Source organism: Lepisma saccharinum, chromosome 25 (genome assembly GCF_977018435.1).
Source record: "Lepisma saccharinum chromosome 25, izLepSacc3.1, whole genome shotgun sequence".
In the NCBI taxonomy this organism is placed as follows: Eukaryota; Metazoa; Arthropoda; class Insecta; order Zygentoma; family Lepismatidae; genus Lepisma; species Lepisma saccharinum.
In genome coordinates, this window is record NC_139253.1 from 27293711 (window position 1) to 27365799 (window position 72089).

Below are 72089 nucleotides of genomic sequence, written 5' to 3' on the forward strand. Positions count from 1 at the left end.
TAAATAGCCAATTATGGAAACAATATTGTTAAAAAGCAGTCAATATAATTGTAATAATTAGAATTTTAAAAATTTTCTCACATTGTATTACCTTCCGGAAAGTAATACATCATTTCTAAGGTACATTATTTTCGAAATGCGAATTAACAATTATTTCATTTTCTGTCACCATTAGAATTCAATAGGGAAGATAATGTAGCCAACGAAACATGTTTTAACTGACAAATCAACATTCCTTGAACACAAAAAATTAAATTCCAAGATATCAATCGTTATTTCAACTAACGATCAATTTAGTAACACGTTCATATTATGCATTTATTTTTCTTTTACAAAATGCAGCGAGAGGTCCTAAATTAGTGCTTATATCGAAATAATCATTAGAAATGCAAAATTCAAAATATATTGCACATCTTCATACAAACACATTCACTCGTATGAATTCGTAATTACTTTTGCCTTCCATTTTTGTTCATTTACTAGTTTCTTCTGTCAATTTAAACCACTAACATTTTCAAACTTTACTTTTAACGTTATTTTTTATTGTATCAGTGTTTGCTGCTACGAATTCTGAATGAGAAAATGCAATATAAAAAGTTAGTTAAGATTTATACACATTAAGAGACAATGGCATTAAAACAGCTTTAGGATACGGCATGTCCCACAACTTCTTGTAGAATTAAGGACGACAGAGGATGCCCCTCAGTAAGTATATGAACTTTTCCACTCGAAAATAGCATCTTACAGGTACTATATGCAGGTTCGATACATGTGATAACTTTTTGCTGTCGACTTCATCCTGAAGGATACCTCTAGGTAGACAATATTAAACTCAATCACTTTTTCTAAAGGGAAGTTTTGTTTAATGGAAATGGACAGGTTTATTTCCAATAGAAATTCAGCTTTAAGAAGAACCAATCAGAGAGCGTGTCAGCTGGATTGATTTGATTTGATTTGATTTAGTTTATTTTACTTCGCGTTTTGTGCCTCTTGGCTAATTTGCGAAGATGGGGATGAGTGATGAAATGATGAAATTGATGAATGGACATTCACAAACAACCAAGCCCGACCGGGATTCGAACCCGGGACCCTTGGCGTCGCAGCGCGATGTGCTAACCACTCGGCCACAGGGTCGGGCCGTGTCAGCTGGAGTAGATGGGTTACGTTATTCGTCTGAGCGCGATTACGTCAGATATTGTGGCGGGAATGAAACAAAGGCATGACTAAAGTGGATCACTAAAGTTTAAAGAACAACAACAGAGTTGAGAAAAGAGCCAGAATGGTAACATTCATTTTATTCACCAAAGTTTCGGAAACATCCATAAAAAAGCTTTCTTCGACACTACAATGATTATGGTTGAATGCTTGATATGAACACATACCTGATGGTTTAAGTGTCTGGAACATCGGTATGGAGACCGTCTTTTTCGTAGCACGGCCAAACTCTGCGCCACATTTTGGCACACTTAGCGATGCAAGTGTGTATAAGACATTTTTCCGGGCGGTGACGTTTCTCTCAATACGTTCTGAAGGGCCTCCAAGAACAGGTATTTGTTCATATCAAGTAATCTGACTATTGCCATCGTAGTGTCGAAAATAAAGGGGGGCGGGGGTACGCCCACTTTGTGACCTCCCTGTACAGGATAATATTTCATACCTCAGATATATTTCTGTTCACAGATGCTGAAAATACCTGTAGAAATTTGTTCTGCATTTCCGTTTGAATATAAGTCCCCCAGCAAAATTTGCGAGCGAAAATTTGTCACAAAGATGAAAATATTCTCCTCTGAAAGTGCTAACAGTTAAACAGTAAACTAGGCAACTTGGAAGTTTTCTTTCATTAGTTTCGGATGGGGGAGAAATGAGTATCTGAGGGTCACAGGAAGAACCTAACGCAAGATAAATCTGTCTGCACAGTTGACTTATGAGGAATGGGAGCAGCGAATAGTGTGCACAGACAGAGGAAATTCCGTTTCGCCTTTGTTTTCCATGGCCCTCTCGCGGGAGAGCCAGAGATAGCATCAACTCGTCTGCTTCTCCCAGCATGCCGTTTGCAACTTAATTTCACCTCTGCAATGACTCATCTTCATTACTTCTTAATAGCTTCATGTAAATATATACGACAACGTTCCGTGCAAGGTTATGAACCACTATATTTAGCACTATTACAGTTTATTCAAACTTGAGTACCCAGTGGGGTGGATGTCATCCATTCCACATGTTTGAGTGAGCTAGCATGCACTGCACTGTGAATGTACATGAAGTTACTGAATGGAAATAACAACTTAAGGAAGTGGAAGGGTAATACAACGTACTGGCAAATCAGAGGATCTGAGTTTGAATGCAGACTGTTTTTATTATATTTTCATTACCATCCATATACAGGGTGAGCCACGGGAAATAGTACAATAACAAGTGGCAATTTTGCAGAAAGAAAAGTGCGGCGGGGTTACCTGTCGTGCCTAAGCGGAACACGAGGTTCTGCCATTTAATTCTTTAGTTCGCCACGAGTCATTAGCCAATGACGGTGAGGTATGGGACAATGCTCGAGAACTTTTTCGTCCCAGAATTTCAAAGACTATATCAGCGTCATAGCACATGGTTCAAGCAAGATGAGGCTACAACCCACACAGCCCGTATCACCATGGCTACGCTACGGCAGCTCTTTCCACATGAACTCATCTCCCGACTTCGAGATGTCCTGTTGTCGCTAGACTGGACAACCCCAGATTTTATTCTTTTGAGATATCTGAAAGACAAAGTCGGCTGCAGAAGATTGTGGAGTTGAATATTGAAATTAAATTGACTAAACATTTTGATTTCACATCACGACTAACATTTGATTAGCTGATTTATTTTACTTCGCACTTCTGACACATTTTTTGGCACTCGCGACGATGAGAATACTTGGTTATGAGATGAGATGACTGAATGATCATAAACATGGGCTGTATCCAGCTTGTACTCGTACTGACTAGAACTGAGGTTGCCATTTCAATGCCTTATGAAAAGACGACCCTCTCACACCACAACAGAACATTTATTGCCTTCTTAATGTTTATACAAAATATTTTAAATTTTTTTTATCTTACTTTACTTTTGTAGCTTATTCACGACGAGGGTGAAATATGTGCGGGTGACATCGATGACAAAGCAGGCAAAGAAAAAATCCATGCCCAATACAAAGCGAATTATGGAGCAATACCCCATAAAAATAAAAAGCTTAAATCCACTTTATATGGCTCTATTGAGAACCTTCACCATATTTGTATCTTAATTTTTTCGATTTATCATAATACACAGCTCCCTTCTCCCGCACGCATCATATATTTTTAGGAATAGCATTGTTCTGGAATAGGTCTATTGGAAACCTAATTTACTACGCATTTTACGGCAAATCAAAATCACTTTAGACTTCATATGGAACTGGTTAGGCGATAGCACGATCCTTAGCTTCCAGTAAAAATTGTCCCACAGCAATATTTATATTAGACTAGACTATTTCATATCATTGACATTATTTTATAGTTATATAAATAAGTATGTGTAAATATAAACGTGCGTATCAGAATTTTTGTGACGAGCGAGCACAAAAGTTACATGTTGGGTTCATAGGCGTAGCTACGGGGTGTGCCGGGTGTGCCTAGGCACACACTAATGGACTGCTTTATCGAAGAAAATTAAAGACAGATATTTCAATAAGAGAGAAAATAAGCGACAGTTTGTAAGAAGTTGAAAATGTAATTACTTGGTACAAACGTGTGCATTATCGCTGATGAAAGGAGTGTTTATAGATTTTCGATTTTTTGATGTAATTGGAGAAAGAAGATATTTACTGCATTCTACTCTGTACTACAGCGCTTTTCTTCTATACCTATCACAAGCTGCACGTCTGAGAGAGCTTTCTCCAAGCTTACTCAAGTTAAAACTAAATTAAGAGCGACTCAGAAGCAGGATAGATTGGAAGTCCAGATCTTACTATTTGTGGAACAGGAAAGCTTAGTCTATTGATGTAAATGAAGTTATTGATTAGTTTAAGAACATTGTACCTTTTGACAGACGTTGTTATAGATGACGTGTATTTTGATGTATTTGTTTGTAACATTTATGAACATTTTGTGTGTGTGTAATTTCTATGCAATTTGATTTTTTCTACAACATATATTCAGAAATTTTCAACACTGTCATTTAGTGAATTTTATCCCTTAACAAACATCAGTGCAGTTAAAAGAGCCAAGTGATTGTGTTGCAGAATATGCTATTATAAAGGCACAAGACCTCATTTTTTTCTTTGTGCACACCCAAATATAAAGTTCTAGCTACGCCTATGGTTGGGTTATCATGACTTTACAATGTGAATTTTTGAACGCAGAAGTCTAAAAACAACTGACATTCGTAAAAAGTGAACAGTAAAAAGTTATGTACTGGATGTGTATAGTAGTCAAGTTATGAATACAGTAATGTTAATATTGAAACCATGCTTTATATTTAAATGAAGTTGAAAATATTTAGGTTTTAACTTCCAGTAGTCTGTGACATTAGTTTTTTCTGTGGGCGTGGAGAATGTAATGATAGGCCAAATAACTATTTTGTTGACAAATCCTCACAATATTCCGAAGGAATGCTAAGAAACTCACAATTTACATTAAAACAATGACATTTTCGAACATGAACGTTCCGGTTCCTTTCAAAAACAATCCCAATATGAGAGATAACAGACTGAATCCAAGTCCATTACGTCACATCCTCCACGGCACACTAAGGAGCTTTACATCCGGCTCGCTGCGCACAGACAACTTGAGTAATCAGTTGTGATAAGCCTTGCCTCGTGTTTTTGAAATACGCGGCTCCAGCATGCAATTCTCTCACCAGGTGGCGAAGGCATAAATCCCCTTTACCGTTCGTGCAATCTCACGACATCTGTGAGCAAAACACGGAAGCTCAACCGTGGAGACTTGCTGTTTTCAAGATAAGACGCGGCGAACAGCTTCGAAACAAGATGCTTCTCGTTGTCTCGCTCGCAGATTCTTCTTGCGTGGTATAAGACAAAGCGGAAGGGACTTTACATGTTTACCTGAAGGGGAACACGAATATGTTCCTGAGAAGAGGTGATAGAGTGAGATAAGTGACAACTGTATTCGTTGTTTTCCCGATTCTTTTTCTTGCCTCTTTTATCTTTAAGTAAGAGTTTTTACTCTCCTTCTCTGTTCTCCTGGCTTCTACTGCTTTATGTGATCTCTCTTTTCTATTTTCTCTTTCGTTTCTTGATAATTCTGATTTTTTTTTATTTAACGTCGCTTCTCTTCCACTTTTGGCTAAGCGCCACGATGAGGAGGAGTGATAATATGATGAAACTGGCGAAGGGAAACTCACAAAGAACACCCACGCAACGATTCGAAACCGGGACCTCTGTGTCAGCATAGTGTACTATGCTAACCACTCTACCACGGAGGTCGGATCTTGATAATTATATTTTGTCATAGCGGTGTAATTTCCTTTTCATCGTTGCCTGTGTCTTTATTCTTTTCATCTTTGCTTTATATTAAATTCTTGCCTTGTAACCAAGAGGATGTAGACGTTGTAAAAGGGGTTGAAAAGGGTAGCAGATTCAACCTAACTGAACTTACCCTACGGCAGTACGATTATTTTTATAACACCATTAAGACTAGTTTCCATGATATGAAAAACTAAACATGCTGATCAAGGTAGAAATTTATTTTATTATAAAACATAAACAAAACGTAACGTTTCAACCTTCTAGCAAGGTCTTCTTCAGACTCTGCACCAAGTACAAATGTAACAGGTACAAAACAGGACGATATATATACACAGAAGTAACTCCCCTCCAGATTAGAAAGTTGTTCTGGAATATTCTAGCAGGTGGCTTTCTCTTGTCAACTGTACTTTCACCTGAAAGGCTAATTATTTTCTTTCATCTGGAATGTGGAGAGGAGAGAAGAAGGAAGAAGAATGAAGGAAAAGGAACGTGAGATTAAGAGTCCGACCACATTCCAGATGAAAGAAAATGTTTAGCCTATCAGGTGAAAGTACAGTTGACATGGGAAAGCCACCTGCCAGAATTTTCCAGCACAACATTCTAATAGTCTGGAGGGGAGTTATTTGTGTGTATATATATCGTCCTGTTTTGTACCTTATTACATTTGTACTTCGTGCAGAGTCTGAAGAAGATCTTGCTAGAAGGTTGAAACGTTACGTTTAGTATGTTTTATAATAAAATAAATATCTGCCTTGGTCAGCATATTTAGATTATTTTTACTTCGCTTTTCTGACATTTTGGCTAATCCCGAAGATGAAAATGAGCAATCATATGAAATTGATGAAGTGACACTGTCACGGGCTGCTAATTTAATAACTATCTAATTAACTCAATTGACTCAACTGAACTGAGCTTAGCAACGCAACAACGAAGAATCTCTCGCCTCACCTGCTGGGCGAATTAAACATTACATGAAATATAATACGGTCAGGATAAGTGCCTAACAGTCGGAGTTACCAAGAATAAACCTAGGAGGATTTGATTTTAAATACCTGAAATGACGTTACATAATACTACGGTGTTTCTGAATATACATATATATTAAAGCACAGATAAATACACAGTACATCTTGCCCTCTTTCACTCGATCTCACATTCATTCTCTCATTCTATGGCATATTGCGACAATATGACAAATACAAAGGTTAGATTAATTACTACTTTGACCATACTCTTGCTATGTCTTGGCTACATTGCCTTTTACAATTTATCGTTTAGGATTTTAAGCATAAAGTGAATAATTGTTCCTTGTGCGAACCCCTTCTATCTTTACTGAAGGTATAAATATATTTCATGAACTATCGTTTGCTGTTAACATAAACTCTCATCTTTAACATTTGATTACTCCGCCGGAAAACAGATGTCTAGGGTTGCCAAAGCACTGATTTAAGTTATGCAATGATTTGATTCACGCAGATTCGCGGTAGATAGTCGTCATCTCTCTCACACACGCACATGGTTGGATCTTACCTTCGCTGCATTCCCTCTGACCTGGGTTGGGTGAAAGTGGTCCTACAGTTCTGGAAGGCATCTGCACTCCAGTGTTGCACCTCGCGGTTATCCTGGTTGACGAAAGTGGATCAGTCGGCGGCTCCATCTGTCCTCATCGGATCCTGGCTTCACTCGTTCACTTTGCAGGGACGTCCAGGACGGTACACGCACACTGTCGACTCCATACGACAACTTGCGCAATAATGGGTCAGTTCTTCGCGGTCACTCGTAAATACAGATACGTGACTTGGGCGATGAGACGAACGTACGCGATGAGCCATTCGCGGTTTCACATGGATATCAAATGTTATTAACTTTCACTACTTAGGACGTTGTTTCGGACGATTGACACGGGTGGACGTGTCTGGCGTTATTCTCACATAACCACACGTATGTGCACGGATGCGTTGACGGCAAGGGGAGGACGACCCCCTGGTTCTACTTTGCTCTACTCCATGGCTCTGAAACACTCACTCGAGGAAAACAAATCCAGACCTCGCAGCTAGGTCGCGCGTAGCTCACACTCCGGTGGCGATTGTAGGCAAAACTGTTCCCAATCATCCCTTTTATTCCAGATTTGAACGTAGTGACGCTGTACCCTCTATGATCAGGTGCTTGTTTATTGTTTCTGGTGCTTTGACCGTTGTCCTCCTATCCTGGCCAATGCTCACTCAGGTCCTTAACCCCTGGCAGCAGCCCCTCGCGCAGAGATTAGGCTAACTCTTCCTCTTTTGTATTCAGGCACGAAAAGCAGGAACAACTCGGTAGGGTAGCGTCTCCCTTTCAATTCGGCGATGAATCTTTAATAAATCATAACTCCCGTATTTCTGTTCTGATTAGGCTCAAATCTTGGAATCAGTACTTTGATGATGTGTTCTTCCGCTGGTTGAAATCTCATCTAATTCGGTCCATTGGTTTAGAAGTTGCATTTTTCTTGATATTCCCATAAGAATGCATGTAAATCCGAATTCGGGCGAAAAACGGTGTTTGAGCAAGCTAGTGCTGGCTAAGACAGTTCGCTAGACACCTGTATTCGCGACGGATATTAATATTACCAATTGCAATTAATTCCTACTAACGGGCAATTAGATTAATTACTTGTCACTCAATATTTGACCGTTATAACACATAGAACATTCATTCCAAACCCTGGATTCGAATCCAGGACTTCTGACGCCGTAGCGGTACAGCGGTACGAGACGCTAAGAATTACATATTTTACTATTCTCAACAAGAAGTTTCAACTAGCACATGAACGACACACATTTTGCAATCAAGATATTATGAAAATAACACAAAAGTGCCATGAAAGGATAATTATATGAAGAACTGTGACATTAACACGACCTTCCAGTAAGAAAAATAATTGTAACAGTTGTATATTGAGGGAGAGAGAGGGAAAGGAAGTAATAACAGTTCTTCTTTAAATCAACTCGTTTAATGATCAACAGTGGGACGCGTATGGATGTTTGCATTCAGAAAACAGCTGACGGAGGCAGTTTTGGGGAAAAAAATGAATTTCGTCCTCCCCAAAACATTTATTAGCAATCCTTCGCTTCTATTTGCGAAATGATTTGAGTAAACATCACCCGGAGGGCATGCAGAACGCTCTCTTTTGCATTTCCATCATCCCTCGCCACGACAATCGCCAGCAGGTTAAAGAGGGTGGGATTGATTTTTGCCGCTGGCAGAACGGGGTTTTTGTTTCCTACCCGTCACGTTTAAGCTCGGGTTCCTCATCCATGGGGGCTTCAATTACATCCACAATGCCGGAGAAGTGGTTGGGTTATGGATGCGCAGTACCTCAGGTATCCTAATCTTCGTGAAGGTTCTCATGGATTTGCTGCTCAATGGTTCTTCCCCGCTTTTTCCCCCATGATCCACATGCAAGCCAGTAGCTCTGGATGGACCATTGCCGTAAATCCCTATGTTTTTTGAGGAGAAGCCTGACCAAATAGAGGACGTGAGTCACTGCGGACATAGAAACGCAGCGGAAGTTCCTCCACGGCAACAACAGTTTGCTTCTCAGGCCAATTTTTCACCGCAAGCTGTTTGTCTACCAGTAGCCTCGCACGTGTACAGATGAAATGGGGAGTCTGCAGACGTTTCGTAATAAATTTCTACCCAAACTTTCCTCCACCACCGTTTTTTCCCCAACTTTCCTTTTTTGGAATCTGCGCTATGGGTCCCTGAGATTCTGGGAACGCCACACTTGCTCACATGGGACAAGGTGCTTCTAAGAATAAATTACATATCTGTCAGACTAGAATAACGCTACGCACTTCTGCATTGATTTTTCCAGTTCAACTTTGGAAAAACAAAACGTTGGACAGCCAAACCTATAGACAGCTGCAGGAATCTTTAGCTTATACCGACATGCCACTTCAATTCATATATTGTAGGTTAGTACCAAACAGTATGTTTAGGAAAAGTATAACTGATCAACAGAAAACTCAAGAGAGGAGATTTCAAGTGAACCAATCCAAGTCTTTTATTTTCGTTATCCTTGAATATTTACCTATTAGATTGATTGATTAACTTGGTTTATTTTACTTTTCTGCCACTTTTAGCTAACCGCGAAGATGAGAATGAGTGATGATATAGTAATGACATTGACGATGGGGCACTCACGAACCCCATCCCGGGATTCGAACCCGAGATTCCTGGCGTCGTAGCGTGATGTGGTGGCTGCCCTATCAGATGTATTGGTTCTGAATTTTATCTTCCCTGACTGATTCTGCTCTTTGCTTCTATCTCGCCAAATCCAAGTTACCTCCTTAAACTAGACATTATGTCTGTAGTGAATATCACACTGTCCAAGATCGTCAATTTACCCAATTACTGTAAAACTGACCATGAACGTTTTCTTTTAACTATTAACTGACACAGTTAACTTTAATTAATATAATTGTAATGACTCAGTTTTTAAAAATACTCAACAGCACAATAAGTCACTAACTTTATGCTAGATGAAATATTTAGATTTGAAAGTTTCTATTCTTATATGCATCAATGTCGTTAAGATAAGCGTATACATACAAGTATGGATGTGTGCCTGAGTTTAATATTCCAAGCGGTTCTCGACGCAGTGTTTTCTTATCATCCTAGACACAGCAAATAGAGGTAAAATGGCATGAACGCGTCTTCGATTACGGAAATAATGGTCGCGTCACATTTTAGTACATTAACAGGGAGACTGTTAAATTATTATAACAGTAAAATATTCTAACGTTGTAGGTCACCACATAATGATCGTGAACTAGCAGACACGAAATGTCTACGAAATCGTCAATGAGAAAAGCTAATAAAATCTCCAATAAATATAAGACTCTTCCACAATTCCATTGAAACACTATCCTCTCCCTTCTAAACTGTGGCAATTGTTCATATTACCAAGGAGTTAGCTGTGTCTGCATTGTACAGGGTGAGGCAACTTATCGGGTGATATTGCAACATTGAATATCGCTAGTTGTTGCGTCAGAGGTAATACGTGACTGCCGCTACTTTACAGCCCCTGCTTTGCCATTCAGTTACGATGGAGTCGTGGAACGGGTCACAGCGGGGATTCGCTATTGATGCATATTACTAAAAAACAATGATAGTTACGTGTCCACATAGTCTTTTGGGTACTTTACACATCACATTGCGCAGCATGGCCACAAGAATTTGTGCCACCTCTTCCAGGATCAGATCAACGGAACCCGTTTCCGAACTTCTTAACCCATGTTTTGATTGCATGGGCAGAAGTCACCACCGGATCATGACGTGGAATATTAAAATGTTTTCGAAATGCACGCTGCTCAGACACGTACCTATCACTGTTTGTGTAACATGATTTTACAGCGAATGCGCACTGTACCCCGTTCCAGGACTCCATCGTAACTGAATAGTAAAGCAGGGGCTGCAAATTAGCGGCAGTCACGTATTACCTCTGACGCAACAACTAGCGATATTTCAGTGTTGCAAAGTCACCCGATTTGTTACCGCTTGTATTTTACCTAATTTATATTGATATTTTTTCGACCACGAATTCAAGCAATAAAGGAGAACACTGCAAAGAAACATCCTTATCGGGTCTTCGAACCCAAGCCTTTCCAAAACGTTACGTTAAGTTCTTTCGAAAATCTGCGCTAAACAATATCCACCACAACGGTCGACAGACAATACTTCTTTGCAGAATCGGCCGAAAAAATAAAGAAAATTGCCTTTCTGCCATTTTCTAGCCATAACCAGCAGTATCTCAGTCAGCAAGTAAAGATACCACCTAAAATAATGGAAAGCGAGATAACATCCGACGGGTGGAATAGGGTACGGGCAGCTGCATCAGTATTAATCAAGCGACACAGCGTGAATTCTACAAGGATTGGTATCTTGTTGCGTCTCTGCGTGGGGACCCCATGCCAAGCTTGGAGTCACATAAAATGGAATAATTGCTTCTTTACATGCAGTGGCGCCGGAAATGTAATACTTGAGAGTGTTTGCACTGACAAGGGCGTTATTTAATGCGAAGGGAAAGATTTGCTGGCCTGGGAAATTGCGTTAACAGAAGTACGTGTCGTTTGGGTCCGAATCACTTTTTTTGGAAACCAACTGCGGCTTGATCCTCTACACAAGTCTCCAGTATCCTGAAAATTTGAACTCGTTTATTGCAACAATTCTTATTTATTGTATATGTGGCATGCAAGAAGAAAAAAACACAGGAGTCCAACAACTTCAAATTTTCCGGCAATTTCGATATTTTACATAAAATGTATTTCCATTCATCAAGGGACATTTCCCCTCAAGTAGCAACACTGCCTCTGCCAAGAGCGGCACAGAAACAGAAAGGAACAAGCAGTTTTCTCCCGCCAACGCTATTTACAGTGGTGAACTGACCACATGCATAGCACATGTTTTTAAATAGCCACTCACTTCCGCTCCCTCGGCCTTTCTATGTACAAACGGAGGGGGGGGGGGGCTGTCGTCAGAAGGGTACGTTATACATCGATCAGTGGCTTATATAAACAAGTCTTTAAATTCTCTAAATAGTTTACTTAAATTCTTATTTAAAAGCTTGTATAATATACAATAATCAATTTTCCACATATTACAGATAAATATATTAAAAATTAGATTAGGAAAGTTGGTTTACCAACAGTAAATGGGATAACATGGAGAGTACCACTGCACGACTCCCCTTCCAATTTCGTGCAATCTCTGGAGCGAGCGAACGAAAACAAGTCCTCTGCGCAAATAGTAACTCGAGAGGGCTCGACCAGTGACGCGTGAGAGGGGAAGTGAGTGCATGGAGGGGTAAATACGGCTGCAGCTACACCAGTAGCTTGCAGCAGCACGCACTGCTTTGCTCCGCCCACTCGCCTGCTCGCCATCTCTACCGTTATGAGCACCCTTGCTCCACAGATTCCCGAGACATTGTGTAAATATCTTCTAAATTTTTAACTTCTTACATTAATTAATATACACTCTTGTAGTTAAATATTTATAAATAAATTATGCCATATTCATTAATAGTAATAGTTCGATTATGTAGAAGCTTGTTGACAAATAGAGGTATGTGGCAATGTAATCACTGCGGAAATTAAAATGACATATTTCAGGAGAATCTCATGGCCATATGTAGTAGATGCCACGGTAGAGAAGCACACATATGAAGAGTACAGTGCATGAAAGCAAAGCACCTTGTCTTCATATATTGCTATCAACTCTAAGCAATTCACTTTGATCCTGTATGTATGTAACCACGCATCACAAATTCAAGGTTACCACTGTAGTTTATCTATTGTGTTGGTCTAGATAAGATCCTCTTCTGGAGAATGAGTGAATCTGGGTAATATTTACTACATAAAGTTTAATGGAACTAACAGAATGATCAGCCATATGTATTGACGATCCTTTCCATTGCACCCTGACAGACTCTCTGGTGTAATGATACAAATTAAATAGCATATTGCAGACAGGAATCATACAGGCTATCTACCAAAATAACAAATCCGATACTCTTGACTTTTTCTTTACCTTTTCTCGTTTTTCTGAACTTTTATTTATTCGATGCTGATTTAGGTTTCATGAAAAATCCTTAACAAAAGGCCAGTTGAAATGAAAACTGAAGCTGTATTTAACAAGAGAATTAAACTTGCTTTATCTATTAATGCATCCTGGACTTGCAGCCAATATAATCTCATGTGAGGCTTGTGATGTCCATATATACGTATTTGTGATTGTTCCTTCATCCATCTTACCTTACCACCATCCATCCTCATCTACGTGATTTGCCAAAGGGGCGGAAAAAGTGAAGTAAAACAAAGTAAATAAATCAGTCAGTCAGTCATTGAAAGCCTTGACTTTATCGAGCTCGTATCGTAAGAAGTACTTAATATATTAAATTCTCCAATACTCCTGTAGAACAGTTGAACACTGGTTCAGCACTCATTCCAAGGCGCATTGAACACAACTATACCGTAATGCTGGAGCAAAATGTTGGTAACCCCTATTATATCTGAAAGAAAAAGTTATTTGTGGCTTTAAAAGTGGGAAGAATGGCTTTATCAAAGACGTAAAAAGAATTTAAGCACTCTTTCTCGCTTTTGTTGAAGTTGGAAGAGCAAAAGAGCGTTGGACGGGTCTACATGCAAGTAAAATGAGAGATTACTACGTTCTTTTACTTACAAAGTCATCAAAAAGAAGAGGAGAAAATGTTGAATGTAAATTGACGGCCATGGAGGAGAACCTCTCTCCTAGCATATCTTGTGTCCCTTTCGGACAACATCCAGAGCACATCTTATCACTTCCATCTTTTACAGTAACCACCATCCCGGCTCTCTCGAGAACCATGGAATTTCCATGCGAAATCTTCACTCTTCCATAGTTTTGTGGCGCGATTTTGTTTGCCTTCTCGACCAATCTTTTACATGACGCCTTCAGGCTCCAGAAGAAGAGCCGGGAAGAATACCAAAGAGGAACAGAGAAGAAGAAATTTCAAGTCAGCAGTAACCAAACACTTTGGAGACCGATTCTTTTCCCCCCACCACCTCCACCCCTCAAACCCCAACCATGCTCTTTCGACTGCGAACCGTAAAAACGCTAAGACTTTCTCAATAAGAAAAGAGCGATAAGAGTATATATATATATTTTTCAGCAGACGTAGTGAGAGGTCCACTTCACAATTTTCCTCCACTCTGACCCCGTGACTATTCATATGGTAATTCGAGTCGATGCAAGAAGCTTGTCTTCTTTTGTAGGAAGAAGGGGCGGTGAAGAGAAGTTTTTCACTTTTCAAATCCTGTTTTCACAGCACGGGAAGGCATTTTGCAGAAGTACTTGCTTCGTTTCTCTGAAATTTTATCAGCCAAAACTCTAAATGGCTAGTTTCTTCATTCTAATACCTTGCAAACAGTTCTCAGCATGTTCAATATTACTTGTGAACTAAGAATTGAAACAGGAATTCCATTAATGGTAATGCTATTGTATGTTTTATACCACCAATGTAAATAATAATTATGTATTGTCAAGATACATCAATTACAGTGTGTCATTTCCAGAAAGTAATTATTTATTTCTTTTTAGATTTTTTAGCAGATTCAGGCCCCTTTCAATATCAAGTAGCCTATACTGTACTGAGGTCCTCGTGCATGCTACACCGACGCTCGTTTCAATGTCAAATGCTACGCCGACGCTCGTTTCAATGTCAAATGTGCTGCACCGACGCTCGTTTCAATGTCAAATGTGCTACACCGACGCTCGTTTCAATGTCAAATGTGCTACACCGACGCTCGTTTCAATGTCAAATGTGCTACACCGACGCTCGTTTCAATGTCAAATGTGCTACACCGACGCTCGTTTCAATGTCAAATGTGCACCCTGTACCCTGAATATCTGGAGCAAGCAAACGGCAAAAAAAAGTCCTCTGCGCAAGTAGTGACTCGAGAGCTCGACCAATGAACGCGTGAGAGGGAAAGGGTTTGCATGGAGGAGTAACTCGATCACAGCTGCCAGCAGTTTCCAGCGTGCACAATTATGCTTCGGCCCACCCACTCGACTTCTTCCCATCTCTGCCGTTATGCGCGCGGTTATTATGTTCAAATATTAGAATAATGTTATGATTATTAAAAAATTCAATACGCATATTTTTTGCTGTGGTTTCTAGAAATATTCGTATGTTATCGTATAAATTTTCTTCAGATGTGTTTCATTGCAAATTAGAGTAAAATAACATATAGTTAGTAGCATGCTATAACACTTCACCCAAGATTTTGCTTTTAAGTAATTTTATTCATGTTCAGAACTATGTACATAATGTTCCATGAAGGCTCTTCTAGACTATATCGATTACTGAACACCTTTCCCTCAAGAAAGAATATTCGCATTTGTTAGAAATATGAATTTTCCTTAGAACTAATATGTGCCAGAAATATTAATATCTATTCATCTTCTCTGTGTTTTCTTTCTCTTCTACATCGTTTGTGCCTTGTTTATATGAGTCATCAGAATTGTGTGTGTGCTTTTCTTTCTTTTATAAATCATATTTTTCCATTTCTCAGTTCCCTTACTTTATTATATGGGTTTTATTATTCCCTTTCTTATGATGAGTTCTGCTCTAGTTTTGCTTTAGGCTTATTTTCCTTTTCTCAATTACCTTTTTCATCTCTTCATTTAAATTACCATGACATTGCTTCCTTCTTCACAGACATGCTTAAATATATAGCTTATTTCTAACATGTGCTATTGCGTGTTTATCCAGTAGCTCATATTTTTTTGTTATTCCAGTACATATTTGCTGAACTTTTATCTTTCTCCTTAAAAATGATTTCTCATTATTTTTTTTATACTTTCCATTACGTTTTTCATTTTCTATTTTTTGATTTGATCCCATCTAATTTATATATTCCTTATTATGTTCATGAGTGAGTTATTTTATCATCAGTTTCCTGTTTCTACCTTAAAATCTTTCTCGGTGAAAATTTTGTCTTCTAGTTAGCAGAGCAAAGGTCCCTGTATTTCTTTCTTTCTTTATTTTACTTAGCTTTTACACGACAGAGAAACATACAACATGGGACAGGTACAATTTCGAGTATCCCAACAATATCAACATTTTAATTGTTATTACCTTTTCTGAAACTCAGCTATGTTAGAATTAAACAACTAAAATATTAACTTGAAGTATGCTAATTATATAGTCTACACATGGACGTCCGCAGGATTCTTTCCAGGGAGGGGCAAGGAAGGTATTTTTTTCAGGGGGGGAGCAAGCAAGGCACTTTTCCCCCAAAAATAGTATTGTTCCCTAAACAAACTTTGCTTAAATTATATTGTGTGGCTAAAATGAAATCATATGTGTGAAATACATAATTTTTGGTTCAATTTCATTTTCCAGGAGGGGGCCACGGCCCACCTTGCCCACCCCCTTCCGGACGCCCATGAGTCTACACAAATACTGTAATTATGTTTATTTTTGAGTCGTGCTTTAAATTTTAACAATCGCCCATTCAATTTTTTTTTTTTTTTTTTTTGCATTTTCATCTACTACGGACCAATAATTACATACGTATCGTCAACAACACAACTTTTTCCTCGGTTTACGGAACAGCTATGTAGAGATTATAGAGAGAATAATATTCATAGAATAAAACATGTTATTTCATGAATATGCATGATTCAAGTTTTCAAAATAATTTTATACAATTTATTGTTTGGACAAATTGTTGATTTGAATACATAATTAATGCAAAAATCTTTACAGTTTAGGGATTGGGCCCCGTTCTTAAATGTTGCCGCTCTTTCTAAATTAATCGCGCCGATGAGGATGCATTGATTAAACAAACCAAAAACTGAAATGCCCATGCTTTATTAAGGATTCGAACCTTGAGCCATCGGCTTCGTGACGATAACCACTCCACCATGGTGGCTGACTGACCACCGTTTGTGAAACATAAGAGGGGGGGAGGCATATCGCCAGCAGCCATTTGACACCTCTCCCGCCCCACCGTCCCCTGCAACTGGAGTCGTATTCTGCAGCCTTCGACTTCTCTCTGAAAGGCAGCTTGGTCTAATCTACCCGAGTGTGCTTCACATTGAAGTCCGAAATTCAGAATGGTTGAGCGGTTTCTGCCGGTATTCGAAATCAAAGGGAGGATTTCTCCACTCTTGAAAAACACACCAGCAGTCGGAATTTAAACGTGATTGTGTTTCCCATGAACGATGAACCAAGTTTCCTCTCCCCACCACTTTGTCCATTCTCCCATGCGAATTCTAGCTCTTAGGATCAATGTTGCCAACCCTGGATTCATGAAGGTATAATTGTCGCAACGGTTGGTTACACCATCAACATGTGCTTGAGAAGTCCATTGAAGATACATCAAAGAGGAAAACTTTGGAAGGCCCTCAAATTGACAATATGTTGCTTTGTATCTTTCCAATAAATGTCCATGATCAGCGTGGGCGCCAGAAGAACTGAGTGAGGAAGGAGTCACATTTCGTACACTCCTAAATGCCACACAAAAATTCATATCTGGGCTAAAAGGGCATTTATTTGTCTAGTTTTTCATGTTTGCTGGGGGGCATTATGGTGGATGTGCTGGCCGACCAGGGGTATGCCCCCTTCTGGCATTGCCAGTGACGCTATTAAGGGGGTTGTGGTAGCGGTCCCGGGTGCGATACCAGATGAAGGCACATGCACAGTGGTTCGGATTTCACTATAAACTATAACTCCAGTCCCGATTAGCCTTCTGTGCATAAAGTAAACTAAAACAACAATTCAAGCAACAAATTCATGGCTCCATCTACAATTTCACATCTACAAGTTCGTTTTGGGTGACTTCAAGGTTTAATTTACCGCAAATATAACCATACATCTGTCTTTTAAAAAGAAAATTAAAGTGGTTGGTAGCGTTTAGATTCATATATAGTCAATACGTTCCCGAGTAAATTTTCTGGTAGTTTAGTGACTTGTGCATAAACCATGCCAAACAGGATATAAGCAATGGCTTTCATCACAAAGAAACGACAGGTATTTCATTTATAAATAAGACTTAAGCGACAGGAATACAGGCTCAACCCAGGACTCTCACCCGAATCTCTGGCATATCGTTTCATTGCTCTGCCACTTTGAACGAAAGCAAGAAAAATCAGGCGACAACCTGCGCTGGGTATGTAGCTCGGTTTGTAGATTACTGGTAACCAGAGACTTGAGTTTTAGTCCTGAATTTTTTGCCGAAATTTCTACGTAGTACATCTACTGTGTGCGTCAAATCTGAAGGTAAGATTAAAGAAGTTACATATCAATGTTAGCATGTCATGCTGTTAGTTTTAAAGTTACGTTATGCTACCTGACGAAAAAGTATACTACAAGAGGATAGGATTATACTCAGAATGGAACTCAGGCCTTGGAAAGAGGTATAGCAGCCAAAAACCCGGCTAAAAAGAGTAAGTTTGTCATAAAACACTAAAGGTAAACAGTGATTTTTAGACAAAAGCATAATAATTAAACTTGTATGCAATAACAGAACACAATAGAAATCAGAGCAATGGTGGAAAGAACAAAAGAACAACGAACAGCACCCGCACCCGCCAGAACACGTGATACTTGGAACACATAGAATTTCTCCCATAACCACTGTGAATAAACAAAGAAATATGAAAAAAGACAAAAGAAAAACCAATCAAAACGTTACAATTGCCGAAATCCGATAAGAAATAAAATATCGCCTGTTTCTGTTGATTCAGCTGCATCGATCTCTTTTTCTGCATATTTGAAAATTAACAATCCACAAGAACTTGATTGTTGGTGGTATGATGCCAGATATTGAGTGAACTTCCCAAAGGCGATATTTATTTTACAAATGGTATCAATAAAAAATCTACATAATAATATTTGTATACGAAAAAATACATATATAAATATTGATGCTCAAGATTACAGGTTAAAATATGCCTACCATGACCTCACTAAAAACTGAGTCTACCCTTTTAAGCACTCGCGTACGCAGAGGAGGAATGATGGGGCTACAGCCCTCCCAGAATTTTTAAGAAAATACAACATCAGCAAATAAAAAATATAAATATGCTGACCAAGGCAGTAATTTATTTTATTAAAAACATAAACTAAACGTAACGTTTCAACCTTCTAGCAAGGTCTTCATCAGACTCAGTATCTTTTGTACTTGATACAGAGTCTGATGAAGACCTTGCTAGAAGGTTGAAACGTTACGTTTAGTTTATGTTTTTAATAAAATAAATTACTGCCTTGGTCAGCATATTTATATTTTTTCATAATAATGGAAACAAGGCTTAATGGTGTTACAGCAAATAAAAGCACAGAATAACTCGGGGAAACTGAAAAATGCATAGAGAAATGACTCCAAATTGACATTTTTCAGTGAGGAAAGCTCTAAATATACGAAGGAACCTATTGTAATTGCCGCCCCCTAGAAAGCACCCAGGGACGCCAACTTTTCAAAAACATTTGGTTCTCATATGTTAAAAACATTTCATAAATCCTACTTTCCATGTATCATGCTATTAATATATCCTTACCATTTTATATCTGTTATTTACGAATTTCAATAAGCAAATATATAACAATGACAAATTTAATAATAATAATAACACGACAAATTATTTGGTGGGCTCGGGCTCCCACCCAAGTCAAGCTAAACGGATACTAGTCTGGAGGTACACATATAAGCATTGAAAGTTTTACCACTAACAATTCTTTACAGAAGATCTGCGTAGAGCGTAAACGGATGCATTTCAATGTAATCTCTTTTCTACGAAGGATGGCCTGTAAGTTGCATTACAGGCTAACGAAGCTGTGGCGTCTGGTTCCACAGCAAGTATAATTCTGCAGGGGATTGTATGTTGTCCTGTGATTTGTCCTTACGTATGCTGTATGACCCTTTACAAGTATGGAAGCTTCAGATATATTTCATCGTTACTTCACAAAACAAATTTACAAGACAAATTTATACACCCTGTACAGTGTGGCAAATGATGATTTGTACCTGGACCCACATCCAGCGGTGTTTTTTTAGGCCTAGCTTTGAGTGAGCAGAACATGAACTTCAGGTTCCAAAAGGTTAAAAAATACCCCAAAAGTAAATTTCTATAAAACTGGGAATTCTTGGAGGGCGAGTGCCCTCTTGTCCCCACCAAGTTACGCCTATGTTGTTTTCCATATGTGTGAGTGCCACTTTACAGTCCCAGTTCTTTTAATGGCACGATGTTTTCAGTTCTTATAAGTGTTTTAATTTCTTCTTAACGAGGATTTCACGTCCATAATGCTTATTATAATATGAATATTTGTTGCTTTTAGTTCAGTTATTTAAATTAGTTATGGTTGTAAGAGAATGGTACAAGTATTTTTTTTGACAAGTGAACCTTACCAATTCATCATTAACGGAAGCACTTTTCTATCTGTCTAGATTTAGTTTCAGTTATGTTTAATTGGCAACAGTGTTATGGCCTCCGCTGCAGTTTGGCAGTAATCACTGGCCCCATCCTCTGCCCAGAGAATTGTTCAAATGGTCTCCATCCTCCAACACTTCTCGTCCTCTTTTTCTTCCTTTGTGGATATTGACCCTTCCTTTCATCTACTCTTCTTCCCTCATCCCTTCCTGCAGCTTGACTCCAGCCTGTCGAGCGAGGATTTATGTCCAGTGGCGCGTGCTATCACTTCGGACACTCAGACGAGGGTTGATCAGCTTCCCACCCCTTCCCTACCCCATTCCTGCGAACCATTTGTAAAAAAAGAAAGGGAAAGATCAAGTCCTGTTCTCGAAGTGGATTCAACAGGCGGTTTGCTAGAAATAAAAAAAAATGATGCTCTTTTGAGACAGCTGATGACATCTTCCTCTTTGTGTTTAACCGTCTGAATCTGGCTGTAAAAAAGGCCGGTATAAATATCTATCCGGCTCAGCTTTAATGCTTCAATAGCTTCACTAATTTCTGTAATATGAGCCAATGATCAGAGGAAGCGAACACATGGTGCAGTCCCGTTCAAAAAAACTGTCGCTTAGAAGTGTTCAATAACTAAAGGAACGATGGACCGGGAAATGAGGATTACTTTGATCACGCAAAAGGAATTTTCCCGTTCAATCCCCTGCAAGTTCCCTTCTCAAATACAGCAATCTTATTAGTACCAGGAGTTACAATCACTTGAACTGAGCATGGTTAAATGTAAAAGAACAAGCAAATCACCCAAGCACTAACCTTTCTTTCAGGGATATATTTTACATTTCTCCAAGCTTTGCAGTTATTATTATAGTATTTATTGCCTGAAAAGCTTTAGCTTTCTGACAGTCAACAACAGGCAGAACCAAAATAGCTATTCACTATGTTTCGTTTAATGTTTGAACGAAAATAGCTGTAGAGCTCGTTAGGTGGAGCCGTTGTCGTTTTTCCGCTAAAAATTAAATTTGATAGTTAATGTGCCCTTATACGTGCCAATCATATAGTGTTTCAGCCGTGAAGAACTGAATTTGTTTCGTTGCTGACTGGGGTGTTAGCTATCAGGTTGTAAACTTTGTCGCAAAGAGAATATTGCTATATCTCGTGAACTGTATCATATTTATCTTCATCTTCTAGCAGAGATTTTATATTTCGTTAAATATGTACAGATCTGCATTATGAGCTTTATGATCGTGTTTAATGCCAGAAACCATTTTAATTTCTAGCATATTAATGCTTCCTGTTGAAGTATGCTCATAGTATGTACTCTAAAAATTATCCGTCTCCAGGCAACAAGTTCATTTTCTACTGAATTTTTATATTCAAATTTAGTACTTTGCTTGCTGTTCTTACACCCTAACATCAGTAGTTATTCTCAAGTGGAATTCGAAAACGAATTTCCTTATTCTCATAGTGGCAATACATAGCTTTTTCATGCATGAACCTGTTGAGAAAATGTGTTCAAATTATTTTTTGCGACTTGTCACATCTCTACCAAGGAATACAATAGATTTCTTCCAATAATAACAAAAATCATGAGTAACTTCGTTTATCTTCTCGATTGAGGAACAAAGGTCTCAGTTTTTATTTCGATCGAGGAAGTGCGAGATATCTAACGGGTGTTTCTTATAGAACCGGGCCGACAAAATGAGCTGTAATATAAAATATACCATGTAGATATAAACGTAATTTATACATGACGTTCCTTAGGTAGTGTGCTGTTGATTGTGATCAGAGCATGTGTTGAAAGTGTCAGCCGTTTTCAAAAAGGTACGCCTCCACCAGGTTTGCATATTCAACGTGACTCGCCGCAGTGTTTCTCCGGTCTTGTTCCCGATTTCAAACGAAATGTTTTTCTTTAAAGCTTGTAACGTTTGCTGGGTTTACTGACGGACAGGGTGTATGCAAACAAACTTTGTACGTTACAAGCTTTAGCGAACAATATTTCGTTTGAAATCAGGAACAAGACCGGAGAAACACTGGACGCCGGTGGAGGCGAGCCTTCTTGAAAACGACGGACACTTTCAACACATGCTCTGATCACAATCAACAGCACACTATCCAAGGTACGTCATGTAAAAATTACGTTTATATCTACATGGTATATTTTATATTACAGCTCATTTTGTAGGCCCGGTTTTATAAGAATCACCCTGTATTATGGATGAGTCACTTGTAACACATTTGAGATCTTTAAGCAAGTGCTGTCTTTAACATTATCTTGATTGCATAAATGTTAGCATATTTTAGGTAATATTCATTGTAGATGAGGGAGCAGAAGGTCTTGAAACAACTTCCATTCCATTCTGCTCTTTCATTTTGCATCGGTGGGTTTTATTAGCTAATCGAAAAATCTTTCTGCAGGGCTTGTATGAGATTTTCATCCATATTCATCAACCTTTAAAAAAATGTGACTAATGTGTTTAACCACTTCCACCCTCCCCGAAGCCAACCATCCCAATTCGCATGATTGCCGTTTTTTCCGCCAGGGAACGCAGCCGGCACAGCTTTTACCATCGTCCAGCGAGTGTTTGCTGCCAATCCCTCCCTTTATCCGTAGCGTCAAGTCAGCGTTCCTAGCTTATTTACAATTTTCTAGATGCAAGAAATCAGTGTACCGGCTGCGCTATATTGAGACTTCAATGGAGAACATGGCATGAGTTCAATATCGGCGCTGCGAGACCCGTATTTTTCATACTTTTGTCGCCGCGTTCATGGTTCGGCGACATTCCTGCCACCTAGCGGTGGAGCGAGCAAGCACCGCTGATCGTTTGGCACAATCTGTTTCCATCCACGTGTCTCTCAGAGAGTTTCCCGGAGATTTCTGGGGCTGTTTTGTGAACTTCTCGCTTAATGTAGGTTGTGGACCGGTTGTAGAAAGTTTCGTCTTCCAACTCCAATAAATTCCCTCGGTAAGATTTGGCGGGGAACGCAGGAAGGCAATGTTGGGTTTAAGAAGAGGAAGTTGAAGCTAAAACTTCACAATCTTCCTGTAGAGGGAACCACGCTCTGCGACGAGGAAACGACTGCCTTTATTTGATCCGTCCTACTACGTCAACAACTTCCTCTATGTCAGAATATATATCACAGTGTCGAATCTATTACAGAATATATGGCAAGGAGGCTTGGCACTCTCAAGGGGCCTGGGGTTTACACAATGGCTTAGTAACGCTGTAATCAATTAGTTCTCTGTTCGACACAAGGTGGAAGTTCATTGCTCAGTGGTTCGGATCTCACTTTAGCCTTTGAATTGAATTTAGACTGTTTTGCATCTTGTTATTTAGCGTAGTTTTCTACCACTTTTGGCTAAGTGATTTTATGAAATTGATGAATGGACACTTGACAAAGAACAGCCATTCCCAGGCCGGGATTCGAACCCAGGACCCATCGTAGCGCGTTGTGATAACCACTCCCCCACGGTGGTCGGCTCACTTTAAACTGAAGGTGCAGTTCCGATAGCCTACGTGATCATAAAGTGTACTTAAAACTTAATTTATCAAGTGTTGGTTAGAAGGGTAGAAAGGTTGGTTATCCAGCTTAGAATTTACTCAATTGAAATTTGTGATTTGTATAAATATGGAAGCAATAGAGGTGATTGCGGGATAAGAGATGAGCAGTTGCCCCCTAACTTTCTGCCACCACAATTATGGTATCTTAATGCTAAGCCTAATCTAGCAAGATAAAGCAAACTTTCTTTTCCTTAAGTGTGTCATGTTGTAAAACAACGACGTGTGTCACATTGTATTTGGTATTTCGAAACGCAGCATACGCGTGTCAGATTGTATTTGGTCTTTCGAAACGCAGCATACCTGCGTCAGATTGTATTTGGTCTTTCAAAACTCAGCATACGTGCGTCAGATTGTATTTGGGGTTTTGAAACGCAGCATACGACGTGCGTCAGATTGTGGTCTTTCGAAACGTAGCATAGGTGCGTTTAAGGTACCGTGAACGGGTGGATTTCGGGTCTCAATGTGGAGACCATTGAAAAAAATTCATAGTCTGAAAACCATGCACGCAGTCGCAACTCTTAAAGTCAAGGAGTGCGCATATCAAGACGTCAAAAATATTTTGTCCTTTATATAATATGTTACTATCGACCAAGTATCACCATGCATAGAGAAGGTGGATATTCAGATACGAAGTGTTTCTCCTTTAAATCTCAGGCGTACAAATGTCCTCGTAAAATATTTTCGAAACTTCCGAAGGTTTCAAATGCACAACTTTGGAATTTGTGCGTAGCATTCTCTTCAAAATGCAGTCTTGCAGATCTTTCGATCTGCATAGCATCAGGACGAAATCACTAGAAACTAATTTCGGACATAGTAATTTGAGAACTGCTAGGGTCAAAAGAAAAGGACGCGCATCTGTTGTATATACTGGTATATTTATCTAACGATTGGGTAGATCAATAGGAGGTCATTGGTCGAATCGCCATTACATTATAATTACTCACGATTAACAGGAGAACCCAAGATAATAAAAGTCACCTTGCTTCACAATAAACGTAGATTTTTGAACTCCCCTTCTCAAAGCAACCATTAATAATTAAAGTTTCGGCCACATGAAAAGCAAAACTCGCAGATTTGCTTTCTCATTAGGATCCAGTGACAAAAGTATGCGTTAGGCAATAGAAAACTACAGACGTGGAGGTGAACTACCAGCACAAAAGCGAACGAGAGGAAGTTTTCACCTTCCCTGAAATGAATTTACGACATGGCGGTCTCTTTGTGATAATAATAATCCAGGAGTACAAGAGCACACTTAAAACAACTACTGGAAGGGTTTTTCCACCCCATTCCTCTGCGACATTATTTCATAGATAAGCCGCCTGCACCTGAAGGTTTAATTAAATGTTGGAATGGGAAAGTATCCCTAAAGATGAAGAAAAAGGGGAGAATGAGAAAAAGGGGTGGGGGAAGAAAGGTGAGAAAGGAAATTTCGGATCCATTTCTCGTCGCAGACAATGAATTTTGCGTGTTCCCTTCGTGTTCAAACAGCCAATCCTCAAGTTTCCGTATAATAATGAATGGTGGAAACTGCGCAGATGTTTAGAAATTCCAGTGTGGTGCTGGAAAACTGAAAGCTTGGTCTTCTTACAGATTTTTACGGAAACTAAATTACGAGCACTGCTGCTACGCTCGAGTTAGCAGCGAACGTGTTAATGAACTTCGAAAAATCTTAGGAAAGGGGCACAGAAAGAAGATTCAGATTAGACAAAAGTGGTTGCCTTAATTGCTGTATCAAAAATGTTGTTAAAATACGAATGTTAATTCAAGCTTAGGGTCTTGCTTCTACGGTAATAACCACAAAGGGTTATGACGTCAATAAATTACGAGTTAAATACGATTGCTACTCTTTGCTTTGAGTCTCCCATATACCACACTAAGTTCACTATTTTTTTTTTTTTATTGAGTTACCTCAATGTAAGTTCAAACGCTGCCACAATTTAGCTGAAAATCCAGTAATTTTTAATACAGGTAGGAGAAAATTGTTGTTACGAAATCATTCAAGACATTTGAAATTCCTTTGATTTCTATTCCTGTTTTGGCAGACAAGCCAGGTTGTACACTCCTGTTCAGATAAAATGTAACATTTTATAAGATTTAGCAGGTGAGTAGTACCACTTTCAATAGGAGTTTATCTATCATAGCAGTGCTGTAGCTATTCTTTGTATGCTAAATGTTAGCAGCCACAGGCAGAACTTTTTAGCACGTGGTATACTTACAAGTATTTGTATAACATGGAATTTTTGTGTCAAAAGATCACTTTTACAGTTAAACTTCTCAAGTTTTGACAACATTAACGATACTTCCTATTTTGGACTTTAAAAAAACATCGATATCATTTTAGAAATTTAAGTCTCAAGATGTATATTTTCAGGCAAGTCAACACGCTCTCGCGACATCAGAACTAGGCTAAAATATTTTAAAGAAAACTATCAATGATATGCTAAGTTACAACAACTGAAAAATAAAATATTTGTTCAATTCGAATGGATTATAAAGGTAACGTTTCAACTTTTTTTCTGAAAAATACTGACTATAAATAAACCACATTCGTAGTTTGAAGTCAGTGGTATTTATTAGTACTTCTCAAATATTTTATTTGTTAGTGAAGATCACATGGTATATTTAGCCTTGTCGGACTGTTAATATAAGTTTTCAACATTACACTGTTACATTATTTGTGTTATCAGATAAATTAAGACAATCTCTTCAGTCTTACTGACCTCGTGGCGAGGAAAAGAACACACAGAAGTTGGAATAACAATTTGCTTGTGCAAGATAAAAAACATGTATAAAGGATCTAAATGTAATTGGAAATTCTATGGAATAAATGCTAGATACATTCAAGTTCCAGACTTGATTATATGATCGCTGAAGTTCACAAAACAGAGGAGGGTCCTCTTGAAATGCTTTCAGGATCGTCTGTTTGGGAAACAGTGGAGGGGATTTCGTTCCATTGTTTGAGCAGTAACTTACCGGAATTCTGAATGTTTTTTATAGAACAGGGACCTCTTGAGATGCCTCCGATATTCGTTGGCAAACAAATATCTTCTTTTCGAAGCCTTAGGCACTGGATATATGGAAATTCTCCTTGCGTTTTCAGAGGAAGACTTGGTGAAAATACAATTTCTAGTTAATTAACGATTGTGAAACGGCACTGTTTAATGTCGACATGATAACTTTTATTCTTGTCAACACCTCTTTTAAATGTTAAGTAGGCAGTGCCTAAGTGATAAATACTTAAGCGGTATTCTTCTTAAGACACTAAAACTGCCTGTCTCTCCCTTGGTAATCCTATACTCTCAGTCCATGGCGTGTTGCGTCCAGTTATGAACTTCCACTTTTGTTATGTGTGGTTTGGATTTTCCTACCTAAATTCTGATTTTCCTTTCGGTTTGGATACAAATCATGTTCACTATTGTGCAATTGAGCTTAGTTAGGTCAAATATTTTCTTACGCTATTCTTCATTTAGTTTTTATTCAAGGTTTTAGTAAAAACGAGATTCACCCCACATTAGACCCACATACCCAGAACAATATAGTAAATTCTTCTCTTGCCAGAGGTGCCATAAGTAAATAATAAACATGTAACAATAAGTGAGATGCATCTTGTTGTATAAAATTTGGGCCAAGTTAAGTTTGTGTCTACTCTGAGCTCATTGCTATTTGTATTTCTGTTACTTAGCGTAGCTCCTTTGCCACTTTTGGCTAATAGCGGCGATGTGGATGAGTGATGATATGATGAAATTGATGAAGGGACACTCGTAACGAACATCCATGTTCAGGGATCATTTGCCGAGCCCACCATTCAAGATGAGGTTAACAATATGGATTTGCCTTAGTCGTAAATCAAGGCAAATAGCATTGAGCTACAGGTCACTCAAGGGAGACACTTAGCTTGATTTTATGTATGTATCCACACACTTGAATCAAAGAATTAGTGTAGTTTTAAATCAGGCACGTATGTAGAAATATGTTTCGGAGAGGTCCGAACAAAGCGTCTCAGGAATAATGTTTAAATTAAAATAATGATATTAAATCAAATTAACACTAATTACAATACATAAATTAATATTATATTATTATTACACGTATAGGTAAAAAGACTGTATAAGAATAGAGATATAACAGCACATATTCATTACGTAGCTTGCCTGTAGTTAACATCGAAATAATTTACATTAAAACATGTGGCCTGGCAATGATATTCATGTCAAATAGATGAATAATTTAATATTTATCGAATAACACAAATGATGTTACATGTAGTTGGAGAAAAGTAAGTTTCTGATTACAATTTTATGCATATTATTTTGAGTAGTAGTGTATGAGGTGCAGTCAAAGGAAAACCGAACACCCGCTACAAAGTGACAATGGAGTTTGTTTTATTCAAAAGTAATTGCCACAAGTGTTAAGACATTTATCCCACTGGGAGACGAGACGATCAATTCCAGTCTTGTAGAAACAGGTAGGTCACTGACGGATCCACAACCTGTGTTTGGGTAGTTATATTAGAAAAATGGTTATAATAAATATTTAACTCGGGAGTAGGCCTCTCTCATTTGAAGAGTGGAAATAATTATTAAATGCAGAGCATAGTTTCTTTGAGATTAAACAAATGTACAATGGGAAGTGCTGACATAGGAAATGTTCATACACTGTCAAAGGTTCTGTAATAGTTCTGTACTTATTCTGTAAAAGTAGTTATTATTATTTAAGCACTGTAAAGAATTTACCTCGCACTTTTTTTTAGTAAACAGTTATTAGTTCGCTTTTGTAATAAACATGTTAAATCGAGCTGCAGTTTCCCTGAATCACTGTTTTCACTGTTCTCACTGTTCTCGTGGCCTTACACTGTTTCCACCCAGCAAGCCCTGAGGTTAATATTAGAGATCTCATGTCTACGACTGTTCAACGCTAGCATTTATGGGTAAACTTTGCAACGTCGCTCCCTTTGTTAAAGTTTCACACTTCTCTTAAAAATGTAAACGGCTCTGTGCAGCCAATATATATACTTAAAGGACTTTGTAACTTTACTTTTACCTTTCTAAAAGAAGTATAATTGAAGGGACGTTGCAAGTTTTTGGCGCCCAACGTGGGGCCCGATTATGTAAAAACATTGTAAAGGCTCGATTATGTAAAAACTTTGTAAAGGGCTACATGTAAAAACAGAATGGGCAAGGTTCACGGTGCAAAAACAGTAGTTGCTGATGTAAAAACAGCGTAAGTTTAGTTTAGATGTAAAACAATGTACAGTATTTGTATAAGTTTATTTGACACGGCTCGAGATAAAAGCAGTAAATCGGTGCGAGGTGATTTGTAGTACAATGTAAATTTTATATTTGAAAGATTGGGAAACAGTGAATAAGAGATAACAATGGAGATAACTTCTTTTTTGCCTATACTACGGAAATTTGACAGTGGCGCTAGTGCGAATTGAATAGGATAAAACATATTCTCGGACGTTCTGGAGCTCAGTTGTGTCGTAGACACTAGAAGGTACAGTTGTGTGCTGCGATGGATCGTCATCCTGATGTGAAGGCACTTTGGATGACAGCCCGGCATAGTACCAAGCTGCAGGGGCTAATGAACTTGCCTCCTACTGGAATTATAGCCAGGCGGCGTAGAGGTCTAGAAAGTCGAGTGAAACTTATACCACCCCCAGACCAGGACCCTGAAGGATCAAAGAAGAAGAAGACCACTGGAAGGAAAAGTCCTACGACATGGTTCAAGAGGTCCCTACTAAAAGTCAAGACTGTTCGTGATTTGGATGCTAGGAGCAGCTTGGAACCGTACTCCCCTACGAGACCCTCCATGGATTATGATGATCCTAGCGCGTTAGTCTAAGAGAAGTTACAACCAACCGAATCTTCAAACAATGGCCTAAGCTCTACCAAGCGGAAGTCAACAGAACAGGTGTGTAACGCTACAGTTCATAAGCCAGTTATGGGACTTACAGTCGGAAAGCCGAAGACTGCAACGAGAATTAAATCATGTGAATGCTTCCTTCACTGGCCTTGTTGAAATTATATTACAACAAAGGCAAAACGAATATATTTTGCATTATTTAATTTTAGTACTTGATAAGTCTTTAGGGGGGGGTCGGACCCACTGGACCTCCCCTAAATACGTCCTTGTTGTAAGTCCTACAGTGGGAAACGAACCGTCCTGCAATGTACCTCCTTCGAATGACGAGCACGGAACACCTTGATTACAAGGAGACAATGGAATGGTCATTGACATTAATAAGTAGAAAGTATTTTTTTTTAATGAACTCACGTGAGGAGGGGTGGGGATAGGGCTCGGGATAGTCTCACATATTTTCGATCTAGGTCATAATGGGGCTTATACGATCGTTATCCGGACAACTGAGACAATAGACAATTACGACCAAACCAAATTAAAGTGAATTGTCTCACGGACAAATCGGATCAGATCTCACTTGGCAAGGGACCTTAGCAAGCTGAACCAGGGAAGCAGTATTGGTTTATGAATCAATTAAAAACATATCCACCTCAAAGGTCTTAACAATGGTTCGTGAATTTGAGAAGGGCGGGAGGGTGCAGGTTGAGAATTAAAATGCATCATCACCCAAAGCTATGAATTAAGTCCTTAGATGCAACTTTTAAAAGAGAATTTTCTTTCAAGTAATTACCATTGTTTCCTCTTAATCGCAATTGTCAGAAAATTGTCGTAGATTGGGTATGATAAACGTCATACTCCGGCCCCATCCATTGATTAGAGTCTGGGTGAATGCCAGAACCGCTTGATACAATGACATCCATCCATCTGTGATCACTTTCCCGGAGAATCGAACCGGGGGTCCACCGCCTGTAGCACCGCGGGTGTAGAAAATGGTGAATACATACTTATCAAGCCCCCTTTTATGGATACAATCTAGAACGTGTGTTCAACGCTTAGTACGTGTACAAGTACAATTTTGTAGAATCCACAATTGCTTCAAATTTAAAAGTATTGTATCTATAGTGCTTCCATTTATCAGCACCATTGTCGCTACGATACAATGTCAAATATAAATATTCATATGCGGCTTCCAAAGAATAGATCAAATTATGTGAACGCTGGATGTTCAACCCCGCTGCTCCACCACCGAAATGGGAAAGCGCATGACGTCATTCGCAAAACGACCGTTGACTAGTCACACATGGGAATCGTAGAAATCTCCGTCCGCTTTCCGGCTCGTACGAGATCTGTGATTGGCATAGAAGCGGCATCGTTGCATTCGCCAAGGGAATTGGCTTAATGCCACTCAGGAAGGGACTAATTGAAGACACATTAATTAAGCATTCGGTGGTGCAGGAAGCCAAACCCCCTACCCCTCGACCACCCCCTAGAGTTATTGACAGTCGAAGCTAAAAACTTTGTCCTTTCGTCAGAACAGAGGACGAGTCCCTGGTTAAGTAATTGATGGACGACACTCAATTCCTTCTCTTTCTCTTTTACAGTCCGTCAATCTGGATTGATTTGTTCCTGTCGTAAAATTTCCCCCGTTCGCGAAGAGTTAGTTAAGGTGATGAGTTGAACTCTGCAGTCAGTGTCTGTCAGTGAATTAAGGTCATGGGGTAGGAGTGCTTAATTAGCAACGTGTGAATCGGGACACTATGCACGCCCATTATGCTAATTCGGTGGCACGTTTCGCGCTCTGTTAAGAGCCGTCAACTATTATTTAGTGCAGCCCGTTGCTGCCTGTGGTTCTGCCAAAACACACACACCGCAAACCTATCCTTGAACGTGAGCGACAAAGCTTGAGGATATAGATTCATGGGAATCGGCGTTTATCCTACCGTCACTCTTGCTTTAAGTGTCCGTTACTATTTTGTTCTGCTAGCAATACTTTTGCTTTCTCCTCTCGATCCGCTAGGATAGTTTTGCTTAATCTTTTCGTTCTGCTAGCTATAGTTTTTTATCATCTTTTCATTACGTTAATGATACTTTTTCTTTTTCTTCCGCTAACGATACTTCTGCATCACCCATTCGTTCAGCTAGCAATACTTTTACTATCTCCTTTAATTCCGCTAGCTACATTTTTCTTTCCACTAGATACACTTTTGCCACATCATTTAGTTCCGCTAGCGATATTTTTTCGATATCTTTTAGTCCCGCTAGCAATACCCTAAAGTTGTCCATTCGTTGCGCTGAAGATACTCTTGGGTTATCCTTTGATTCAGTTTGCGATACTCTTGGGTTGTCCTTTGGTTTCGCTAGCGATACTCTTGGGTTATCCTTTCGATCCACTAGCGATACTCTTGGGTTATCCTTTCGATCCGCTAGCGATACTCTTGGGTTATCTTTTCGATCCGCTAGCGATACTCTTTGGTTATCCTTTCGAACCGCTATTGATACTCTTGGGTTATCCTATCGATCCACTAGCGATAATCTTGGGTTCACATTTAGATCCGCTAGCCATACCCTTGGGTTATTCTTTCGTTCCGCTAGCGTACTCTTGGGTTATCCTTTCGATCCGCTAGCGATATTCTTGGGTTATCCTTTCGATCCGGTAACGATACTCTTGGGTTATCCTTTCGATCCGCTAGCGATACTATTGTGTTATCCTTTCGATCCGCTAGCGATACTCTTGTGTTACGCGTGGGTTACCTGTTGCGTTAGCCAGAGCAGGTAGGCCATATTCTGTGACAAGAAGGAATAATAACAATCATGTAGCTAAAGAAAGAATAGAAGGAAATAAATCACATTACCAGAGAAAGGATAGAGTACATCAAACGAATTACTCAAGATTTAAAGTGCGGAAACATTTGCAGAAGACAGCAATAAATAGTGAAATGCAAAAAAATGAAAAAGGAGATAATACAATGAAGATTCACAGCTCCCTTCGGTTAATACGAATTCACGGGAAACAAGGAAGAAAGAGAGAAGAAAATATGAAATATAAACAAGTTCCATAACCCTTTCTGTAAACACGAAGGAAGGAATGTTAAACAAGGAATGAGGAAGAGGAGTAAGAAATATGAAGTGAGCATAACATTTGCAAATTACAACAAAGAGCTTAAGGAAGCCAATTCAAGATTGAACACTTAAGAAGAAGAGGAGCCATGGATATATTTTGGCAGTAATATATGTAGTATTACTAAAATGACATGGAAATTCGTAAGAAAACACTTCTCGAATTGGAATCCAGAGTTTATGAATGAATCAAGTTTTTCGGGTTCTTAGTTTGCAGTAGATTAGCCTACGCACAGATTTTAAAATTCCAAAACCACCCTGTCCTATTTTAAGCCTGAAATGTCCCTTATGACGAAGCACACCTTATCCGACATGAATAAATTACACCAAACACGTCTTCTATCCGCGTGGCATACTTGTTGATTAACAACCTCAGGCACCTTAGTTCATATCTCCTCTCTCTCTCCAGGTACCCCTTTCCCATGAGTACCCTCGCCACGTTCCGTGCATAACTCTTTCGGCATCTTCTGGAGGAAGGCTGCAACGGCATCATAAACCTCTGTCACGTGATCTCCTGGTTGCCAATCTTTAGATGAAATTAAACGGCCGCTGTGGCCTGGGAACCAGGCTCTTGTCCGCTGCCTGCGAAAGCAGTTTGTTCACGATGAAATTCCCTCCGAATGTTTTCCTTCCCTCTCCACCCCACCTCCACCCCTTTCCCTCCCATGTTCCTCTTAAGATCACCAATATTCCTAATAATTCTGCAGAGGAAGTTTGCGGTGTCTGCAAGGGTCGTAAATCGCGGACAAAACAAGATCAGTCGCTCCTCCCACCAGGAGCCTAGCAGTTCCCTCCTGCCTCAATGGTGAAATGTAATTCTCAGTAAATTCATTTCCCGGCATTCGCTTGACAACATGATTCATTCTCCTTTGCCAATTAATGTGTTCCACAGTCTAAAGGTGGTGCTGCGTAAGGTGGGTGCTGCGTTCCCTGCTTTACGCATTAAGCATGGCAACGGCTTGCGTCAAAGCGAGGAAAGGGAAATTGTTTATGAGTCTACCTTCATCTTTGCAGTCGACCTAGGAAATCTCATACTTCGAGAACTGGCGGCGATTGATTTGCTGTGCTGTTGTCCTGTTGCTTGGTTTACGCACACTAAATATATATTTTCTAGAGATATGATCTGAAATTCCTAGAGTTTGAATTTACCTTTCACATTTAGCACAATAGCAAACCTTAGACACATGATGTCATGTGAACAAAACGAGGAAAGCGTAGAGAATCTTTCAAATCTAACCTAACCTACTAAAAGCGTACTTAACACCACCTTGAGTGATTGATGCGGTTTATTTTACTTCGCATTTCTGCCACTTATGGCTAATCGCGATGATATGGATAAGTGTTCATATAATCAAGTTGATGAAGCGAGACTCACAAAGATCACCTATACCCAGGCCAGATCTTGAACCTCGAACATTTGCCAACACCAGCTTGAATTCTAACGTGCACGGACCTGTCCGGATATCTTACCAATCATATTCCTTGTGCTAGGCTGCTTAAAGTTTAGTTCCACCTTTTAGTTTATGTTGTTGTGATCTAACACTTTCATGTGCAAAATTATGGTATTTAAGTACATTCTATCTGGATCAACATTTACCAGGAAGCTTGCTTAAGACGATGGCTTTCTAGAGCAGTATTTGCCATTTTCCGTTATTAGTAGAGTAAGGCTATTTCCGTAGCATCCCCAACTATTCTTCATTTGCAACTTGAGAACGAGTCATAACTTCAGAAAGAACCAATGAGCAAACTAACCAATGACGCCAGCTCAGCTTAGCACCTATTGCTAACCCTCCTGCTCGCACTCTGCCCTGTTGGTAGGCTCGCTAGCTCGACTGCTCAAGACGTTACGAAATTTACCTGACCCTAATTATTTGTTTGGTGTTATCATTGGTTAATAGACGCACCGACAGCACAAGCACCATAATATGAATTTATCCATAAATTGAGTGCGCCATACCTCATGGAAATGCAGTGGCGTGTGTAAGGAAGCTATCCGGATTCAGCTACCCTGCAATGTTCTCGAATTCATAAGGAATAGTGACTTAGAAATGCGTATTTTGTAAAGTAGTACCTATACTTGAAGAATGTCCGATCTAGTGACGACAATGAAATCGTAGATTTGCTGCTGAGAAACATATACAGACAGCGCCCAAAATAATCTTAAGGGTGCCACTGGTGCAGATGCAGTAATAGAGCAATTTGAGAGAAATACACGCTCTTGTGCTACAGTGTTCCCAGTGTATATACAAATATAAGCATGTATGTGAAAATATACGAGACTATAGCACAGACCTAAACAATAATCGCATTACGCAATGCGGCTGAATCAGGAACTAATATAGTAATCTCGAAAAGCTTAAACTAATATTTTAATGATTTGAATGTCACCTGAAAAATAAATGTGTGATAATATGTAAACAAAACACAGCTAGAAAGAGTTGATGAAGAAGAGAATACTGGGGATGATCAAGAAAGCCAAAAATAAGAAATAAAACGCAACAAAAGGATTGGCTAAGCGATAAATGTTATAGCAAGAAGATGTCCGAGAGATGGCATTAAAATTTATTAAATTCTACGGTGTTATGTATCAAAAGTTACAAAATCCGAAATGAAAAAACAGTCTGAAAACAATGAATGGATCAATGTATACTGCAATTGGAAACAATTTGAAAGTCGTATATTTCCAACGAGCCTGAACATGAAGCAAATTCAAGTAGAAAACACTGCATAGTGTTCTTTGCAATAGTCAATATAGTGGTGTTCATATTATAGCTGAAGTTATTCATACCGAAAATTTTAACAAAACCTAAAAATTGGCGAGTTCACTTGATGTAGATCTCAGCTTGCTTTATAGAGCGAAAGCTCGTTATGTTGTTACGAGAATAGTTAATATTGTTTTATACGCGTATCTCAAAAGCTACAATTCCATTTTATGGACATTTCAGAGTATGAAGCCAATTTCCACTTGAACCATCAAACATGAATTCGGTTTTCTAAACTCGAAGAGTGGCTGAATGTATGAAACATTTATGAACGTGCAAGAACAGGAAACCAATAGAGTACTATACACGAATAAATTAGAGAATTCTACTTCATCTTATTATATAAACTCTAGTTAACTAAAAACATCAATGTCAATATTCAAATTCATAGCAATTTTCTTCCATAGAGTCCAAGATAAAACTTCTATATCCATGTCTATTGAGAATAGTGGATCTAAATTCTAACAATTAACCAGCATGCTCAGGTAATTTGCAATGAGAAACACGATTTTCTAGCAGGTGGAACTTTGTTCCTAGATATGCGTTCATAATGATATTTTTGCTGCTCAAAAGTATGGTGTAAATTAACTTGAATGGCAGTGCTTCAAATACTAGGAATTCATGTAACATCCCTTCCCATGTTAAAGCGAAATTCAAATTACGCAACAACTGTGGAGTTTAGAAACGCTACTAATGCCAAACCAATCTCAAGTTTATATACATTTATTTCATTTCTGGAATATACAACTTGTTTCAAGTGTAAATTAAATCATTCTAAAAACTTAAGAAAATGAGAAATGTTAAATAATAAAGTAAATAAGCAAGACGTATCTTGGTCTTGTCTTGGATTTCAGGACAAGACAGACACTAGACCCTTCGAAACGCGTCACACATTTTAAAAATCGTAACGAGACGAAACTTCGTATTCGAGACACACACAGCCTCGATCCGATATTTGGTTAACTACAACGCACAATATTTGAAAACCAAAATTGCCTTACTGTGCTACTTATTCAGACACTAACATCTACCTGATAATTTCTAGATTCATGTATTTTCTCTAGCGTAATTGTGTGTGCAGCGAAGTTGCATACAGTCAGGATGAAATTTCGTTTGCAGGAAATTCGTAGCAGAAAGATCGTTTCAAATGAACTTCATGCCCAGATACACACATAAAACTAAATGCATCATATCGATTGATGCACCAAATGCATCGATTGATGCACTAAAATGTGTTTTATGGCTTCTTTAAATAATCAGATTCACACTTGATGCATTTGGGTGCATTTTGTATGTCGTGAAAGAAACACCAAAGTGCATCATTTGATTCAAGTGAGGATTTCTTTCAGTCGAGATGCACTTCAATGCATTAGTTGATGTTCCTTGATGCACTTTCCTGCATCTTTTTGGATGATGCACTTAAACGTTTGGTCTGAGCTACAAACTTTATGTAGCTCAGACCAAACGTTTAAGTGCACAACAAAAAATATTCATTCTGGTGCATCAAGATGCATCAAAACGCATCAACTGATGCATTGAAGTGTATTTCGACTGAAATAAATCCTCACTTGAATGAAATGATGCACTTTGGTGTTTCTTTCACGACATACAAAATGCACCCAAATGCATCAAATATGAATCTGATTCTTTGAAGAAGCCATAAGACACATTTTAGTGCATCAATCGATGCATTCTGGTGCATCAATCGATATTATGCATTTAGTTCTCCGAGTGTAGGCTAATCAGAACTTGACTTACTGTTTGAAGTGAGATCTGATGCATTTTGTCTCTACCAGGGATCGATTCGAGACCCTTTGATTAAATGGCGGCAGTATCAGTACGCTATCGGCACGGTCAGGAGGTTAAGAGAGTCCAAACGAGGCGCCGTAGAGGAAAACATATTGAGAAGGCATTTCCCTTACTGACCTCTTTGTGCGGCGACTATCTCTATGTGTTGTTCATACTAAATCCTGTATTTCTAGACGTGACTAAGTCTTGCTATTCGAGGCAGAAATAACATACTGCCCACTAAGTTGTTCCTGGAAGCTACACGACTTCAGAATAAGTTGTCCCGTGTAGTTAGCTGCACTTTTTGACACACTTTGCACTCTCGCGTATAGCCTTTTTTACACAGTGGAACACCGAGACGTTTACTTCGTCTATTTGGTGTCACCATGGGCATCGGGAAAGGGGGGGGGGGGTTAACGTGCAACGATACTTCACACTGAATATTATTGTACGCGAAGGATGAGCAGACTTTAACACAATTCTAAAATTAAATTGCAAGTCCTCAGCGCTCAACTGGTTTTCATAATGTTATTATACTAACATTACAAGAATTAAACAACACAACTCAACTTCCAAAATATTATTTCACTTTAAAACATTTGATATAAACTGATTTTCGATTTTTGACACAAGACATTTTAAGTCAATCTTCTTACATATAACAAAAACGAATCGAAATCAACAACTTTAAACAAATATCGACATTGATACAGCGTTCTTAATCTCAATAGTTCCCTGTTAATTTTATAAACTTGTACACAATAGAAATAAAGTAAATATTAGTTATTTGTGAATGTAGAAGACAGTCACAAACGGGTCGGTGAACCCCCCCCCCCCCTGGAAATTGAGATCGTTCATTTAAAGATACAAGAAAGACGAAAGTTTGTTACTCTAATTGTTAAGAACAGAAATAAAGTTCATTTAGGTAGTATAGAACAGAATAATCAAAGTAAAAATGCATTTGATAGAAAGCACTGAGTGTAAAATACAGGAACAAGGTTATCTATATTCTATCATTTCATACAAAGAACAAATGGTTTCACAGTTTTCAAAATTCTACTAATTACAGTTACAACACACTTTATTTAAAACCTTTTTTTGAACGAGACGCGCAAAAGTTAATATCAAATGCATTTCAGATACTAACTTCATAAAATGCAAAGGAAATAATGGAAAATAGTTGTGCTGGTATTCACTCGTTTGGTGGATCCAGTCTCCCCATTTATATAATAATGATAATAATAATAATTATTATTTAGAATAATAATTATTATTGTTAGCTTATAATATTAATTATTGTATAATAACATTTATAATAGTTTTTCTTGTATGTACGCATTGCTTGCATTATAGAATTATTTTCCTGTAGTTTACGGTTATTACAAGCATAAGAAAACAGTTTTTCTTTGTGACGTTTCAGGAGAACACACGCTCCTTTCATCAGACATTTATTTTCATTTTGATTAAAGATACAGTTATAACAATGGTTAGTAATTTTTTAAACAAAAATAATCTGTTATATAATGGATGTTGTCAATGTTACATTGTTGTAATATAGCAACTTAACTGTGAAAAAAGCAGTCTGTTTTATTTTTATTTCAGATTTTTTTTAAAAAAAAAAAATAATAATTATGAATCCAAAATATCATCAGGTAATTCAAATTCATCATTGATTTCACAAAGTCTCTTGATGTTTTCTGTTACATTAAATTTTAAAGATGGTGGCTTACTCCATTTGTGAAAAAGAAAACTCCATACTGGATCTATGTTACCATTTTTTTTTTTTTTTTTTTTTTTTTTTTTTTACTTTATCCCATATGAGTGGATGCAAGGAATTTGATAATGTTATGTGGAGATCATATGTCTTACGAGAAAGGCTGTCCAATTCTGAGTACGAGTCCCTGATTAGTCGTCCTATCATTAACATTTGTAGCTTTCCTTTAAATTCACTGGTGTAGGTATTACGAGTTCGAACTTTCCACTTCAAAAAATTTGGCACTATATTGTTTAACTTGCATCTTCTCAAAAATCTGATTCTCTGAAGTGTTGTTTGAATCTTGATTTGACATTGCTGGAATGTACGTACCTCTCTCCCCGTAATAGATGAATAATAGTTTTTCTTGTATGTACGCATTGCTTGCATTATAGAATTATTTTCCTGTAGTTTACGGTTATTACAAGCATAAGAAAACAGTTTTTCTTTGTGACGTTTCAGGAGAACACACGCTCCTTTCATCAGACATTTATTTTCATTTTGATTAAAGATACAGTTATAACAATGGTTAGTAAATTTTTAAACAAAGATAATCTGTTATATAATGGATGTTGTCAATGTTACATTGTTGTAATATAGCAACTTAACTGTGAACATCTTTAATCAAAATGAAAATAAATGTCTGATGAAAGGAGCGTGTGTTCTCCTGAAACGTCACAAAGAAAAACTGTTTTCTTATGCTTGTAATAACCGTAAACTACAGGAAAATAATAACATTTATAACCGTGGTAATAATACTTATTATTTTTCTACTATTCAACTTTTATAATTTGACCGACCCCCCATGCAAAAAATTCTGGCGACGCCTATGGGTGTCACGTAGTGTATTTGGTGTTTGCACTACGTTCTGGAGTGGTGTACGGTGTGGTGTATGGGCACATGGTGCGTGATAACCAATGAAATGCACGTTTAAAGCAGCAGACGGGCATTGGTTGAATCTAAACCGCTATTCTTGCGTAGCAGGAACGCAGTTTTACACTTTGTCGTTTCAACGAATACAGGACTTTCAATGAAGTCCAAACCGTGACGCTAAAACACGACGGCAAGAAAAGTGTTTTTAAACAGCGTTCGCAACTTCAGCTTTAGTGCACCTAGTCCACGCCACCTTGACATTCAAGAAACGTTCACGGCCAATAGAAGCATCCGCCACTTGAATGCCCACTTGCACAGCGGCAGAATCCCAGAATGGCCCATCACGAAGGTCAAGCTTCAAAAGGGGCCACTACCGCGACCCAGGGTGCGATTGACCCTCGAAGGGTATTATATCGCGAGGGACCGCCGCTTTGAGGGGTAGTTGATTACAGTTCTTAAGAGGAAAAGCCAATATGTATCAGCCGGCCGGAACGCCGATATCCCCCAGTAAGATACTCCGCAACCTCTGCTAACAAGAATGACCCTTGAGTTGGGGGTTTAAATTATTCTTGGCTAACAGAAGACAGCTTTACCGTGTTTCCAAATGGCTGGCGTTTGTATCTTTGGTTAAAGTGGTCCCGTGTTGGATCCCCAGTGACAACTTCAAAATTTCGCGAGAACAATTTTAGTAAATAGTAGCAGTGGCGTATTATCTGTTATACCACCGATAAACCAACATTTTATATATTTATATAATGCCAAAAAAATTGGAGTTGTCGGACATCTATTTTTGTTTTACATTGGTGTTTTATATCTATTATACAGGGTGTCATTTTAATGGAGCCCACGGACCACGGAAACGTATAGAGGACATAAAGACAAACAACTTTTCTCAGTAACATTTTTCTCGTTGGTGCATCGTTTCGGCGCTACAGTCGTTCAAAAAAGCCCGTTTATCCGTCTGAATGCTGGCAACCACACACATCATTTGATTGCATTTGTGACATCATATCCCGTCGTGAAGCAATGAGTTCCAGGATTGCCAGGAACACACATATTCTGTGAAAAGTGACATGGCTACAATCAGCCACATTATGTACCGTAAAACGAGAAAACACGTTCTGTACATAGGCGGAGTTCTGGAGGGGCCAGGGCCTGCCCCCCCCCCCCCAACTTAAAGGAGACTAAAAAAAATAACACATGATTAAGTTCAGTTACTACATTTTTGTTATGAAGCCATACAGCAAATCTTGACGTTTGGAATGATGGCATGTGCGGTAATTGCGGCGCAATAGCGGGTCTTAGACGATTTGATTGATGTGTACAGTTTGAATAAAGAAAAACGTAAAATGACTTTGTGTTGAGTCAACAGTTAATGCTGAGGCATCAAAAGAACTTTTCAATTTAATTTTTCTAAAATTTCTGAAGCTTAATTATCAATAAAAAAAATAATGAAATGTAAAATGCAATAATCGTACTGTTTTGCTTCTTATACAACTGACAATCAATATACTAATTAATATTTGTTTACTTAAGCGAAGAAATTTAACATTTTCAAATCTAAAAGACCTAGAACTCAGTTTTTTAAGTTGATTTTTTTTAATTTTCCGGGGGAAGGCCTCCAGACCCCTTATAAACTAGGGGATATTCAATAACCCTCAGGTACATCATATGCTTCTCCCAGAGTCTGGCCCCCCAAAGCAAAAGCTCAAACTCCGCCCATGGTTCTGTAACCTAACACGAAGTAAAGAAACGATACGAAAAATGGTAGGTAGAAAATTTAAGTCAAGTGGAAGTAGACATATCGAATTTTGTCTTAGCTTACATGTCAAATATTTACAAATCTAGTTACCAAGTTGGTATCTACAATTTAGTCTATCCACTTCGTCCTTCTGATACTAGTTGTCTGTGACACACTGAACAGATGACAAAATAGAAATGAAAGAACTCAAAATTCCAAAAGTAAGCAACACATAATATAATGTACATTCAGGGCATTATGAGGCAAGTGCCAAAAATGGTTGAAAATACAGGGATATAAGTAGTAGTAATACAAACTCTCCGACGACTGCGTTTATCTAAGCAGCGGATACACATGTAATAGTTTGCAACTATGAACAGAGCAGTATATTCGCTATTGATTCATCATTAGATTGTTACTGTGCTTGTACGTGTTTTAGCCGTAATGTAACAACGGGAACCTCAGATACTTCCGTTATCAGCACAAAAGTACCACAAGGCATCTGGACACAAACATGTAGATATCAACCTTGCGACGAGATTTGCATATATAATTGACATGTAGCTGGGCGTAAACAGCCACATGTAAGTTGTAAGTCCAATAACATTTATTATTGTTGATATTTGACATGTAGGCTGAGACAAAATCCGATATTGAAACTTCATTATGAATACGTTTTTTACCATTTCTCAAATCATTGGTTCACTTCCCCCTTCCCCTGAGATGACTGCTGATCTTCTGGCTGGTAGGCTATGATGTTCGGTTTACTGGACGCGTTTCTCGCTTTGTTTTACAGCTAATAATGTGGTTGGTATTTTGTCAATTTTCACAAAAAAGGTGTGTTCCTTGCAACACTGCCGTGCGCAGGAAATGACGTCACAGATACGATCAAATGTTGTTGGGTTGCCACCATCCAGGCGGCAAAACGATCTTTTTTGAACGGCTGTAGTGTCGAATTGACCCAACAACGAGAAAAATGTTACTGAGAATCCGTGGTCCGTGGGCGCCATTAAAATGACACCCTGTATATAATTAATATATGCTATAAATAACTTGCGACAAACCAAGTCAAATTTTCAGAATACGTCACTGATTAGTAGCAAACTCAGGTTTAGGAAGCCTGGTGAAGCCTGATCCTGGTCTCAATTTGCTGACCGCTGTTCAACAAGCGAAAGGTAATATTCTTTCACAGCGATAATTTAGCTGCGGTTAATCAACGTAAAGAAGAAAGACACCATGTGAAAGACAATAGATTGAAAGTTACGAGGAGATTACAATGATTACGGAACAGTTGCGGCGATTTGGTGTGGGAGGTCTGTTGCTTACCCCCACTTTCTGTCACTTTTACCCAAGCACAATGGTATCTTAATGCTAATCCTTGTCTACCAAGAGTAAGTAAACTGTCTTTTCACCCCTCCCCCCGATTTTGCCACCCAATCGCCGGCACTGCTACGGAATCCTGCTGAATTATTCAGCAAATAAGATAATTTACTCATAGATTAGTATGACCAAAGAAAATTCAGTAACAAATACCTCACTTGGGCCAACATTTTCGATGTTTAGTAACGTTTGTAGGGGACTGTTGAGAATCTTGAAAAGAAGTTGAGGCCTACGTCACCATAGATAGCATCAGATAATAGTGGCGATGGGAATATGAGCTGATCCAGCAACAACTTGGCATATCTCAAGTCTTCAAACATGTAGTGGTAGTGTAAGGAAGCTCGTGTAGTGGCCGACTCACTACTTGCTTTCTGCATGCACGATTCAGTTTTTAAAACGCGCAGAAACAGAAGAAAACATTCACAATGAACTACCACAGCACGCTATTCATTTTTAAAAGATGCAAAAAGATACTAAAACATCCACACTAAAGTATGAGTACCATGCTCTTAACTTTTTACAACATGCAGGAAAGAAATAAGACATTCACATTGAAGAATTGCAGCATGCAATTCATTCAAAAATATTCAGAAAGACAATTAAGACATTCACGCCGAAGTTGCTATCGCTGTACGCTACTTCAGTGTAACTGCTAATAGCTTTTCATTTCCAATTGTATAATTTAACTTTAGTATGCTTCTAAAAGGCATATTTTTTATCTGTGAAACTGCTATGATTTTTCAACCATTAAAAACAAAGATTTCTTAACCTTTTGAGAAAAGGCAATAACTATGCATATTATTGAATTCTGGTCATATCTATCAATCCGAAACAGAAAACAGTTACCGTACATCAAGTAGTACACGAATAGGCTTATTTTCACGTAACATGTACGAAAAGTAAAACTGGAACCTTATGTATCGTTGTGTTGAAACTGAAGACTCAAGTCGAGAAAGAAGGAACAGCAGTATTTATATCTCCGAGCTATTTAACTTTTCTTCCGACGGGCAGAATCAATTGTTAACTTCCCGGAGCTGTATGCCTGTGACAGCCCTAGGACTTTCTGCAGTAATTACTTCAGAATCAATCTTGAGAATGTCAGTCCAGCTCTGCTCCCCTGACAGCCCAATAAATCTGGATGTAGGATTCCTACAAGTCTTCAGTGCTGAATGTTAAAATTGAAACCTTTGGAACAGCGTAAATTCAATGTAAAATGTACGAGGCATATTACTTTCCCGTAAAGATACTTAAGATAAATGTTTTTTACATAAATTAAATTTTTCTACTTTTATATTGTTATTTAAGTACAATATTTCCACTACATACAATTGTACAGCAAAAGGTTTTCCTCTTTGAACCACATTGAAGTTCAATTTTTAATCCATGTTCGATTCACTTCTTGTGTCTTCTCCTTAATAATAATAATACTTTTTTGTTTTTTTAAGTGTTGAGCACAGTATGAAACCTAATACAGCACTAAGTCAAATAAAAAAGTACAAAGTTACACGAATAAAATACACAAGCTGTAGAATAACATAACATAACAAGTTAGCATATTTACACTTCAAGTTACAGTTTTCAACGAGATCTATTATCTCTCTGATACTAATAATTGCTTATTGTTATAAAATATTGTGCAATTAATTGTGTATTGTTCTAATAATAATAATCATCATATTTATTGAAGTTATGATAACGATTAAACAACCAGGTATATCACTATGTCAAAATTGGTTATACAAAATTAAAAAAATGAATACATAATTATAAGATAGAACAGTGGATCATACAATCTTATACATCAACATAAATTCAAATTGTAGGTTTCAACAAGATCAGCTACTAAACCTCTTGCCTTGTTTAGGCATGTGAGAATTGATATATACCTATGGGATTATCTGGGAATTTTATAAGCTATATTATTCAGAAAGTATTCACTGTCAACTTGGAAAGTTAATATCTTCTCTACAAAATTTATCCTTTTCATTTTTCTTCTTTCTTCTAAGGTAAACATATTCAACTGTGTTAACCATTCAGAATAATGTTGGTCATAATAATAATAATATTGCGTAATTACACACATAAAATTCCTTTTTCTGCAACACTGATTTTCTGACATAATCACAAAGAATAATTAATCGGTAGCATCTCAATAGCATACTTAATTTCGAAAATACATCAATATCAATTGTAATAAAAACAACAGTACGTTTGAAATTGTATGCAAAGATTTCTCTGATCTATGACTGCTCATGGAACTAAATGATTTTCGAGTTAGTATACTGGAATATTTATTTATCTCCATATAGTTGGTTGTAGCTTTGAATAAAGTATAATAATGGGAGATCTGTTCTAATAATAAAAGTATAGCTACCGAATTAAATTTGAAATTGAATTGAAACGGTTCTAATATTTGTAAGGAGCTCAATGAGGGAGTCTGTGGAGCAAGCGAATGGAAACAGGACCTTTGCGCAAGTAGGAATTTCGAGTCCTAGACTAATTAACGCATGAGAGGGGGAAAGGGATTGCATGAAGGGGACAAGGCGACAGCAGCTTCCAGCAGTTTGCAGCAGCGCGCACTGCTTCGCTCCTCTCACTAGTTTTTTCCCCTTCTTTAGCCATATGCGTAGCTGCACAGACTCCTGGGATGTAGTATAGATACGGCACAGTATTACGAAACTTATGTTTGTTTTTTCAAAGAAAAATATGTATAGGCTGTGACTCTTACGCAAGAGATCCTGGTTCGAATCCCGGGTGCTTGATCCCAGGTATGATGTTGCATTCGATTTGTATGCATGAACGGCTCAGGAGAATATGCGGCCTCTCATCAATGGATCCTTCGCTATTTCCACTATGGTAGAGCTCGGGAATGTATCTTCCTCAAAGACTGTTTAAATCCACGTTTATACTCAGATAGGCTAATCGCGATCGAATCTATCGTTTCAATTTCACTGTACAGTCACGGACACTGGCGGCTTGTAATGAATACATTGACTTTCAATGGAATCGTTACAAGCCGGCAGTGTCCGTGACTGTACAGTATGCCTCCACCACCATGGGTACCCCTTGATTACAAGCTCACAACGACATCGTCTCTTTTCAAGGCACGGTGCAATGCAATAATTGATTTCCTTTTTATTTACTCTATAACGCAGAGTTGAAACAAGTGCGAGTATTGGATATTCTCTACAGCCTGTGTGGACCTACATGATGGAGTGGTTAGCGTGCTACGACGCCAAGTCTTCTGCTCTCGAGTTTGAGTTTCTTGTTTGAAATTAAGTTCACTTTATGCAGACAGTGGCTAATCGGGACTGGAACTACAGTTTTAAGTGGGATCCGAACCACTGTGTTCCTACACTGGGTATCGAACCAGAGACTCCTTGATTGGAAGGCAAGGACGTTACCGGTATCGAATCCCTTCATCAGCATATCACTCATCATCATCGTCACGATATAGCCAAAATTGGCAGAAAAGCCGCGGTACTGAATAACAAAAATCAATCAGACACAAACTACAGTCTGTGAGAAACAACTCAGGTTAGATAATGCAACCTCTCTATGCAGCTGCCATCAGCAGCAGTGGGTAAGCACTCTTGCCCAAGACGAGAATCTAAAAGGGGCAATTTTACAGGAGAATTTGCAGAAACTTGGCAGTTTATTTCAGCACCGACGCACCGCGTCTTGCAGCAAATTGAGATGTAAGCTTCAGTAAGTTGTATCCATTCGGATGGACGTGAGGATAACAACTTCAAGATGTCGTTACCTTCTTAATGCGATTACGTAGCAAACTTCCCTCCACTCCAAAGGAGCAACACTGGATGTATTGTTCCCCAAACTGTAGTTCTGTAAGGTTTAAGTGGGCAAAGCTCGCGTGGAGGACAAGATAAAGTCTTCCAGCATCCCTTTCTTCCCAAGTTCTCTCCCGCCTCGATTCAGCCTGGCAGCTGGATTCATTTTCGGTCGAGCTGTTCCTCAACGGAACATGAATGTTGACTCCCTTCTCACCCCTTCATCTGAAGGGGAAAGAAAACTTTTCGCTCTGTTCTCGTTCGTTTGACAAGCCGAATGCATTGTTGCCAGAATACGTGAGTTTTAGTTAGAAATGTCCATTCTAATAGTCCTAGTACAGTAAGGGTTAAGGGGTATACTCTCTTTACTGCAACCTATAGAATTCGGTAGAAGGACTAACTATATTAAATTAGTCCATGGTTCTCCTAGACGGTTTTTCAAAAAGACGTTCAATTGGAATTTCGAGACAAACCAATATTTTCGAGACAAGACGGCATTTTCACGAGGCGAGACGATGTTAATTCTAATTTGTAAAGATCAATTTTATAACTATTGTTTCTAATTATTTTTACGATTTGTTTTCACTCATATGTAGGCTAAGTGCATTGGTTCATTGGTTCACACACAAACATTTTTTTTAAATCTTGTTATTTAACGTTGTTTTTCCTGCCTCTATTTGCTAATAGCGACGATGGGATGACTGATGATATGAAGAAATTGATAAAGGGGCACACATAATGGAACCCAGAACCCTAGGCGTCGTAGCGCGCTGTGCTAACCACTCTGCTACGGAGGTCGGCACATATGCACATACATACTTATACATATATATACAGACACACATAGGTGTGTGTGTGTAGTTATAAGAATACACAGAAAAAACTATTTGGATTAACAAAACACGATTGGGTAAACTTTTCGGTAAACAAACAATTTTTAGTAATCTTTTCTAAATTTGGTAATTTTGACCAATTTTTTTGGTAACTGTAAACAAATGTACATGATTACTAAAATAACTTTGTTCCGGTGAACAATAAATTGTTTGGTTGGAGGAAACTATTTTTTGGGTTTGGTTATTTCAAACAAACATTTTTCTCAATGTATGATTTGTGTCGGGTATTATTCCTTTACAATGTGTGAATGTTGAAATTTAGATTCTCTAATGATTCTATAACTTATACAGCTTCGAACAAACTTAAGGAGTAGGTTCTTATCTTCCTCAAAATGTTGACGAGGCTTGTGGCCACTAAACATGTTTCATCGTAGTTTCCAATTCTTGTACGTACACCCACGCCCAAAGGACAGGTGGTTGGCTGAAAATCCACTTCCCTACGTAAAATTCGAAAGGGTACACGGGCTGGGGGCGGCTGAAACACAAAAAGATATTCAACACCGTAAACCTAGCCCATACCTGTTTCCCTCTTCGTTGGTTGGAAGAAGTGGAGGAGTCTATTCACACACAGAAGTAGGTTTATGAGTATTGGTAGCCTATAGAGCTTATGAACTCGACTAGATGTGAGAGTGCTTCTAATGAAATTTGTTTTGTTTTTTATAATCTTCTTTAATTCTGTAGTAATATTTAACCATTGTATCAGTAGCGTGCTCAAGATTATCGAAAGGGAGGGTTACGTATATTTTTTATAGTAGTCGTCCCCTTTTCCTGCCTATCACGTTCTTTTTTATTAGTAATATTGAGCCAAGGGGGAGGGGTATGAATTTCACCAACCCCTCCCTTGGGCACGCCACTGTATTGCATTTAGGTTGACTTTTGTAATACTTTGTCCCTATAAGTGCTTCGGCTGATTTCCCCCCAGTTTTGTAGGTAATTGAAGTTCTTTGCATTGACGTTCTGGAAATCACTCCCTACTCCATTAGCTATAACTAAATGCTATTAAAGTTTCATGTTTCAGCCTGGCTTTCAAAACGCAAGAGAGCAAAAACCATGAACAAAACAATGAGAATCACACTTGGCTCAAAACTGAAATAACATATTACTTTATTTTTATTTATGTTTTCAGGAACGAATGTGTTTCAGTGCAGTGTCCAGCAACGCATTTTTCATCAGAACAATATGCCCGGAGAAAGGACCTCCCCACAAAGCCTTGTACAGCATTAACAAGCTTTGCCTGAAAGAAGAAAGGCTTGCTGGAGTTATTTTCCTGTTACCCTCTCATTTTCACCCTCTTCCTTCCCTTCCCCTAAATAAAAACACCCCCGAGAGAAGGGCGACCTGTTTTGGGCACGAGTACCTGAGGTGCATCCCCCCATGCACACGTGTGTGCTCGTTTATTCTTGGGATACCCGACAATATCGATCTTCCCTTGAGTTCCCTACTGCCAAAGAGCTGCGGGGGTTGGGGGGTAGACTGTCCCCCTCCCCACTCTGTACGTGCTCGTCTTGGATTATGGTTGCAGGGCGCATAGCCTATCATGTTGAGTAATTCAATAACAGCTTGGAGATGTCCAGCCTAATGAACGTCAAAGGAAAACACCACCTTTATGCATTGAATATCACGAAAATGGTTTCGAAACGTAAAGAACATGATAATGGCCAGCACGAGAAGAGAGTAATTATGGTAGTGGACCAAGATTCTGCAACAGTGGTGTGTGTGTAATGAGAAACGTTTAAGAACAGGTAGCCTCGGAACTACCACGAAAGTTTCCAAAATGAACACTGGTGAGTTTGAATCATGTTGCCCGCAAATGATTCCCCTCTGCGTTCTACATTTCTCGTGTATTACTTTTATGAAGCTTTCAGATTGAAGTGGCATTGGCGCCATACAGTTCGTAGAAAAGCATGTGCGGCCAACAGACCAAAACGACACTATGCAGGAGCTATTGAGAAAACAGCATTCCAAGAAAAGTGGTCATACTCCATGTATATAACAAAATTAATTAAACTAAACATTATTCAAGTTTTTCTAAAATTGCATTAAGTTTCACATGTTTGTGAATGCATATAATTTGCATATTTCACCAACAAAAATTATTAGCATGTGTAGCCTATATGCTTCACAGACAAATGAAGTCAAACTTTGCGTCACACTCGTAACACATTTTCGTTAATACTTTTTCAGGTAAGTCCCAATTAACCTATATGTGAATAAAGTGGACTTAAAACACACAACTCAAACTCTAAGCAATTAGCCATCAGTGACAGAAACGCGAAATAAAAGAAATCAAACTTATCAATCAATCATCAAAATTAGCTTCCTTCTGTACATCTAATAACTAAGTTCTGTCAAAATTTCAACCATCAGCCACAGAGTTGAGTACTTAATTGATAGGCCATTTTCGGAAGAAATTACTCAACGTCAATATTACCTCCACACTGGCTAGTTTTTCTACCTACGAGGCATCTCACTCTACGGAATGCCTCTGAAACTTTACGCATTTCAATGGAACTGGTCTGTCCTTTTTTACCCTCCAGAGTTTCTTCAATTTTTCACTAATTGAATTTCTCATGTGCGTCATTCACTTTCAATTCACCCATCCTTCAACTCGCCAAATGTGTAGAGAAGTTTCTGTAGGGGCTGAAGACCCAACACAAGTGCGTTTGAAATGCGATTGATGAGGCAACTCTTTTCCAAGAGAACTTCCCTGACCATGAATAATATCTCTAGCGAAAAAAAAACTAGAATAAATGGAGTGAAATTTCTAGAGGGGTTATGCAAGTCTATTCTTTTGTAATTGTGAAGGACTTCTGGTTTAAAATAAAATATGTTCTGGCGAAAACGTTCTGAAATATACAAATTTGAGTTTTAGAAACATATATTTTTATGACTTGCAATAACATTAACAATTTATAATTCATATATCAAACTCTTTGATTCTAAAATCTTGTAGATTTTCTCCCAAATGCTTGTGTAAATGTCCATATCTACACACACACAACTTCAAAACGGAATTTTATTTTATAGAAAACATATCGACACTGAAAGATCAGACTTGCCGGAAGCCATGTCCAGTGTCACCACATGTTTATACTAAAAAAATGTTGTAATTCAATTTATCATGATTGTAGTGTTTCATTGAATATTATAAACAAAATAAAAGGATATGTTGATATGAAAGATGGTAAGGGATATTTACAATATCTCAGGAAATACTAAAACAATTGCATTACGAAATGCAATTAACCTTATCTTGTCATGAAAATTGTGTCGGCAATAAATGTCCAGCTTGGCGATAGCAACTATATACGTGCTACTCAGAAAGCACAATGAATTAAATTAATTTTACAAACACACAGAAACTAAAACATACACTTTGAGGTGATGTAAAGTGTGCTATTTCAGAATGAATATTTTCATTTCTTGATTGATTGAGTTGGTGTTTTAAGTCCACTTTACGCACAGTAAGGCTAATCGGGACTGGACCTACAGTTTAAAGTGGGATCCGAACCACTATGTGCCTCCACAAGGTATCGAACCCGGGACCCCTTGATTACAAGGCGACGACGCTACCACTGCGCTATCGGGGAGGCCCTTATTTTCATTTTTTGCCGTGTGTTTTAAAAATGAACTTAATGAGAATATTGTATTTTTGCACTCTTGAAGATCAGAGCTTTGGAAGAGTGGATGTTGTCCTCCTGTCCCTTCTCTCTCCCTTTGAGAGCACAAAAAGTCTGAGAAAACATCACACCAAGACTAGCCGAATAGTTCCCCTCCCGTTAACACGTATTCGATTAGTACAACACCTGACAATCACTTTATGTCGCCTTATCATTAAGGGAGAAATGATGAGCTCTGCTATTTCCTGCGAAATATTCCGAAGAGAGGAGAAAATGAAAAATTGTTTTTTTGAAATCAACACAAGACCTTCCTCCCAAGGACCTACAACAATCAATTTTTGCGGGAGGGGATGATGGAGGAAGTGTGCTTTGAGAGGAGCTCTCTAATTCCGCCCGGGGCAAGGAAGACGCCGCCCATCCATCCACTACCCTCCATCCCGTTTGTCCATTTAGTCTCCCATCAGAACGAAAAGCTGAAGGGTGTTGTATCGAGGTGGGGAACTTCCAGGAAGAAAGGAGGCCGTGAAACAGTCCCTATCGGGAGATTAGCGTGCGCCTCTGGGAGGACTCCTCCCGGTACAAGCATGTCTTGGGAAGGGGAGTTTTTTCTCTCCCCGAAGCACAAGAAGATGCTCCCCAAAGTGCACACCACTCATGCAAGTACGGAAGGTGTTGAGGGATGAACTTGCTGAGCAGAAAAAGTCTGTCTTTAGACAAACTTGAGCGCGGCAAGTTCTGGACTCCAGGGAATCTTTCCTGGTTCCTCCCCCTTCCTCCTCATCCTTGTCCCGGCATCCGTATTTATTCCCTCCTCCCCCTCTTCCCTTATCCCCGTGTAACACTCCTAAGTCTTACCAGGGGGAACACCACTTCTTCCTTAAGACGGCGTCCTGCTTTGCCTCAACTAAAACACACAGCTCTTCCATTAACTCAGCAAGGACGTTAATTCCAATTTATATGCACTGCGCGAGGAGATGTTGCGTCAAGGGGCGAGTCTTGCCGCTCGACTTTAAGATCTCGAATTACGGCTTATTCCTATTCCTGCGTCCACTTTCCTAGGTGCTGATTATCCACCGCGCTCTTCCGCATTTGCATGGATGAATCCAAAGGGGTCGTAATCTCCCCTTGCATTTTTCTTTTGAGTGACCGAAGACGGTTGTACTATGAAATTTACCTTGGGAGGACATCCATGCACATAAATGTATCTTCATGTCTATAATACTGAATGAGTCTTTAGCAACAATGTTTCAGACCTAAGTCTGGTATGTGTAATGCCCTGAACATTACATTATAGTTGAATGCTACTTAAACTTAACTTTGGATTTTGAGTTCGTTCATTATGCGTACAGTCAACTGTTTAGTGTGTCACAGACAACCAGTATCAGAAGAACAAATGGATAGACTAACCTGTAGATGTTCTTCAGGCAAAGAGATTTACAAATAATAAACTAATCATCAGTCTACCATCATCCTCGTACTGCGGTCATGCTAATACTATATAGCTTCTCCCGAAAACACAACACTTCAATGTAAACATACTCAACTCCCTAGAGTCAGGGGACCCGGGTTCGAATCCTGCCCTGGTCATGGATGTTTGTGTGTCTATCAATTTCATCATATCATCACTCATCCACATCTTCGCAAATTTGCCAAAAGTGGCACAAAAAGCGAAGTAAAATAAAGCAAATCAAACCAAACCAAATCAACTCCCTAGAATAAGACCTCCTAATATCATGGAAGCAGAAAGGACACCAACATTCATAAAGCAAAAATGAAGCACATAACTTCCTGAAGCAAGCGAGCGATATCAATGTGTTGGAACATACATAATAATACACTAGATCTCGCCACCTTTGGCTAGAAATCGTTAAGACATAGGCGGTGTGAGCCAACAAAATGACTGCGACGAGTTAACAGGAATATGAAGAAGTGTACTGTTAGTCAAGTTCTCCTGAGCTTGAAAAAGATGTTTATAGTGAGGGTACGAGGAATAAACCTTTCATTAAGGTTAAATAGCTCATGACATTAGAAGTGAAAGGTTAATTCCTAGCACAGAGGTGGAGGTACGTAACATAAACTACTGGAAAACAAACATGTTTGTTGGACCATTTGTTGTAGAATTTCAGTCTATTTTTAGAGTTTTAGAAAGTTGACAGGGCAACCGCAAAATAAAAGACAAAAAACTAAATACATGGCAAATTATCGCTAGTGTAACTTAGGAACTCCTAGTTATTCCTAGACCAAAAGGTTTACTGCCTCAGAAACATTTTTTCTCTCTCCCTATACTCGGTAAGAATATCGTTGTTCATTTCATCCAGGTTCATCTGTCTGAAATTTATTCTTCCATCTTTGACTCAGAATTTTATATCCTGAAGCTCTCTTGTTTCTACAAAAGACTTCTACATACCCTTCTTTCCTATTCTTAAGTGCCGCGTGAACCGCCCCTCGAAATCATCTTGATTTATTAATCTAACAACATTAAGAGATGAATACAGAATTAACTCTTACAGATCGATTTTATTAGACATTTATTTTCAAAAAAATCTCATGTTCCTAGTGTAGATGAAAGAAGCACATTTCAAACCCATAAAATACTACAGGAAAAATATGGTTTTGCGTATTTTATCCTACAGATTCTTCAGTATTACGAAAGGATAGAAGTTTATGAACATAAGTAACTGATATTAAGTAAACCAAGACTATTTTGGTACCATTTTGTTATTATTAGTGGTAATTCCCTGACTTCATAAGCTGATTTGTTGTTAAATATTAATTTGTGATTAGTACATGCAATATACTGGGTGTTCCACTTACAACGCATCTCGGAGTTGGGGATAGTACAACTTTTGAACCGGAAGTGGTACACATATAATCCTTATACCAAATTGAAGTCTTGTTCATGCATATTTTTAAACCGGGTAACAATGATTCGATTTCATTAGTGTCCACGCAGTGTTGCCAGATGTAACGGGAAGTGTAAATATTTTTTTTGCAAGGCATGAAAAATGGCACATAACACACATGTACGGATATGCCGTCGGTAATTTTCAGTTTGGTTAGGTGGATTAGCTCGGCATCTATGGCAGTGAAAAAATAAATGTTCATTTCTACCGATATCCATTCGGATGAGGCATCTTTAAGGGGGAACTAGGAATATCCTTGTTTTTAGAAATTAAGACTGTGTATTGGCAACACTGCTGGTGTTTCAGTGCCACAAAAGGTGTGTTTCGAAACTGTATAGATCATGCAATTCATGAAAACACTAAAAAAGAAACTTGGAAAATTTCATGAAAATAGTGTTACTTACATGCACCTGGCAACCATGCGAAGAGGCTACATTTTCCCCCGCTTGGAAAGAAACAGAGGAAAGGCAAGTAGTGTTCTCATTGCATGGTTGCCAGGTGCATGTAAGTAACACTATTTTCATGAAATTTACCAAGTTTCTTTTTTATTGTTTTCAGTTATTGCATGATGTATACAGTTTCGGAACACAGCTTTTGTGGCACTGAAACACCAGCAGTGTTGCCAATGCACAGTCAATTTCTAAAAACAACAATTTTCCTAGTTCCCCCTTAAAGATGCCTCATCCGATTGGCTATCGGTAGAAATGAACATTTCTTTTTTCACTGCCATAGATGCCGAGCTAATTCACCTAACCAAACTGAAAATTACCGATGGCATGTCCGTACATGTGTGTTATGTGCCATTTTTCATGCCTTGTAAAAAAAATCAGTTACACTTCCAGTTACATCTGGCAACACTGCGTGGATTCTAGTGAAATCTAATCATTCTTCCCCGGTTTAACAATGTATGCATGAACAAGGCTTCAATTTGGTATAAGGATTATATGTGTACTACTTCCAGTTCAAAAGTTGTACTATCCCCAACTCCGGGTTGCGTTGTAAATGGAACACCCGCATCAGAAGTCTCTAAAGTTTAACCATCTTGTTCACTTTACAACTTTGATGTTTAATTTCGTCTAGTCTCCTAATTTTCCAAACAATTCAATATCTGTAAATTAGTTCCACCGTTCTCATTCGTGCCCCTTTTCTTATGACGATGCAGTTGTTTGCTGCTGCTTGCTGTTCAATTTTAATTAAAGTCTCATTAAAGACCTATTCTATCTCGAAGACAAACCGTCCTCAATAGGGTGCTGCAACGAGCTTCTCGCTCGATCGGCAAATAGTTCGCACGGGCAACGCTAGATGGCACACAGAATTGATAGTTCTTCCGCTCGAGCGAAAAACGACCGAACTCTCGAACCCTATCAGTAGAAGTATTTCCGCAATTTGTCTATGGTAGTGGGTCCTCAAATATGGATCGTGAAGTAAAAGATGAAGTGAAATTGAAAAATCAGCGAACATAGTCATCATCTCCATGATAAAAATGCAGTTTGGTAAAGTAAATCCTGTCTATCCCGGAACATGATGGTTCCGAGCAAAATTTTCAGTCTTAACAGTTTTCCTTCTTTTACAGGGTTGACTTTAAATACAGTATAGAGCGCTGCAGGAAATAATGGAAAGACAGATTTACATTTCGCATTACTTATAATGTAGAGTACTAATGCATGTACGTACATGAATAAAAATGCGATACAGTCGCAATAAGCATAGCAGAGATTACAATTATGTAACTACACAACATGTTGGTACACTTTTTACAGTATTGTAAGAACGTACAGTACGTACTTATGTATTTTTTCGAACCCGGTACCCCTGGCGTCGTAGCGAGATGTGCATAGAGGGAAAGAGAAAGATTGAAAGATGGAATAAGAGAGGTGAAGAAAGATTGAGATAAAAGTGATGAAAAAAGAAAGAAACAAAGAGAGATAACAAGAAAAATAGAAAGATGACGAAAGAAAAGAGTAGAAATAGACAAAGAAAGGTGGATAAAGAGTGTAAGAAATGAAAGAAAAAACGGAATCGTAACAGCTATGAGTATTGTAGCGCATTCTTTAATGTTACCGATAAGCGAGTGGCAACAGAGGCGTGTTCCACTTATAGTAAAAAATAAAGGAAGAAATTTCCGTCTTGCTGAGAATAAAAACATCTCGTTGGTTTTTAAATTATGTTCCGTTTCCGCGTTAAGGAGGTTTCAGCCTTCAGCAGGTCATTTTCAGGTATAAAATCGGTCCGTTCTGAGGACTCTTTCCCCCGTATTTACAGGTTTGCTTCTTATAGAGGTTCCTGGATATGCAGTTTTTACTGTATATCTTACCGAGATATGTGAAAATGAAATAGACGATTATGAGCTGAAACTACCTAGATTGACATTTTATGTTTCTACGATTATTTTCACATTAAAATGATGTTCGATTGAATGTTATAACTGCATTTTATTATTTCGCAGAATATGATTATCCTTTTCGGTAAGTGAACAATAATGCACACGTAGTTCTTGCACTGTGATGCGATATTTGTAATTGCTTAGGCGGGTCTGTCAGCATGTGTATCCATTTTACATTTCGGTCTGTATGTGCTGTATTTGAGTCTTACATAATAATATACGGAATTGTTATTTAGAATTGTAATTGCATAGAGTGGTTTCCTTCCATGTATGGACTTTAGGTTGACAGTGCTCCTTATTAGGGTCCGAAATTTGGACGTTGCCAATCATTCCACTACGAGTGCGTTACGTTCGATCGTAGCACGCTCGAGCGTGGGAGATTCGAACGATTTTGAGCGAGCGAAAGTGGTCCGATGCAGTACTCCAGTCCTCAACGACCATAATGTACGTAGGTGGCATTCGTCGAACAATTCCATGTATGCGCAATTTCTGAAAATATCGCACTTGCTTTCATATGAATTGGCCCCAGATGAGTTTCAAATGAAGAAGTTTCAAGTGAACTCTGATCTCTCTCACTTAAGACGTTCTCCTGTTAACAAATTCAAGCCTAAGGGTCTCTAGAGTGGATGTTTAATTAAATATACGTGTAGTCTTTCAGTTACGAGGAAACTGGATCTCAAAAGCAAGGTATATCAGGTTAAAATTTAAAGTTTACGACAGATATAGTTTCAAGTAAAATGTCAAAAAAACTGGAAATACCGTGCAACATAATTAGTATAATTTGCTTTCACAGTATAAAACTCATAATGGTGCAACTTCATTCATAATCATGTAATGTTGAACGCAGAATATGTGCTAAGAAAGGTTAGCGGATACTCAAGTTTTAAATCACTCACCAAGAAAGGTAACATTTTGGCATTGACTATGCAATATATAATGGCGCAGTGGTTTAGGCTGTGTAATGACCCCGAGTTTGCCATTACTTCGTGGTTTTATAATATTATTATTATTAGTATTGTACAGTTAATAATTCATATATATATTCATAAATATATTAATGCCTTCAGCCAATTTTCTAATATGGCCGCCTTTATAATCAAAATTATACACATATCTACAAGTATGAATAGCGGCAAATTTAAGCAATTTACATAGTTTCAACATTAATCGTTTCATTTGCTTTTAAATATTCTAAAGATTGTTGTAAGTTTCATTTTAATCAAGTTAGTGAAGCCTAAGTTAATAATTTCTGAGTTAAATTTCTTATATCTATTTGTTGTTTCATGTTTCTGGCAAACGCCGTTCGTTTCTCTTATATTTTGAAAGCCATTGTTGATTTATTTAAACTCTTGTGGTGTGAGAAGATCACGCGCTTTTCATTGCATTGTTGCCACCACATACCTAAATTCACTGTGCCAGATTACTGTACATTTCTAATATATTACTGTTGGCTTTTATCAAACTTCCTAGTATTAAAAGGTTATTGTGTCTGGTAACACTGTGTAACTGAGGAGGTGTTTTCGCCTTCCAGAAAAACGGTTAGTAGTCGCGCGGAGAGATTTGAAGTATCAAGAGGTGCTTCGCGTCACGGGAAAGATAGGCTTACGCATCTCGTGCTGTACCGTTCGAAGGTATTTGAATTGTAATTTTAGTCTTACATGATATACGTGCGTGTCTATAATAAACGTAAAGTTGAACATATTCCGGTTTTTCTTTATTTCGAAAGTGTATTTCGTACTTGTGGATACCTGCATCAGGAGGACAACCTCGTGGGTTGTCATTGGACTTCACCTGTGGATCCAAGGGGAAGGAACGCAGTAACTTAGCCCGAACCCTGGGATTATCCAGCATGCTCTGCTGAGCTTATAAGGTAAGTGTACTTGTGAAGTGCACCGCTACGCGGGACGTAGCAGCTGTCGCGTTGTAATCAAGTCGTTCCGGGTTCGTTCCCTGGTGGAGGAACACTGTATAGTGGTTCGGGTCGCATACTTTATTTCTCTGTTATTACGTTGCTTTACTATCTTTTGGGTTAATCGCGACAATGAGGATAATGATGAAAAGATAAAATGGTTGAATAAAAACAATGGCCTCTTTAATGATAAGCCTTGTCTGCCAAGAACAAGTAAACTGTCCTTGCCCCAGAAGTTTTGGCATCTAATGGTCGCTACTGAAATACACGATATGTCCATGCCTTAAAACAGGGTTCGAATCTGAAACCTGAGAGTTCATAGCACGTTACGTTGACAACTCCGACGTTCAGGCCGCGTCACTTTAAATGTAAGCCAAGTCCTAATTACCCTCTTGGAATATAATAATAGGATAGAATAGCCATTATTGAGTGGGCGTGGTTCGGCATCAAGGGCCGCTCTTACAACAAATCCTTGTGAAATACATGTTGCAATTGGTAGTTTAAGTAACACTTTCTGATAAATATAAACTGTTGAGGTACTGAATACGCAGAGTAATATCTAAAACCACAATTAGTATAATATTATTACAGTGTTAAAATTAAAATTAAAGCCAATACCTTATTCGTGTACCTAACAGGAAAGACAACGCCAGGCACTATTCTTTGGACAGTAGGTGTTTCTTTTAGTTTAATTTGTATGTTGCAGGGTGGATCTCTTCTGAGGTAAGTGGGGGGAAGGGGGGGATCATTCCATTCATTTATCACGGTGACTATGAAAGGGTTTCCGTAAAGTGCTGTTTTGAGTATGGGAATCGTGAATCTAGTTTTCTGACGAAGGATAATATGTTTTCAGTTCTTCCTGTACGGGGCAATTTGTTCACATAAATATTTAGGTCTCTTGTTGTTCACAATCCTACACAGTAACGACAATGCCAAATTGTTACGTTTAAGAAACAAACTTTATTATAAAAATATTGTTATCCTCTTTAGAAAAACGAAGTGAGGTATAAACATTTTATCTCGCTACAAAACAAATTGTGCTTTGGTCTCAAAATTTAATCCTTTAAGCCAGTATGAAAAGTTGCAAATATAAAAAAGTTTGGATTGAACAACTCGCTAATACCCAATTCCTGTCTATAACAGTACAATTGCTTTCTGTTCATTATTGCATTTCCAATTAGTATTTATGAAACATAGGAGGCTATAATGCAATAATTTTTAAACGGAGAACATGTCTGTTTGGAAGTGGTCGTGGAGGAGATTTTTTTTTTCCATCGAGGTAAAAATTCTACTTTCCCATTTCAGCCTCGCTTTAGGGATTTGAATGAATCGCTCCGGGACTCGTGGACAATGCCCCACCCCTCTTCCCGCCTCCCTCTCTCAATAGATTCAGGCCCAGAAAACAATTGGAACAGAGCAATTCTGCGGTCTTCGGCCAATGAGCCGCGTGCAATTTCTCCCAGGGCCCGTTTCCTGCATTGAATGAAAGCTGAGTATGGGTCTCAACGAGATGAACCCGTAGCAAAAACCAATACTTGATTGTGCCGGCTGAAATCAATTCAAAATACACGTCATTATACTTTACCTCCATTCATGCAGCTCTCTAACCATCACTGATCTGTGTTGCAGCATCGCGCTGACACGTTCATGATAGGATAACGTATCTACATTATGTAAAAAAGGTGTGTTATGTAACAAATGAAAATTAGTAATATACATACATACATAAAGTGCTGTGTATTGCAGCGTGCCATGAAGTCACATACGAATGTAGAGGTAGGGCACTGCACATTCTCTATCCAAACCATATTGAATTTGATGTGATCAGCACCGCGCTCCGACAGCTTTTACTACCCAGAGTTGTGCCCAAGTACCCGCTGAATTGAGGCTGAGTAAGCCCCAGAGCTGCTTCATGCAGGGATAGAGAGAGAAATACGTTAGAAGAGAGAGAGAGAGACAGAGAAATGAAATTAGGGGAGAGAGAGGGGGACGTAAATTAGGAGAGAGAGAAAGAAAGAACGAAATAAATTATATGAGAGAAATAAATAGGGGACAAAGAGTAATTAGGAGAGGCAGATTGAGGAAGAGTGAAAAATAGGAGAGAGAGATAGAGAGTAGAAATTAGGAGCGAGAGATAGAGGGAGAGATAAGAAGTTAGGAGAGAGAGATAGAGGGAGGGAGAAGAAATTAGGAGAGAGAGAGATAGAGGAAGGGTGAAAAATTAGGAGAGAGATAGATAGAGGGAGGGAGAAGAAATTAAGAGAGAGAGAGAAAGAGAGAGAGGAAGGCTGAAAAATTAGGGGAGAGAAAGAGAGGAAGGGTGAAAAATTAGGAGAAGGAGAGATGGAGGGAGAATGAATTAGAAGAAAGAGAGGGGGGAAGGGTGAAAATTAGGAGAGAGAGAGTGGAAGGGTGAAAAATTAGGAGAGAGAGAGATAGAGGGAGGAAGAAGAAATTAGGAGAGAGGAAAACGAAAGAAATATTTCGGAGAGAGAAAGAAAGGAGGGAAAATAAGCGAAAAATAAATTAGGATTGAGAAAAGAGAAATTAGTAGAAAGAAAAGAAGAATGAGGGACGGAGAGATGGGGTTGAGGTACTGACCGAGAGAGAGAGGGGGGGGGAGAAACGGCAAGAAATAAACAGAGGAGAATGAAAGCTGTAAACAGAGCCCAAATAACCAATCTATTATGCTATAAGAAACTAAATATATTAATGCTGTGTTAATATAACTGTTGTAGTCACTGTTCACACAATCCAGTACAGGAAGCCCTTGTAAAGACAGACTCATAATTAATACGATGCTAGTTCGAAGTCATTTCATTCCTTCGTAAGGAATGGCATTTGTAAACACCCTCTAGGGCACTAGACACTGGGCGTCTCTCCAGACAGAAAAAAATAACAGAATTGCGTTTGGAAGTCTTCCAGTAGGGAAGAAGCTATCATAAACTCGCCTCGCATCCGATGAATGAGAACGGATGCAGTGCTCTGGTTTCTATCTTCATCCGCGAGTGTTTGACTGCGTTGATCAACCCCCAACGGGTATTTCCAGTGAGGAGGACGTATCCTTTATAAGTAGACGCCACTTGGTACGCTTACTTTCCAACCACTAGAAGCGCCATTGAGATTCAAGCTATCTCCCACTTACAGAAATTAGACGAACAAGACATCGCTGCAATTTCTCTCTCTCTCATTTTCCATTTCTCACGGAACAATTGTGAACTAATGTGATTAACGTAATCAAGAAAATGAAAAATCATTGTTACGGGAACAGAAAGATGGAAGTCAATATTATAGCAGAATTGAGTGAGCGGATCCTTCGCAGACTAACCATTATTCAATTTGTATTGCAGAGGCGTAAAAGTTTCTAGTGCATGTTCTCTTGCTTTTTTCGATCTGTCGGTCCATTGAAATATTCTCCGCTACAATCTAATTGGTCTAATTGAAATTTAAAGGTGTGGGTGTTGTGAGATAAATTCATACAACTCGACGTAAAGATCATGAGATTCTTCATCACAAACCGCCATAGTGTAGTTATACAGGGTGAGCATAAAGTGTTTACATCAAGTTTTTTTTTTCCATTCTTTGTTTTGTCTGATTTGTAGAGACGGTCCCATATCATGGCCACCGCGTTCGCCGGACATAACCCCTCTTGACTTTTTTTATGGGATTACGTTAAGGACACAGTGTTTAGTTCACCAGTTCCTGATATGCAAACTCTTCAGACACGAATACAGGATTCTAAAGAGACGGTCACGGAAGAAATGTTGGCAAAGACATGGAGATAAATTGAGTATCGCCTAGACGTTCTAAGGGCAACAAAGGGAGCACATGTCGAAGTGTACTGAAGTGTACTGATAAAAAACTTTATGAGTTAAGCTACCATTTCCAACAAACTGCATATCTGTATCTAGCATAGATCTTTTAACAATAAAAGTTTGTAATCAGGAAAATACTTTATGCTCACCCTGTATACCAGAGATTAGATATGAAAATAGAAATATTTGGAACAAATAGCCTAGCTACAGCAACTTGAATAACGTGGTGTGGAAAACGGTACTGTTGTGGCATCTCTGGCTGGTTCCACTCGAAAATGATACCGCTAGAGGCGCTGGTGTCTGTACACGTGCTAGGCATTCGTCTGCTTATAATGGAAGTAAATGGAGTTTTCGCTGTAACACCTCATTCTTTTACATGAAGCATTTCTATGAATGTGATAATTGCTATGATATTTGGTACAGTGGTCGCGAAGATATTAACGAACATTCTAGACAGTCGACCACGTCCTGTTATCGTCATACTGTCGTAAATAATACGGGAGAAAAAAATATGCGTGGAATGCTCTTGGCAACTAAATTTTTGTATGAATTAGGTTCATTATTATTATCATCATCATCATCATTTCTTTTAAAGATATACACACTGAAGCATTTGTATTTTTGATATTTACTGTCTCTTTTCTTCAGCTTTAAACTAATCGCGGTGGTGATGATAATGATGATTGCATGAAACGACAAGGGGAACCCCACAAAACTTTCTTAGTGCCATCGACATGAGTGTAAGGAAACTTTCAAACCAATGGGACAAGCGACACGGAATGTTCACACTGTCACACTAGTGACACACACTTCTAGACTGTAAAATAGCACATTCATTGCACATGAGGGTCCAAACAGCAAACGACACGTTCATATGGCGTATTCACGTGCTACTTGTTACTTCGGTCGGAAAGCTCCTTAAAGGAAGGGTGCTCAGACCGAAGCGATGCGCTACAGGGGGAGTTTCCAACTAAGTGACAAGCGACATGGTGCCTTCAGTCTATTGGCAAGCATTCGCTGCTAATTGTGCGAACAACAGATAGGCGACACGAAAAACCGCACATTACAACAACAGATCTAGGCGACACGATAAGTCACACGTGTCGCTTTGTCGCTTGTGCGTCGCTCAAACTGGGCCATTTCCTCAATAGCTTTCAACATGTTGCCGTGGTTTGTTGTTCGCGCATGCGCGATGCAATGAGTGTCTTGCTTTAGGGAGATTGCGCACCAAAGCGACAAGGGGCACGCGACACTTGTCGCTTGAGGATTTCACCAACCGAACGCTAGCCTGTGCTTCCCGTCATGCCGCTACGATGTGAAATGTTGCTCTTGATTGGCTCGTTTCCAAGCAACATGTGTCGTTTCGGTATGAAACTTGCCTTGGACCGAAGGACCCGTGTCGCTTTGGTGTAAAATCTCCTTGAGGAAACGGTGCAGTCAGAGCTTGTGTCTCTACGGTTCGAAAGGCTGCATTGATTACGGACTGCTCGCTTCCAAGCGACACTTGTGGTTTGTCGCCTCGGTATGAAATATCTCTCAGGATACTATTTATATTCTAATAACATAGAAAAATAAAACTCTAGTACACAATCCAACACCTGACGTCCGGAATAACTTTGCGATGTTTCTTCTTGTGTTACGCATGGTATTTATTTATTAATTTTATTTTACTTTTCTTTCCAAATTAATGTCATTTCGTGACTGCAAATCACTCCACAAATATAACTTGTTCCATCAATTCACTTACCGCCTTTCTAGACAAACAAATCTACACAATATATTCCAAAAACTAACTAAGCCGCATTACTTTTATAACAAAATTAGCACCTGGTCCGATCGCACTGCCATCTATGTTTGTCATCCGTCTGGGGAACTAGTTTCATGGGTCGTTTTCCACACTACGTTATTCAAGGAGCTGTAGCCTAGCTGTCCATTTTCCTCGCAAATTTCAGGTCCGATCTAGGGTGGAATCACAAATTTTGGTGCTCACAAGTATCGCCAGCACAATTGCGAAGCTTCGAGAAAACAAAGTAATAGAGAGCCCGGTCAAGACAGTAAAATAACGGCGACAATGGAACGCGATGCGTTAAACACGTGTCACTCAATTGAAAAATCACTGCAGCTATTCTCTGTCCCAGGTATCTCTGGAGCAAGGGGACGAAAGCAAGTCCCTGCGCAAGTAGAGATTCGAGAGGGCTCGAACATTGAGCGAGTGAGAGGGAAAGTGAGTGTATGGAGCGGAAACCGCTGCTGCAGCCACCAGCTGTTTGGAGCAGTGCGCACTCGCTTTCTTCCCTTCTATACCGTTATGCGCTCCCTCGCTCCACAATTCCCGAGAGTGTAGCTGTAGTTATTCTTCCCACGTTCCTGGTCCGCTCTCTAGTGGTGACTGTAAATTTCAGTGCTGACCCAGCATTGCCAGCACAACTGTGGAGCTGCTTGCGGTCAAGACAGTAATATAACAGCGGCGGTGGGACACTACGTGTTAACCACGTGATAGTCAATGACAAGTCACTACACTCTGTCCCAGCTAACTCTGGAGCAGGCGAACGAAAACAAGTCTCCGGTATCTGTGGGGCAAGGCCGCGCATAGCGGTAGAGAAGGGAAGGAAATCGAGTGGGCAAACCGAAGCAGTACACACTGCTGCGAAGACTGATAACTGCAGTCACTTTCCCGTAATCCCGTAATCTCATGTGTTCATTGGTGGAACCGTCTCGCGTCACTACTTGCGCAGAGATTTGCTTTCGTTCGCCTGCTCCAAAGATATCCGAGACAGAGTATAGTTCTTACACTTGGATTTCATTCTAATGTTCAGATGCAATCCCTAAGTCATCACAACGTCTGTTTTTTCATTTCTCATGGATTTGCCAATGTTAATATCACGAGAGAAAGATCATAAATCTTAAATCAATTTTAAGAGATTTGTATCAGTACCATACCACAATCTGCTAAAATAGTTCCGTTATTATTGTTGTTTTGAGTCTGATAGCGTGCATTAGTTTTATAGTTTACTTTCTTGCATCTAAGATTCTCGACAAGAGCGATTACAAACTCTCAAGAGGGAAATTACACCTCACGACGTACTTTGAGTTGGAGCTTTCTCATATCAAGATTCAGTCCATAAATAACGGTAAAGCTCATGCGTGATATAAGTGTTGCGGATACAGGAAGTCGTGCTCTTTCGACGAAAACAGTTCTCGCAGCGAAACCAGCTATTTGGAGCGAATGAATGGCCAATACTTCAACGACCGATAAGCTATCATTTACCAGGAATCAAACCCTCATTTTCTTCTCTTTTTTATCCACTCATGCCCCCTTTTTGTTGGCTACGAAATGGTTTCTGCAGGCTGGTAATACGTTGCAGCTATTGTTGAGAACGAGACGACGGTGATGAGAACCTACAAAGTACCTTTTTCTTCCTCCTTTCTCTCTCGCCTCCAATATTTCCGCACCCCTCTTTCACTGCTAGGGCTCGCACATTTCTTGTGCTTCTTCCCAAGGATTTATTCCTCTTAATTCTTCGTAATGCCTGAGTTTGGGACGTGGGGAAGTATCTGGAAGGATGGCGAGGGTGAAAAGTTTGCCCGACCACGGCTCTCAAATTGAATTGAATTCCCCTGGACCCTCTAATCAATGGCCGCCATGGACTGGGAATGTTCGCCGATCATGCAACCATACACGCCGACAAGATCGAATGAAGATTTCAGTGAACGCCGCTTTCGGCAGGCAAAGACTCTGGTGCCGTGAAGATACGACGCTGGCACGGAAATCTTAAACTTCCTGCATCGGGGTATTTATGCACTTAAGTAATGACTTACGCCTAACAAATCTGTCAACGTGAGAACCTTTGGGAAAATTAAAGCACCATATCCATCCTAATGGCTCTATGGATGTTAAAACTTCATTAAAATGTACGTTTATCATAAACATCAATGGAACAGAAAATTTGAACCTGGCATCTTTAAGTTTAACGCCCACTGAGACGCGGGGAACTTCTGTTGTCTGCTTCTATTCAAATCATATGGTGTAACGCCCACTACAGCGAAACGCGCGGAACCAAAGCGCGGAATTTCCATGCTAGAAGTCTGCAGGGTTCTAGGGTGGAAAATTTCCTTTGGCCACGTCTCCAAATGCGCTCTCGTGTAATTCCGCGACTCTTCGTTTAGCTCCGGCAAACGTCATGCTTGGCCCCGCTTGTGCCGAACATGGAACATGTTCCATCTTCGGCTTTTTGAATACTGTACTGAGTCGCAGTATTGCACAGAGAAGAGAATCTGAAGGCTATTTCGAATCTTTCATTTCACACCGTTCCTCCACTTTACCCAGTTGTGTTCACGAATCCTCTCTCAGCCGTCGTGGCGGAGTGGTTATCACATCACACTAAGAGGACAGGGTTCCCGGGTTCAAATCTCGGCATGGGTATTCGTTGCGAGTGTCTTTTCATCAAATGCATCGTAGCATCACTCGTACCCATCTTCGCGATTAGCCAAAACTGGTAGAAATGGGAAGTAAAATAAACGAAATCAATGAACGAATCCTCTCTCTCCCTTATATTTCCAACATTATTATGTGTGTGTGTGTGTGAGTACTCCGAGTGTCACATACTAAAAATATTGGGCCTCCTCGTCCGTCGTCGCCAGCAGTGTCAGGGGACTCGGGTTCGATACCCGGTGGAGACACATTGTACAGTGGTTCGGATTTCACTTTAAATTGTAGGTCAATATTATATAATTATAGGGTGCATATAGAATATTAAGCTACATAAAAAAAATATGCAAATGTGTTCAAATTCATTTTTTTTCATTAAAGGTCAGGGTTTAGCCTATGTCTGTTCTCCCACTACCTGTAGAAATATTGCACGTGGTGCCGTATTTGCTCATTGCAGTGTTCAGTATTACAAACAAACTATTATTATTACTATAAATAATAATAATAACACGTGGCGCAACAGCCAGTGAGGGTGAGGTTCTACCTACCGTCTGCTTTTGCCTTAAATACCTCAGCAATCGTGTGTATTTAGTAAACATACACTCAAATCTCCCCAATGGTGTGGTGGTAACGTTGTCACATTGTAATCAGGTGTCACGTGTTTGACTCCCGGTAGAGGCACATAGCGGTTCGGATCACATGTTAAATCGCAGGTCCAGTCCCGATTACCCTGCCTGTGCATAACATGGGAGTTAAAACTGCTATCAACAACACAGTACACACACTAATGTACAGAAACCACTACCCTAATCTACAAACAGCTCCGTACATTTCCTCCTGCTTTAACGCTGAATCATAGAGAAGAGGCGGCATTATCTGAGATCGTCAAAAGGGCGTGCTTCTCCCGCGTGGTGGTTCTTTGGGCTGCGTTTGAGTCGCCGAGCGTGGAAGTGGCTGCCCCCTTCTTCAAGTCTTTGTGCTGGAACATGGAAAACCGGCGTTTTCGAAATGAGGTGTCACTTCCAGACAGAGGCGTTTCCAGCAGTGTCTTCAATACCTCGCGTCGGCCCTCTTCTTGTCGTCGCTATATCAAAAGAGTGGCTCATTCGGAAGGAATCGTCTTGGGCTCACATCCCTCCACGCATGTTGTACCCTCTATAACCTTGTACAACTGGAAACAAAAGGAACTCTGTGTATCTTAGTTTTACAGACCTTTAATAACCAGGCACGCTCATTCTCTGCAAAAGCGTGCTTCTGCCCATCCATAATTCGCTGCAAGAGCGTGCTTCTGCCCATCCATAATTCGCTGCAAAAGCGTGCTTCTGCCCATCCATAATTCGCTGCAAGAACGTGCTTCTGCCCATCCATAATTCGCTGCAAAAGCGTGCTTCTGTCCATCCATAATTCGCTGCTAAAGCGTGCTTCTGCCCATCCATAATTCGCTGCAAGAGCGTGCTTCTGCACATCCATAATTCGCTGCAAAAGCGTGCTTCTGCCCATCCATAATTCGCTGCAAGAACGTGCTTCTGCCCATCCATAATTCGCTGCAAAAGCGTGCTTCTGCCCATCCATAATTCGCCGCAAGAGCGTGCTTCTGCCCATCCATAATTCGCTGCAAGAGCTTGCTTCTGCCCATCCATAATTCGCTGCAAGAGCGTGCTTCTGCCCATCCATAATTCGCTGCAAGAGCGTGCTTCTGCCCATCCATAATTCGCTGCAAGAACGTGCTTCTGCCCATCCATAATTCGCTGCAAGAGCGTGCTTCTGTCCATCCATAATTCGCTGCAAGAGCGTGCTTCTACCCATCCATAATTCGCTGCAAGAGCGTGCTTCTGCCCATCCATAATTCGCTGCAAGAGCGTGCTTCTGCCCATCCATAATTCGCTGCAAGAACGTGCTTCTGCCCATCCATAATTCGCTGCAAGATCGTGCTTCTGTCCACCCATAATTCGCTGCAAGAGCGTGCTTCTGCCTATTCATAATACGCTTCAAAAGTATGCTTCTGCCCATCCATAATTCGCTGCAAGAACGTGCTTCTGCCCATCCATAATTCGCTGCAAGAGCGTGCTTCTGTCCACCCATAATTCGCTGCAAGAGCGTGCTTCTGCCTATTCATAATACGCTTCAAAAGCGTGCTTCTGCCCATCCATAATTCGCTGCAAAAGCGTGCTTCTGTCCATCCATAATTCGCTGCAAGAACGTGCTTCTGCCCATCCATAATTCGCTGCAAGAGCGTGCTTCTGCCCATCCATAATTCGCTGCAAGAGCGTGCTTCTGCCCATCCATAATTCGCTGCAAGAACGTGCTTCTGTCCATCCATAATTCGCTGCAAGAACGTGCTTCTGCCCATCCATAATTCGCTGCAAGAGCGTGCTTCTGCCCATCCATAATTCGCTGCAAGAGCGTGCTTCTGCCTATTCATAATACGCTTCAAAAGCGTGCTTCTGCCCATCCATAATTCGCTGCAAAAGCGTGCTTCTGTCCATCCATAATTCGCTGCAAGAACGTGCTTCTGCCCATCCATAATTCGCTGCAAGAGCGTGCTTCTGCCTATTCATAATACGCTTCAAAAGCGTGCTTCTGCCCATCCATAATTCGCTGCAAAAGCGTGCTTCTGTCCATCCATAATTCGCTGCAAGAACGTGCTTCTGCCCATCCATAATTCGCTGCAAGAGCGTGCTTCTGCCCATCCATAATTCGCTGCAAGAGCGTGCTTCTGCCCATCCATAATTCGCTGCAAGAGCGTGCTTCTGCCCATCCATAATTCGCTGCAAGAACGTGCTTCTGCCCATCCATAATTCGCTGCAAGAGCGTGCTTCTGTCCACCCATAATTCGCTGCAAGAGCGTGCTTCTGCCTATTCATAATACGCTTCAAAAGCGTGCTTCTGCCCATCCATAATTCGCTGCAAAAGCGTGCTTCTGCCCATCCATAATTCGCTGCAAGAGCGTGCTTCTGCCCATCCATAATTCGCTGCAAGAGCGTGCTTCTGCCTATTCATAATACGCTTCAAAAGCGTGCTTCTGCCCATCCATAATTCGCTGCAAAAGCGTGCTTCTGTCCATCCATAATTCGCTGCAAGAACGTGCTTCTGCCCATCCATAATTCGCTGCAAGAGCGTGCTTCTGCCCATCCATAATTCGCTGCAAGAGCGTGCTTCTGCCCATCCATAATTCGCTGCAAGAGCGTGCTTCTGCCCATCCATAATTCGCTGCAAGAACGTGCTTCTACCCATCCATAATTCGCTGCAAGAGCGTGCTTCTGTCCACCCATAATTCGCTGCAAGAGCGTGCTTCTGCCTATTCATAATACGCTTCAAAAGCGTGCTTCTGCCCATCCATAATTCGCTGCAAAAGCGTGCTTCTGCCCATCCATAATTCGCTGCAAGAGCGTGCTTCTGCCCATCCATAATTCGCTGCAAGAGCGTGCTTCTGCCCATCCATAATTCGCTGCAAGAGCGTGCTTCTGCCCATCCATAATTCGCTGCAAGAGCGTGCTTCTGTCCATCCATAATTCGCTGCAAGAGCGTGCTTCTGCCCATCCATAATTCGCTGCAAGAGCGTGCTTCTGCCTATTCATAATACGCTTCAAAAGCGTGCTTCTGCCCATCCATAATTCGCTGCAAAAGCGTGCTTCTGTCCATCCATAATTCGCTGCAAGAGCGTGCTTCTGTCCACCCATAATTCGCTGCAAGAGCGTGCTTCTGCCTATTCATAATACGCTTCAAAAGCGTGCTTCTGCCCATCCATAATTCGCTGCAAAAGCGTGCTTCTGCCCATCCATAATTCGCTGCAAGAGCGTGCTTCTGCCCATCCATAATTCGCTGCAAGAGCGTGCTTCTGCCTATTCATAATACGCTTCAAAAGCGTGCTTCTGCCCATCCATAATTCGCTGCAAAAGCGTGCTTCTGCCCATCCATAATTCGCTGCAAGAGCGTGCTTCTGCCCATCCATAATTCGCTGCAAGAGCGTGCTTCTGCCTATTCATAATACGCTTCAAAAGCGTGCTTCTGCCCATCCATAATTCGCTGCAAAAGCGTGCTTCTGTCCATCCATAATTCGCTGCAAGAACGTGCTTCTGCCCATCCATAATTCGCTGCAAGAGCGTGCTTCTGCCTATTCATAATACGCTTCAAAAGCGTGCTTCTGCCCATCCATAATTCGCTGCAAAAGCGTGCTTCTGTCCATCCATAATTCGCTGCAAGAACGTGCTTCTGCCCATCCATAATTCGCTGCAAGAGCGTGCTTCTGCCCATCCATAATTCGCTGCAAGAGCGTGCTTCTGCCCATCCATAATTCGCTGCAAGAGCGTGCTTCTGCCCATCCATAATTCGCTGCAAGAACGTGCTTCTGCCCATCCATAATTCGCTGCAAGAGCGTGCTTCTGTCCACCCATAATTCGCTGCAAGAGCGTGCTTCTGCCAATTCATAATACGCTTCAAAAGCGTGCTTCTGCCCATCCATAATTCGCTGCAAAAGCGTGCTTCTGCCCATCCATAATTCGCTGCAAGAGCGTGCTTCTGCCCATCCATAATTCGCTGCAAGAGCGTGCTTCTGCCCATCCATAATTCGCTGCAAGAGCGTGCTTCTGCCCATCCATAATTCGCTGCAAGAGCGTGCTTCTGCCCATCCATAATTCGCTGCAAGAGCGTGCTTCTGCCCATCCATAATTCGCTGCAAGAGCGTGCTTCTGCCCATCCATAATTCGCTGCAAGAGCGTGCTTCTGTCCATCCATAATTCGCTGCAAGAGCGTGCTTCTACCCATCCATAATTCGCTGCAAGAGCGTGCTTCTGCCCATCCATAATTCGCTGCAAGAGCGTGCTTCTGGCCATCCATAATTCGCTGCAAGAACGTGCTTCTGCCCATCCATAATTCGCTGCAAGATCGTGCTTCTGTCCACCCATAATTCGCTGCAAGAGCGTGCTTCTGCCTATTCATAATACGCTTCAAAAGTATGCTTCTGCCCATCCATAATTCGCTGCAAGAACGTGCTTCTGCCCATCCATAATTCGCTGCAAGAGCGTGCTTCTGTCCACCCATAATTCGCTGCAAGAGCGTGCTTCTGCCTATTCATAA